The sequence below is a fragment of the Phacochoerus africanus genome, chromosome 13, assembly GCF_016906955.1.
Source record: "Phacochoerus africanus isolate WHEZ1 chromosome 13, ROS_Pafr_v1, whole genome shotgun sequence".
Lineage (NCBI taxonomy): Eukaryota > Metazoa > Chordata > Mammalia > Artiodactyla > Suidae > Phacochoerus > Phacochoerus africanus.
In genome coordinates this window covers 1223665-1285640 of record NC_062556.1, presented here as the reverse complement: position 1 = coordinate 1285640, position 61976 = coordinate 1223665, and the positions used below count along the sequence as shown (strand labels likewise).

Here is a 61976-nt window from a genome sequence, read left to right as displayed (position 1 = left end):
GTTAACAAATCCGGGTAGGAACCATGTGGTTGCGGGTTCGATCCCTGGCCTTGCTCAGTGGGTTAAGGATCCAGCGTTGCCTTGAGCTGTGGTGTAGGTTGCAGACTCAGCTCGGATCCTTTGTTGCTGTGGCTGTGGTGTAGACCGGCAGCTACAGCTCTGATTAGACCCCTAGCCTGGGAACCTCCATATACCGCAGGTGCGGCCCTAAAAAAGCAAAAAGACAAAAAAAAAATCCGTATTTGAATACTGGGGTCTAGTTGATATGCCTTTTGGAGCATCTAGGGGTGACAGGCTGAAATGTATCAGAGTGAGATAGGGAGGGAACAGATGGGCGACAAAGTAACACGGCAGAACTTCAGCATAGACCAAGATCCGTGGTCCTCTAAGTTCTGGGCAGGAGCCCGAAGCACCAGCATCATCTAGAAACTTGTCAGAAATGCACATTTTCAGGCCAGACCCCCTGGGTCAGAAACGAAGGGAGGTCTCGCCTCGTGTGTTTTCATGAGCCTCTGAGGCGATCCCCACGCAGGCTAGGGTCTGAGAACCAGCGAGTAGATGCTGGCCTGTTGCTGTTCATTGTAAAATTCCCCCCAGTTTTCTGCAGGTTTGAAAATCTTGGTGATAAATGGTTGGGGCAGAGAATGCCTGAGCCTGAGAGCCGGCCTCTCTCCTGAGCACACGGGCTGTCACAAAAGGGGCTTTGTGGGTAAGTAGTGTCTTGTCATTTAGCACGAAAGATGCCCAAAGTGGGCCCCTGTGGGAGAAATTAAAGGCATTTAAGTAGGGGTTGGTCATTGCTAAAGCAGGCATGGAAATTCGGAGGCCTGTGACCTCTGCCCCTCAGGCTGGACCAGGGCATGTGGCCTCAGTGGGGCTCAGCCTTTGCAGCTCGGGAACATTGCACCTGCAGGTGGACGGTGGCTTAGGGGCGGAGAAACTAAAGGACGGAGAGCTGGAACTCTCCGAGTTTCCAGAACAGGTTGTGTGAAGTCTGCTGGGCCTGCTTTGCCAATCCATGTCTCATAAATTCCTGTTTGTATTTAAATTCAGCCCAAGACTCGCTTTCATTTTGACCCAGGAATGAGACATGGGATGGTAGCTGACTCTGACCCCTTCAGAAATCTGGGGCAGCTTCCTTTGTGGGATCTGGATATTTGACATCCAGATAGTTGAGGAAACTTCATGTGATTGCTTTACTAGAACTGCAGCCATTTGTATCAGTATTTTTTTTTTTTCTTTTGGCTGTGCCCACTGCATATGGAAGTTCCTGGACCAGGGATCAAGCTTGTGCTGCAGCAGTGACCCGGCCAGAGCCTTAACCTGCTGAGCCACCAGGGAACTCCTGCCATCCATACTTTAAAAATTCCTTCCTAAGTACTCATTGCAGTAGTGTGTGGCTTCTAGGCTTTCTTTGATACCTGGTTAGGCTTCGGTACAGCCCTCTTTTGTTAGCCAGACTTCTCCTTTTTCCCCAAATTTTACGAACTATTTCCTGATTACTCCAGAAAGTATTCCACTTGTCAGGGCCTCTTGTCCTATCAAGTGCCACATATTCAAGAATAAATTGGAGGAGTTCCCATCGTGGCACAGTGGTTAGCAAATCCGGGTGGGAACCATGTGGTTGCGGGTTCGATCCCTGGCCTTGCTCAGTGGGTTAAGGATCCAGCGTTGCCATGAGCTGTGGTGTAGGTCACAGTCGTGGCTTGGATCTGACTTGCTGTGGCTCTGGTGTAGACCGGCAGCTACAGCTCCAATTAGACCCCTAGCCTGGGAACCTCCATATGCCACGGGTGTGGTCCTAGAAAAGAAAAAAAAAAAAAAAGAAGAAGAAGAAGAAATTGGGGCATCTCTGGTGGTCTAGTGGTTAGGACTCAGTGCTCTCACCTCTGGCTCAGGTTGAATCCCTGGTCTGGGAACTGAGATTCCCACACCAGGCTGCCTCTCGCCTTGGCCAAAAATAAATAAATAAGTAAATAAAAATAAAAAACAAATAAATTGTCCTCAAAGCAGATACTGTGCAATCACAGAAACCATTTTTTTGTTGTTTTCAACGTGAAAATAACAGTTCAATAGAAGCAGATAGGGCTTTTTTTTTTTTTTTTTTCTAATGTGAGAAGATGCAATAATGCCACCTTCTAGATTTGAGGGTGAAACGATGGCTCTCTGAGCCTCATATTTGGCTTCTACCTTGAAGTCGTGTTTCCAAGCCCCGCGGCCTGTGTTTCCGCCTCCCAGGCGCCCAGCGGGGCCGCCCCCTCGTCCGCCTCTGCTTCCCGCTTCCCGAAGCTGCCCGCATCCCAACGCCCGATCCCAGCCCCGGAGCCCTGGGCGCGCTGGCGCCCCCGTCCGGCCCTGTGGTGCTTTGCGCTGTTAGGACGAGGCCCGTGAATTGCATCCTCGCCCGCGGAGCCTCCCCATGCGACCTCTCTGTTCCTTGTCTTCTCAGCCCCGGCGCAGACGTGCTGCACCGCGCACTCCTCCACTGGAAGCAATTACGGGGGAACGGGCATTTTCACCTTTTGACTTCCGAACATACACAGTACATCACGGCGGGAAAACGTGTTCAACGGATGCTGGTGGCTGACATCCGGTCCTGTCCAGCCCCAGTCAACTGCAGACCCACTGAAACTGTGTCACACTACCATGGGATCCTGGCCTTTTAAGCAACAGCAAAACATGCTGTGCCCAGACTTAGGCGTGGCGCTTAGCAGCAGGTCACCGACCACGACTTCACATATGAAATTTGTTCCCAGCTGAGCAGACAGGCGCTTGTTTTTCACACCAGCGAAACCCGTGCATCCGCGGTTCGCCAGCTGTGCTTTTCTGCAGAGCTGACAGGTGATGGCTTCACTGCACAGCCCCGGCCAGGGCTGCCAGGGCGTCCTCAGGGCTGAGCCCTGACGCGTTGGGGCAGCATCGGCCCATTCAGCGTCTGAGATAGCGTGGGCCCCATAGAGCCCCGTTCCTGGACGTGAAGGAGGAGGTCCCGCCGAGCATTCCTCCTGGTGTGAGAAATCGCTTCTCTCAAGAAAGGAATTGAAGTCATTTGACTGTGGCTCTTCAGCCATGGTCTCAGCTTCCTGACATTCTGAGAGTTTTTCAAGACACATTCCAAAGCACAGGCCGAGTGGACTGACCGCACGGGGCGGGGGGAAGGGGGCCTCCCTCTGTTACCAGCTGAGAGCAGGGCGATCGCGCTCATGTGTGTGATAGCCAGTATGGCTTGGCTTTGATCGATGCAGCTAATTACGCAATGAATGTAAGACAAACTCAGAAAAAGGTAGACTGGTGCCATAATGCTGTCGGATGCCAACGAGTGCAGAGGCAACTTTCTAACCTGTAAATCCTATGTTTCTTCTCTTGGTATGGCGGCATTATCCCTGCGTCGGAACCGTGAATTGCAGCCATCCTCTGTAACGTCGCTCCACTCTCGCCAAACAAAATGCTTGTCAGGCCTTAAAATGGCTTAGAATTAATCCCACAGCTGGCAGTCATAACGGTCCTTCCTAAGGTTAGGGAAATTCCATTCAAAGTCCCCAAATTCTTTTCGGTTTTTTGCAATGTGTACACCATGTACCATTTCATAGCGCTAAATAGTTTTACCCCCAAAAAATTCTCTGTCTGCAGGATGCTGGTCACAACTGTGCCTCACTTAAAACTCAATCAAAAATGCCTTTTTCAGCGTTTTGTTCAAGATCCCCAAGAACACACAGCTCTGGGCTGTAATTGGTAGCAGGCGGTGCTGTTACCTTCTGTAGAAATTCATTTCCCTTCCCGAATCTGACGTTAATCATTTGACTCATTAGATGGAAAACTGACAGAAAGAACCCTGGCTTTTCCCTCCATTCCAGGATGTGCTTTCCCTCTTGATATTTGGGAAGCTCCAGCTCTTCCAAAATTTTTCCAAACACTTAGCCTCTGCCCAGGACCTCGCACTAGGTCTCTCGTTTGACCCCTGAGGCATGATGAGGCAGCTAAAATGCCTGCTCTGTAAATGAGAAAACCAGGGCTCTGAAACGTTCCAAGGAACGCAGTCAAGACCTCACAACTAAGCCGATACGTTTGCTCCCTCCAAAGGCTGGGTCTTCCTGTAAGCTCGGCTGCCTCCTGGGCCAGAGGGAGGGTTTTTTTGCTTGGTTGGTTTGGTTTTTTGTCTTTTTAGGGCCGCACCTGAGGCAAGTGGAGGTTCCCAGGCTAGGGGTCAAAGAGCAGCTGCAGCTGCCGGCCTCCACCACAGCCTCAGCAACGCGGGATCAGCAATGCGGGATCCTCCACCCACTGAAGGAGGCCAGGGATGGAACCCGCATCCTCATGGATGCCAGTCAGGTTCCTTAACGCTGAGCCACGACCGGGAGTCGGGGAGACGGTTTAAGATCAGGGCGATGGAGCTTTCAGAGCAGCCAGTGGGAAAAAGAACGAAGGGTCAAAACCACGTGGAAAACAGGAGTTCCCATCCTGGCACAGCAGAAACGAATCTGACTAGGAACCATGAGTTTGCAAGTTTGTCCCTACCTTCACTTAGTGGGTGAAGGGTCTCTCGTTGCCATGAGCTGTGGTGTAGGTTGCAGATGAGGCTCGGATCTGGCGTGGCTGTGGCTGTGGTGTAGGCCTGCAGCTACAGCTCGGATTCGACCCCTAGCCTGGGAACCTCCATGTGCCGTGGGTGTCGCCCTAAAAAGGACCAAAAAAAAGGAAGATAAAGCGACAACGTCCACCCAGCTCCTGGCGCCGGACTCCGCGATGAAAAGCAGGTGATTTCAATCCTTCTGCCACGTTTGTCAGTCACTTCCCCGTTCCGGGCTCTGACGACGGAACCCACGCGAACCCGCTCCGAGGCCGCCGCCTCGCCTTCCTCCTCCCTCCCTCAGCCATCGCTCACCCTGCCTTTCCCCGGAGCCTCAGAAACAAGGCTCAGAGAGGCCTGTCTGTCCCGAGCGGCCGCGGCAGAGGGCGAGGAGGGGCACCGGGAAGGGACCAGCTCAGGCCCGCCGCCCGGCCGCCGCTCCGCGCACACCTGCGCCTGCACCTGTCTCCGCGCCCCGGGGCGGCCGCGTCCCGTCGGAGCTGGCGGGGCTCTGCCGCCTGCGCTGGGCTCCCACGGGCCTGGGGACGGCGCCGCAGGGGCGGGGACAGAGCCCGAAGGTCTGTGCCCGCAGGAGGGCGCCCGCCGGCCGCCGCGGGGACCGGCGGCGGGTCAGAGGCCGGCCGTCTTCCTCCAGGGGCCTCACTGGCGTCCACGCGCCCGCCGGGTCAGGCGGAGGAGGGAAGCAGCCGGGTCCGCCTGAATTTGGGTTTCGGAGGTGTGTTGTTTCATCAGCAACGTGTTTTCTCAAAAACTGACTTTTAGGCCACAGCCCCGAGTGTGGTTCCTTCTTCTGCGGGTGTCGCCTGGTGGTCCCCGCGTGCTGGCAGGTACGTGCACCGCCTGAGCTACCTGGTCCTGGGGCGGGGGGTGGGGGGGAAGTGTCTCGTCTGCGTCCGGAGGCCAGGCTGCGTCCATCTGGCCTCCCCAACAGCCCCCCTTGCTCCCGGTTTCCACCGGCTGTGGCTCTGGAGCAGGTGGGCAGCGGCTCCCTGCACAGGCCACAGGCTGGGGCAGCCCATCTGCAGCCTCTGCAGGCCGGGGGCACAAGTAACGACTCAGCTGTCTCCCGAGCAACACAGACACCTCAGAGATGGATGAGTGTCACATTCTGTCTCAAAATTTCCTTCACAGACACTGACAGGTGGATTTTTGCGTATCATTTTCGTGAGTCATGAAATGCTCTTTTTCTAATCCCTCCACACACAATAATTTAAAAATGTAAACATGGCCCATATAAGAACTAGACTGAACCGGCCTGTGGGCCTCGGTTTGCTGACCCCTTGTTACAGGCTAAGTTGTGTCCCTCCAGGCTTCGCGGCAGAGTCCAACCCGCTGCACCCAGATGGCGACCTTATCTGGGGAGAGGGTCTTTGCAGAGGTCATCGGGTTGAAGTGAGAGCATTAGCCTGGGCCTGAATTCACACGGTTCCGCCTCCTTCCAAAAAGGGAAGTTTGAACGCAGACACAGGGAGAAGTGGGCCCTGCCCAGCCCAGGTGCACCTGCGGCCTCTGAAGCTGGAAGGGAGGCGGTCTCAGTGGGAAGCAGCCTTGCTGACACCGTGACCGCAGACTGCCAGCCTCCAGGACCGAGGGACAGGAGTTTCCGCAGCTGTGGTGTGCTGTGAGGCAGCCCAGCAGCCTCTCCGGCCCTGGCCTCCGAGGGACCCTGCTGGCTGACCACCCCTCCCCACCGGCGCCGCCATCCCCCCTCCACGCAGCGGCCACGGCGGGGCTTAGGAGCCGTGGCCCTCCTCCGCCTGCACCTTCTCAGGGACTCCCGTGGCTCTGGGGTAGGTAAGCTGCTGTCTTCCCTCCCCAGAGGCCTCCTGCCCTCACGCCCTCGTGCCCTCCTCCAGAGCACTTCCCAGGGCCCCGCTGTGCCCCTGCTTCCCTGGCCCTGATGCACGTGAAGACTGCAGGGCTCCTCGGGACGGCGCATAATCCAGGCTGGACCTACTGTTCGGGTCACTGTTACCACAGGCACGTTTTCCTTCCAATTTGAAAAAAAAAAAAAAAAAGAATGTTTTCGGAGTTTGCATCATGGCTCAGTGGTTAACAAACCCAACCAGGAACCATGAGGTTGCAGGTTCGATCCCTGGTCTTGCTCAGTGGGTTAAGGATCCCGCATTGCCCATGAGCTGTGGTGTAGGTTGCAGATGCGGCTCGGATCCCGCGTTGCTGTGGCTGTGGTGTAGGCCGGCGGCTACAGCTCTGATTCGACCCCTAGCCTGGGAACTTCCATATGCTGCAGAAGCGGCCCTAGAAATGGCAAAAAGACTAAATGAATGAATAAATAAAGAATGTTTTCGTGGGCCCTGGGCCTGGCAGGGAGGTGGGCCCTGCAGGTCCCCCTGCCAAGCGGGGAGGCCCCTGGGGATGCCAGATGGATCGGGATCACCAACACCCCTCAGCCCGTCCGCCTAAACCTCCAGCTCGGTGAACACGACACTGCTCTGCGCTAGTCCCACCCTCCCCTGCCTGACTGGGCGCCCCGAGCCCCCCCGCCCCCCAGTGGTGGCTGAAATCTTCCCTCGGCCTGTGACCTCGGCCAGGCTTCCCACAACCCCCCATCCCCAGAGATTCTGGAGCCCAGGGCCTGGCATGCAATGCCCAGCATCCTGCCCTTTGCTCACCTAACCTCTCCTGGCCCCTCAGCGCCCAGGGCCCCTCCCTGGGGAAGCCAGCCCACATGGTCCCCTCACGCAAGGCCTCCCACGCTGGTGGTGAGAGGAGTTGGATCCCCAGGCACTTAATGTGAGGATTTGCCTGGAAGTTCACCTCCTGTAAATTTTTTAAACTTTTTTTATTATAGTTGGTTTACGATACTGTGCCAACTGGAGTTCCTTTTGTGGCAAAGTGGAAACATATCTGATTAGTATCCATGAGGATGCAGGTTCAGTCGCTGGCCGCTCAGTGGGTTAAGGATCCAGGGTTGCCGTGAGCTGTGGTGTAGGTCGCAGCTGCAGCTCGGATCCCAAGTTACTGTGGCTGTGGTGTAGGGCAACAGCTATAGCTCAGATTTGACCCCTAGCCTGGGAACGTCCATATGCTTCAGGTAAGGTCCTGAAAAGCAAAACAAACAAACAAAAAATTGTGCCTATTTCTGCTGTACAGCAAAGTGACCCTGTCATCCATGTATATACATATCCTTTCTCTCATTATCTTCCATCATGTTCTATCTCAAGAGATTGGATATAGCTTCCTGCGTGTACAGCAGGATCTCATTGCTTCTCCCTTCTTTTAGCTTTTCAGGGCCACACCCGAGGCATATGGCGGTTCCCAGGCCAGGGGTCAAATCGGAGGTGTAGCTGCTGGCCTACGCCACAGCCACAGCAATGCAGGATCCGAGCTGCCTCTGCAACCTACACCACAGCTCAAGGCAAAGCCGGATCCTTAACCCACTGGGCGAGGCCAGGGAGGCAACCCACATCCTCATGGATCCTAGTTGGGTTCGTTTCCGCTGAGCCACAACAGGAACTCCTGCTTTTCTGTTCCAAAGGGCCTCCTGTAAATTCTGTCTGTGTCTCCTCCTGGCTGTGGCCTCCGTGCCCAGTTCTGTGCCTGGGAGACAGCACCCAGGTGGTGCATGAAAGAGCGAAGCAACGTGCGCGTCCTGAGTTTCCACCTCAAGAGCGTCAGTCCCTGATTCGTAAAGCTGTCCACGTCCTGGGTTTGCTCTAAAACCCAAGCAGCCGGCGGTCACCAGTTAGCAAGGAGAGGTCCGGCGGCTCAGAGGGGGCGTCCTCAGCGACGAGGACACACAGCCTCCCACGCCCCACGCCCAGCCCTGGGCCAGGGCTTCAAAGAGCATTCTCTCGGCTTTTTTTCCCCAATGATGGAAGCTTTTGTTTTTATTTAATGTTTCACAGTTTGTTTCAGTGATGAAGAAAGGTATTAGCAAGTTTTAAACATTGCCAGTCATGCAGAAATGTATCTGCAGACATATTCTTGCTGTGATCCTCGATATTTAGCCCTTCCTCCGATGCTGACCAGCCACCCAAAATAACGCATATCTTTTCTTGGTTTTCCCCTTGGGGTCACTTTTTTTTTTTTTTTTGGTCTTTTTCTAGGGCCGCACCTGTGGCATATGTAGGTTCCCAGGCTAGGGTCGAATCAGAGCTACAGGCGCCGGCCTACACCACAGCCACAGCAATGTGGGATCCGAACCGTGTCTGCGACCTACACCACAGCTCATGGGCAACGCCAGATCCTTCACCCACTGAGCGAGGCCAGGGATCGAACCCACAACCTCATGGTTCCTAGTCAGATTTGTTAACCACTGAGCCATGATGGGAACTCCAGGGTCACGTATTTTTGATGTGGTTCCTCTAAACGTATTCCTTTGAACCAAAACCTGACGATGGGGCAAAAACCACATGATCATTTCAATAGGGGCAGACAAAGCATTTGAGAAAATCTAATGCCTTTCACCATAAAAGCACTCAACAGGCTCAGAATAAGGGAACTCCTTGCACCTGATAAAACTGTCTTTGAAAAACCCACATCTGACATCCTACTGGGGAAGCCCTGGATGCCTTTCCCTTAAACTGAGGAACAAGACAAGGGGTCCACTCTTGTCACTGCCAGAGAGCCTTTCAAAGACCCCTGTTCTCTTATTGGACCCCTCCCAGAGCTGCTAATGAAGGACCCGGGCTTGGGAGCCTATGTGATGCTACACTGTCTTTGTTGTCCTTCGTAATTAAAAATTAGTCTGGAGAAGACATTGAGAGACGAGCCAAGAACAGTCCCACGGGGACAGGTGGCACTGCGTCCGGTTCCGGGGACCTCAGCCCCTCACAGCCGGTTTTCTCTCTGAACTTCCGCCCCCTCCGGCAGCACTTCCTGGCATCCCTTCTGTCTTCTGCCACTTCTTCCCTTCCGAGCCAGATTTCATGGAACATGCCTCCAGATTTCTGTTGCCGTTTTTGAAATTTGCGTGGTTACACATTCATTAGAGGACTCTTCAAGTCATACTCATTTTTTTTAAAGTTAATGCAGTGGTTCCTCGCTATGCTGGGGTGATTGGTTCCAGGCCCCTGAAACCAAGGCCTTTAAGACGATGGTGTGGTGTTTGCACGTGACCTCTGCACAGCCTCCCTGTGCTGCAAACCGTCTCTTGACCACCTGTAATACCTAACACAACGTCGATGCTCTGTAAATAGTTGATGGCCTAAGGCAAATTCAAGGTTTTGTTTTTGGAACTTTCTGGAATTTTTTTTTTTCAAATATTTTTGGCCCATGGATGCAGAGGGCTGACTATTTGCTAGATGAAAGCATAAGGCAAGGGTATCACAGAAGCTCAGGTAGTTCCCATCATGGCGCAGCAGAAATGAATCCAACTAGGAACCATGAGGATGCACGTTGGATCCCTGGCCTCGCTCAGTGGGTTAAGGATCCGGCGTTGCCGTGAGCTGCAGTGTAGGTCACAGACGCAGCTCAGATCTGGTGCTGCTGTGACTGTGGTGCAGGCCGGCAGCTGCAGCTCCTATTCGACCCCTAGTCTGGGAACCTCCGTGTGCTGCGGGTGTGGCCCTCAAAAGACGGGAAAATTTTTTTTCCTTCCATCTTCTTACTTTTCTTTTTCTGGAATCTGTGAAATTCGTGCGTCCATTTTCAAGGGAGCCGTTGGTGCCTGCTGTTGATGATTTGAACACGCTGGGCTCTGCGTGTTTAGCTGTGGGTGACTGTACCATCCATCGGGCTACTTTTCATCATCATGCTTGTTTCGGGTAGAGGGATATTTACATGCGCCTTGATCTAGAGGAAGTTTTATTCAACCTATGGTTCTCTTTCTGGGTCTAAATACAACTTATATTCACTATCGCACTGTTGCCTTTCTCATCGTTTCACCCTGGAGGGAAAGACGAAAAGGCAGATGTCGCCTTTCATCATAAGCCAAGTCCTGTTTGGTGTGAATGTAACTTCCTACTATCAGCAGCTGGAGAAAAGTAAGGCCTTGGCTATCAGCAGCCCTTTACAAGATAAAGTGTCTCTTTATCCAGTCTTACTAATTATTGATTCCTTAAAATTCCTTACACTTCCAAGGTCCTCTTCTGAGGAAAGGCGTGAAATAAAACAGATTAAAATTAATCACATGATAAGAAGAATATTTCCTGGGAGTTCCCTTGTGGTGCAGCAGGTTAAGCACCTGGCTTTGTCCCTGCAAAGACTCAGGTCACTGCTGTGGTGGCGGTTCGATCCCTGGCCTGGGAACTTGCATATGCCACAGGCTGGGCTAAAAAATAAATAAATAACATTTCCTGTGAACAGAAAATATTCAGATGGTTTGGGAGCCACTGATAATTAAAGGAATGGCTTCCAATTTCAGAGAGAGTTTCTCTTACCTGAGGGAACTGGGGTGACAAAGGGCCCACTTTCTGTGGTTATTTTGTTTCTGCCTTCTCTCTGGGGACTTGCATTTACTCACTTATTATGCAAACGAAAAATGTATTGGGTGTCGTCTTTTCTAGGCAAAAGCCTGACTGTGTGCCCACCCGGACCGTGGCCCTAACCCAAAGGGCTCAAAGCCGGCAGGAGAATCAGGGCAGGTGTGCAGACACCTCTTCTCAGCAGGTGCAGCTGGGAGCCGCAGGCAAGAAACACTCGATTCCCACGGGGACCATTGGGACAGCTTCCTGGAGATGCTGAGGTCCAACGAGGCCCTGGTGGGGTGCAGTGGTTTCCTGTTGCTGCCAGAACAATTCCACAAACTTTGTGGCTTGAAGCAACCAGGATTTAGTTTCTTCCACTTCTAGAGGCCAGAAGCCCTGCTGGGTCTCTCCGGCTAAACCCTCGGCTGGCAAGGCTGCCTTCCTCCCCAGACTCCAGGGAGCGGCTGCTTCCCGCCCGCAGGGGCTGTTCTCTGTGGCCATGGGGCTGAGGGCCCTGCTTTCTCGCTGCCTGAAGATCAAGGGCTTTGCAAAGCTTCGGGGGCCACCACACTCCTGGGCTTGCGGCCCCTCGCTCCATCTCCGAAATCAGTGGCATCTTCTCCCGTTGGCTCACGTCTCTAAGCTCCCCTCTGCCGCCTTCTCCCACGTGCAGGACGCTTTCTGACTCCATGATCCCGGAAGGACAACGTAGTTGCCTATCTCAGCGTTTGTCACCTCGGTCACACCCACAGGGGCCACTGTGCCGTGTGAGATGTACCCACAGGTTCCAGGCGTTAAGGCAGGGACATCTTTGGGGACCGTCACCCAGCCTACTGGGTTTAGGAAGGACTTCAAGCAGGAGAGACACAGGGTAGAAGACTCAAGGCCACAAAGGAGGAGCAGGACGCGGATGCGGTCCCCAAGCAGGAAGAGCCGCCGCTTTGACTGGAGGTCTGGGATACGCACCCCGGCACAGAGGCACCCAGGGGCCAGGCTCGGGGGAAGGCGGGAAACACATTTCACCCTCTCCAGGGAACATCAGCTGTCCACCTGGGCTTTGCTCAGCAGGCCTGCGCTGCGAGGTCCCTGAGCAGGCTGTCCTTTGGGAAGGCGAATCTGGCTGCTAACCTGGCAGCAAGGTGTGGAAAACCAGTGGCAAAGGGGGAACCAAGTCCAGGGGGCCACTTAGGCCACTGCGTCCATCTAAAGGGAAGGGTCTCCTGCCCAAGGCCAGGTCACCTGTGTCATCGGCAGCGTCTCAGACCTACCTGATTATGAGGTTATAAGCATGGGCTTCTTTCTCTCAGTTACTACCTCCTGGTCATTGGTTCCAGCAGCAGTAGAAATTTTCCCTTAAAAAGAAGTCTTCCAGGGAGTTTCCTTCATGGCTCAGTGGTTTACGAACTCAACTAGGGTCGATGAGGATGTGGGTTCGATCCCTGGCCTCGCTCAGTGGGTTAAGGATCCGGCGTGGCTGTGGCTGTGGCGTAGGTCAAAGACCTGGCTTGGGTCTGGCGTGGCTGTGGCTGTGGCGTAGGCCAGCAGCTGTAGCTCGGATTTGGCTCCTGGCCTGGGAGCTTCCATATGCCATGGGTGCGGCCATTAAAAAAGTCTTCCACAGTGTGGGGACCGGTCGCAACTGTGGCTCATCCTGGCCAGGGAACGTCCATGTGCCGTGGGGAGACCAGAGGAGCAAAATAAAGTCTTCTCTCTGAACCCCGTTTTCCTCCAGCTGTTACCTCCTCACTTTCCTCGGCTTCCCCGCTACCTTGGCTGTTTTTGTTCTTTGCTCCCATCTCCTGACAAACATCTCCCATCTCCGGCTCCTCTATCAAAGGAGTTCTCGGCTGAGGTGCCCAGGACCAAAGGCCGCGGGCGTTTTCCAGCCCCCAGTGCACTGGGCCGCTTAGAAGACTGTGTGTTGGTTGCTCCACCATCCTCGAAACACTCTTCCCTTTGCTTCTAAGAGGCCGGGACTCCCTCCAGTTCTCACAGCTGACCTGCCTCCCGGGCAGACTCACCCTCTGCCTCCCCTTCAAATGTTGCATTTCCTCCCAGCCAGGAGGCTCTTCCTCCACGCCCTCTCCACTGTGCTGCTACGAAGCAGTGCCCACCGGCCTCGGAAACACCTGCACCCACTCTACTCCAGAAGATACCTCCAAAAGCGAACGGAGGCTCTCAGTGCAGCCGCCGGTGCCGTCACCCCAGCGATCCAGCTATAGACGCCAGAAACCCAGGAGCCGCCCTTCTCCCGAGGTCCCCCCAGCGAGTCTGGCACGCGGATGGCAAAGTTTTACCATGATTATTTCTCTGTTTCGGCTACTTTTTTTCCTCTTCCGTGATACCTTTTCCTGGCTCAGGCGGCACCCTCTCCCTCTGCAGCTAGTAACACTCTGGCCGCATCCCTCCCGGCTTCTCCCCGGCTCCCACTCATTCCACAGCCCAGCCTGTTCCTCTCCTGGGGACCCTTCCATGACGCCCACTGTTCGGCGTGTTAAGACTGTAATCCTTAAAGTGACCCCAAGGGAGCTGCCTGAACCTGCCTGCGTGTCCACCCTCACCCCCCCCATTTCTACACTCCAGTAGGAGGGGCTCCTATCAGAGGGGGTCCAATCAGAGGGGCTCCTATTAGAGAGGCTCTTTCGGTATTTGAAACGCTGGTCATGAGACATAAGCGTGCGTGAGCGCTCTCTCTCTCTCTCTCTCTCTCTCTCTGTCTCTCAATGCTTTCCGTGTTTGTCTGGTTAATTTCTTTTCTTTTTTTTGGCCCCACTCGTGACATGTGGTAGGAAGTTCCCAGGCCAGGGATGGAACCCGCCCGGTGGCAGTGACGATGCCAGATGCTTAACCCACAGAACCATGCAGGAACTTCCGCCTTGTTAATTTCTTCTTAGCTTTTGCATCCTCTCAAAGAAAAGAAAAAAAAAAGTGAAAAAGGAGTTCCCTCGTGGTACAGAGGGTTGAGGACCTGGAGTTGTCCCTGTTGCGGTGTGGGTTCTATCCCTGGTCCAGGAATTTCTGTATACCCCAGGTGTGGCCAAAAAAAAAAAAAAAAGGTAAGATGCTCCCTCGTTTTCCAGACCAACCAGGTCACATCCCCTCTACTGTAAGAACTCACGGCGCCGCGTCTGTCCTGTACAGTCTTCATCACAATCCCACATTTGCGTGAGGTTGCAGCATTATCCGATGCTTTGCCTCCCCACGAGACTCGGACGCTCCATGATAACGTCCCTCGTCACCGTTTTGTCCCCAGTGCCCAGCGCGACTGGGTGCCTGACATGTCGATGAGGTTCTGCCGGAGAGGCTGACAAGCCTCAGTCCTTCTTTGTTGAGTGAATACCTGCGTTCCATCTTTGACCCTTTTGACTCTGAAAGGCTGTCAAGACACCACCACTTTTGACCTTTTGACTGTCAAGACATCCGTGAGAAGGCCAAGCGAGTGGTTGGGCATGCGAAAAGGAACATGCAGGATTTTATGATGCAGATTGTAATTTTTGCTACCTATAAACTTGCCCCAAATTCCCGTTTGTGTGGAATACCCGAGGGGGAGAGAGAGAGAAGGCAAACTCAGAAGCTCACTTTTCTTTGAGATCTCCTCTCAGTGTAGACGGAAACCAGGCTCCACGTGGGTCCTGCGATCACTGTGCTGTGCTTTCAACTCCCCTCTCTACCTGGGTTCAGGTGAATTTTTCTCCCACCTCCTACGACAGCTCCCACATGTTCTCCAGCTCCTGTTCTCCCTGAAGGGCTGACTTGACAGCAGGGGATCACAGGGCTGCCATCCCACCCTCCCTCTTCTCTGGAGGGTCCCTCTCGGCAGCCCATCCTCCGCAGGCCTTACATACCTGCCTTCCGGTGACTTTCTTTCTGCCCTTCCCCCTCCGAGCAGCTTCACCTTGAACTCCAGGGCTTCCTATCACCTGTCTTTCTGAAGGCTATGAGCGCTGGACATTTTCTGAGTTCCAGCCCCGAGGCCAGACAGTCTTCTCGTCCTGGGCTTCCCCACAATCTGCGCGACTGCTTCCTGACTTTTGTAGGCCACTTCGGCAGCCTGTGTCCCTGGCCTCCTTCCACTTAAGCTTGTAAAGTCACCATAGCATAATCTCATCAATGAGCAAAACCCATTCATCCAGCATCTGACGATAACGCAGCTTCTCTTTTCAGATGTGGCTGATAAAGCAAAATACAGGGTCTTCAGAGCCACAGTTCCGACCACCCAAAATAGCCTTTAGCAGTTGATTGTGCATCAAAAGTTAAAAATAGACCATGAAAATGTTCCTTTTACATTTACGCAAACACGCCTTGTCAGTTTAGTTTGGCTCAGGTATTTCCCTTTGGAAATGTGCATTTTACTGTAGAAGTTGATTCTGTTGAGACAAGCATTTGAGCCTCACACTTCTTGTTCTTCCCCAAACGAGTTTTAGCAGTGTTGACTCCAGCAGTTCCCATCGTGGCGCGGTGGTTAACGAATCCGACTAGGAACCATGAGGTTGCAGGTTCGATCCCTGGCCTTGCTCAGTGGGTTAGGGATCCGACGTTGCCGTGAGCTGTGGTGTAGGTTGCAGATGCGGCTTGGATCCACCATTGCTGTGGCTCTGGCGTAGGCCGGTGGCTACAGCTGCGATTCGACCCCTAGCCTGGGAACCTCCATATGCCGAGGGGGCGGCCCTAGAAAACACAAAAAGACAAAAAAAAAATAGTGTTTACGCCAAAAAATTAAAAATCCGAATGGCAGGTTTTAGAACACACAGGAGAACATAGACTTTGGCGGTGGGATTTTTCTTTCAATTCCAGATGCAAAAACAGTCTGCTCGTGTCTGCAAAGGAAACAGAAACTGCAGCCAAATGAAATACAAGTAAATGAACGGAGGAAGATGTGATAAGGAAAGAAGAGTTTGTTTCATCAGTTGTCCCTTCGTAATGCAAAGTGTCAACGGAAGAATCCGTTCAACGCAGACTGTGATTTTTATCTTGGACAGTGTTTCTTTGGAAGCTTCTGGGAACAAATCTGAAATTATTGAGCAATTCTGACTTATGCAAGCACAGACTTCATCACACGTCTGAGAAGCAGAGCGGCTATTTGGAGAACGAAGCCAAGGGCTGTGTCCGAGGCGCTGGGCAGGCAGGTCTGCAGAGCCCGGCCGAGTGGCCACCCTGGAAGGCCTGCTGTGACCCTGGGCCTTCCCCTAAACATCCACTCGAGGTTTTTACCCAAATCCCCAGGGAACTCTGTTTTCCAAGATGGCTTAAAGCCATTAGAAGCAAATTAAAATTGGAGAAACTTTACTCTGTCAAGATTTTAATCCTGGAAAACACATGTAAGAATTGAACTTTAATCCCGAGGACTTCCTCCTCCCCAGTGTCAATATTGTTTTCGTTATTGTAGAAAATATTTGAGTTTCTTCGCTCAAGAATGGTTAAGTTGGTAACCATTTGTGTTAGGTATTATTAACCACAACTGAAAACATAAAATAAAATAACTTTAAAAAGAAACCTGGGGAGTTCCCGTCGTGGCTCAGTGGTTAACGAATCCGACTAGGAACCATGAGGTTGCGGGTTCGATCCCTGGCCTTGCTCAGTGGGTTAAGGATCCAGCGTTGCCATGAGCTGTAGTGTAAGTCATAGACTTGGCTCGGATCTGGCATTGCAGTGGCTGTGGTGTAGGCCAGCAGCTGTAGCTCTGATTCTGTCCCTAGCCTGGGAACCTCCATGTGCTGTGGGTGCGGCCCTAAAAAGCAAAACACAAAAACAAAAACAAAAAAATGAAAAAAAGAAACCTAACAGTAAGTTAGTAAATAAAGGCTTAAAAAAATAGAAGCTCTGAAACGTTTCTGGTTTTTCATCTGCTATCTATTAATCCGCTACTCTCAAAAAAATAATAATCCACTTTTCCATAAGTCTGATTTCCAGTAATATAAATCCGCTGCGAAGAAGCAGAAGTGTTTTAATGGTCGAAACAGCATCACAAGGCCCTAGTTCTCCTCTATGTAGGGTAGAATTGGAGCTGCAGCTGCCGGCCTATGCCACAGCCACAGCAACGCCGGATCCAAGCCACATCTGCGACCTCATGGCAGCTTGTGGCAGTTCTGGATCCTCAACCCACTGAGGGAGGCCAGGGATTAAACCCTCATCCTCGTGGATGCTGGTCAGGTTCTTTACCGCTGAGCTACCACGGGAACTCCCGCTCTTGCTTTACGTAGAGTTTTGAAAAGCCAAGTAATCTTTTTTAGCCAAGTGCCTGGGGAGGACCCTAAAACATCCTGGCCCTACATCTGCAGGGGAGGTGGTGCTGGTGCCTGGGGCCTCAGGCTCTGCTCCGGGTGGGGCTGGGGGCCCTGGGCCCCTCTTCCCTGCGCCCCAAAGACCAATCCTCGCCCCTCAGACAAAGGGAAAGTGTGCTGACTTGGCTTCAGTTTCCTCTTTGGTCAGCACCTTGAGGCCATGCCGACGGACACTACCCGAGGAGTCTCGTCATTTAAGGCTGTTTCTGAGCTCTGGATTCGGATCCACCAAGGATTGAATCCCAGATCTTTTGAGTGTTGTGGGGTTTGTTTGTTGGGTTCTCTGTGATTTAGGATACTCTTCTATAAAATGGGGATAACAGCATAGATTTTGAGGGGACTAAATGAGATAATACACGAGTTTCGGGCAACACCTGATATACATGCATAATACACGGATGTTGATCCATTGATTTATGCCCAGTGAGGCTGCCACTGCCACGGGCTTTGTGCTCAGCAGGGCTTGTGTTCCCTCTCCTTTCTCCCCTTCTCAGCTGGATGCGTTGTGTGGATGAACTTCTGATTATTTCATTTAAAGAGTTAAGGACCCTATTTAGAAGTGTCAGGACAGAAGTTCCCGTCGTGGTGCAGTGGTTAACGAATCCGACTAGGAACCATGAGGTTGCGGGTTCGGTCCCTGCCCTCGCTCTGTGGGTTAACGATCCGGCGTTGCCGTGAGCTGTGGTGTAGGTTGCAGACGCGGCTCGGATCCCGCGTTGCTGTGGCTCTGGCGTAGGCCGGGGGCTGCAGCTCCAATTCGACCCCTAGCCTGGGAACCTCCATATGTCATGAGAGCGGCCCAAGAAAATGGCAAAAAGACAAAAAAAAAAAAAAAAAAGAAGTGTCAGGACAGGAGTTCCTGTCATGGCTCAGTGGTTAAGGAGTCTGACTAGGAACCATGAGGTTGTGGGTTCGATCCTTGGCCTTGCTCAGTGGTGGCCTTGCTCAGTGGGTTAAGGATCTGGTGTCTCCGTGAGCTGTGATGTAGGTCGAAGATGAGTCTCAGATATGGCGTTGCTGTGGCTCTGGCATAGATTGGCAGCAACAGCTCCGATTAGATCCCTAGCCTGGCAACCTCCATATGCCACAAGTGTGGCCCTAGAAAAGACAAAAAGACAGAGAAAAATTTAAAAAAATAAAAATTAAAGAAGTATCAGGAAAAAAACCAGCCAGAATCACTATATCCAGAGATTACCACTGTAAATAATTTGTCTGCAGGCTTTCTTGGACCTAAAACACACACAGACACGCACGCACGCACGCACGCACGCACGCACGGAGTTCCCATCATGGCTCAGCAAAAACGAATCTGACTGGCATTTATGAGGACACAGGTTCCATGCCTGGCCTCGCTCAGTGGGTTAAGGGTCTGGTGTTGCCGTGAGCTGTGGTGCAGCTGCAGATGTGGCTCAGGTGCTGCGTTGCTGTGGCTGTGGCGTGGATCAGTGGCTACAGCTCCGACTTTACCCTGAGCCTGGGAACCTCCATGTGCTGTGGGTGCAGCCCTAAAAAGACAAAAACAAGACAAAACAACAATAAAAAAGCCACACACGTGTGTGTGTGTGTGTGTGTATATATAAACACATATAGGTATGTTTTATATGTGTGTGTTTTATACAATGTGTAATATATAATATGTCATATACTTTTAGGTATATAGCATAAATAAAAATACGTATACTTATATTGTTTCACCAAATTAGATCCTGTACTCTGTTTTGTCACTGTCTTTCTTTCTTTCTTTTTATTTATTTATTTATTTTTGTCTTTTTGTTTTTTCTTGGGCCGCACCCGAGGCATATGGAGATTCCAAGGCTAGGGGTCTTATCAGAGCCGTAGCCACCGGTCTAGCCAGAGCCACAGCAACGCAGGATCCGAGGCTCATCTTCAACCTATACCACAGCTCACGGCAATACCAGATCCTTAACCCAATGAGCAAGGCCAAGGATTGAACCTGCCACCTCATGGTTCCTAGTCACATTTGTTAACCACTGCACCATGACGGGAACTCATCTTTCTTTTTTTATTAACAGCTGCACCTGTGGCATATGGAAGTTCCTAGGCTAGGGGTCAAATTGGAGCTGAAGCTTCAGGCCTACACCACAGCTCACAGCAACGCCAGATCCTTAACCCACTGAGTGAGGCCAGGGATCAAAGCTGCTCCTCAGGAACGCTAGTCAGGTTCGCTACTGCTGATAGACGATGGGAACTCCATATGAAACATTTTTAAAGATGTTCCTCCCTCTCTTTTTTTGTTTTTTGTTTTTGGTCTTTTTAGGGTTGCAGCTATGGCATATGGAGGTTTCCAGGCTAGGAGTTGAATGGGAGCTGCAGCTGCCGGCCTACACCACAGCCACAGCGATGCCCGATCCAAGCCTCCCCTGTGATCTACACCACAGCTCAAGGCAACCCAAGATCCTTAACCCACTGAGCGAGGCCAGGGATTGCACTTGCATCCTCACGGATTCTAGTTGGTTTAGTTACTGCTGAGCCACAAAGGGGCCTACCCTAAAGATGTTTCTTCTTTTGCAGAAGTTCCAGGGCCAGGGATGAAACCGGCACCACAGCAGTGACAACACAACTCCTGTAAGGAAACTCCAGATAGGGTGTTTCCTTTTTTTTTTTTTTTTTTAATTTGGGCCTCTCTTGGGGCATGTGGAAGTTCTATCTACAATCATTTATCCTTTGAAGAGTTCAGCTAGTTCGTTCACTGATTTATCTTACATATTTTACTTTTCCCCTATTCCCTGTTGTTGGACTTTTAGGTTCTTCCTGAGTTTTCACTATTACAAACTCACAATTTGATTCGGTGTTTTACGCAAAAATTTTAAAGTCCATTACATTCCTTCCCTGTCCCTTGTCTTTCTTTTATTGAGTGCTGTTTATATCGCTGAAGGCAGGGCCAGGGCAGGACCTTTAACCGCACTCGAGGGCAGGAGGGCCGCCAGATCCCAGGCGGGGGCCAGGCGGAGGGGGCGTGGTCGGGCCTGAGCCTGGGGCCGCAGGTGAGCGCCCGGCTGGGCCCTGGGGAGGCGCGGGCGGCTCCTCGAGGGGCGAGAGCGGGTCCGCAGGTGAGCGGGGGTGGGGTGGGTGCAGGGGAGGCGCGGGCTGCGCGTCGAGGTCCCTCGGGGTCCGCAGGGGGGCGGGGGCGGGTGCAGGGGAGGCGCGAGCTGCGCGTCGAGGTGCAGCGGGCGCAGGTGCGCCGACGACACCTGGCGTCCCCGCTGCAGGACAGCAGCCGAGCGGTCAGCGCGGGGAGCGGGGTCGTGACCTCAGGCAGTTTCCCTCCAGCCCGGCCCGGAGCTTGTCCGCCCAGAAGGCAGCCGCCCTGGCCTTTCACGCGGCGGCCGCAGGGCGGGGCAGGTGCGGCCGTCGGCCCGCGCGGTCTCCCCCGGCGGCCGGGCAGGCGGGGCGGGGCGGGGCGGGCGGCGGTGACGCGGCGGTCACGTGACGCCCGAGGAATGCCAACAATGTAGCGAATGTCCCGCTCGGTGCGCGCAGGGCCGCGGCGCGAGCGCCGGAAGATGGGGCCGCCCGCCCGCCCGGCGCCCCCGGGCCCGGCGTCCCCGCGCGACGCCCCGGAGCTGCGGGCCAGGCGGCCGCGCACCGCGTAGACGGCGCCGAGGTGAGCCGGCGGGCGGGCGGGCGGGCGTCGGGGCGGCCCCCGGGCTCGGCCCGGCGGGGTCCGGACTCCGACTGGGACGCGCGCTCGGGACGGGCGGGCGGGCGGGGCCGCTGGCCCTGCGGGCCCCTCCTCGGCCCTCGGCGGGCGGGTCGCCCCCCCCCCCACCTCGGGCCCCCCGCGGGCGGGGCGGCCCCCACCCCGCCCCCACCTCACCTCCGACCTCCACCCCTCCCCCACCCCGGCGGCCCGCGGCCTCCCCCGCGCTCGCCGCCCGCCCGGCCCCGGCCGCGGGGTCCGACCCGGTTGGCGCTCGCGGGCGGGACTCGGGCGCCTCGGGGGCGGGCGGAGGGCAGGGGTCCCGGCGTGACACGCCCGCAGGCCTCGGGTGGGACCGGAAAGTGCACTTTGTGCGCCGGGCCGGCGGTGTGGACGGATCTGACCCGGAGTGGATGGAGGGGAGGGGCGCCTGGCGGAGCAGAACCCGGACTTTTAAAAGTTTCTCCGCCTCGGCTGCGGCGCAGGCTGCGTGCGCTCCGAGTCGGCAGGTAAGGTCGCCGGCCGCGCAGCTCGGGCCCCGAAAGTGTTCAGCGGGCACCTCCGTTTGCGGAGGAAGCCTTGCCCGCATTCCGCTCAGAAGCTCGAGTGCAGAAGCCTGGGCGGAAAGTCGCGAAATGTGTGATGTTCGCGCAGGTGCTCAGTTTGCGTTTTAACCTAGTTCTTGACAGGCCTTCGGTCAGTAATGCAGAAAGGAACTCCTGCTTTTTATCAGGAAATGTGCGCTCAGTAGATCGTGCTGCATTTTTCCGCTGAATCTCATCTTAACGCCCCTGCGTGATGGGCCAGCTTTTTTTTTGGGAGGGGGCACCGTTTTTGAGTGCTAGATCAGGAGACTGAGCTGCTCTGTATCCTCAAGGTTTTTTCTTTTGCGATTGTATTAACAAGGTAGTAACCGAGAAAGTATTAATAAGGTAATAACCAGAAAAGCTTCAGAACAAGAGTGTACAGACTGTTTAAAAAAGTCTGTTTTAGATTATAATGAACAAGACACTGTGATTCAGTCTCTCGTAAAATTCGGTCTCATTATCCAGGTATATAGAGCACTGTGTAATGAATATGGCAGCATTCCTTTGAAATTAAAACTGTGGACCATTTAGTCTCAAAATGTCAAGCAATTTGAAACATCTGAGCAGAAGGTGTCATGAGACGTTATTAGGGTGAATGGCTAGAATCTTGGGATTTTTGAACTGGAAAGGATTCTTCTAGTCTCTCCATCTAATTCGAAATAGTTTTTTGATTTAGGTGTAAATCGGGGCTGTGCATATTTCTCAGCACATCACAGGGATGGTGGGAGGGGAATGTTTGTACACTAAGATGCCTTATTGTTTTAAATACTGTGGTGTAAATAGCCAGCCCCCCCAGAAGCTCCTAAATCCTGCTGTATGGGGGTGGGGTGGGGGTGAGGAGAGGTGTTGGAGCTGAGACATTTGCCATGAACACACTGGAAGGATTTGGGGGAAATTAGGGGGGGGGGTGCTGATCTGTATTGGAAAACCCAGACTAACAGTTTTTTAAAAGCTGCTGTTATATTTTGTTTCATGATTGTAATAATGTGAAACTTCTGGAGTTCCCGTTGTGGGCAGTGGTTAATGAATCCGACTAGAAACCATGAGGTTGGGGGTTCGATCCCTGGCCTTGCTCAGTGGGTTGAGGATCCGGTGTTGCCGTGAATTGTGGTGTAGGCTGCAGATGAGGCTGGGATCCCGAGTTGCTGTGGCTCTGGTGTAGGCTGGCAGCTACAGCTCCCATTCGACCCCTAGCCTGGGAACAGAAGCAAAAGGTCCTGGAGCAACACCCCACCGTGGTCGGCTGAACTTGGCAGCAGCTTCCCTACTTGGGGGAGAAGGAGGCTACCACTTTAAGGGGGAATTGACATCAGGTTGGTTCATCAGTTGCCAGGGAAATTTGGGGGTGTGTGTGTTCTGATATGCCTCCATATGCTGCAGGAAGCAGCCCTAGAAAAGGCAAAAAGACCCCCCCCCCAAAAAAAAGTGAAACTTCTAATATTCCTTACTGATTTTGTAAAGATAATAGGTTGAAATAAATACAGAAGATAAATTCAGTGCATTTAACTTTGCTTTGACTGTAAATCACCTCTAAAAAGAAGCAAAATAGTCTGAACAACAGAACGAAGAGGTTGGGTTTGAAAACTTCTAAAGTGACTAACTTTCAGCATGAAAGATTTTCTGAATGTTCCTCCTTAAAAAAAAAAAAAAAAAAAAAGCCTGTTGCTTACTAATTCCTCTGGACCGAACTGGGCCTCCCAGGTCCAGGGTCACATTCCCACTGTGTGCTGGTGGCACACGGAGGGCCACCAGTGAAGACTCCCCAGTGTGGAGATAGCCCTGCTTGGCTGCTCAGTTCCCTGTTAGTTGTTCTCTCAGTACCTTTAAGGCTGGTGCTCTTTGATTTACAGCTTCATGTTGAAAGGATTATTAAAACAAGGTAATGTTGAAATGAAGATAATGGTTATGGGGCTAAAATTAGGATGGAAGTTTGACAGTGCTTAATGTTTGCTGATCATTACATGAGAACTTTATCTCGCCGTCTAGACCACATCAACCTAATTGTGACATTTATTTTGTTTTATTTTATTTTAGGGCCACACCTGTGGCATATGGCAGTTCCCAGGCTAGGGGTCAAATTGGAGCTGTAACCACCGGCCTACGCCACAGCTAAAGCCACTTGGGATCCGAGCCGTGTCTGCAGCCTACACCACAGCTCACGGCAATGTCGGATCCTTAACCCACTGGGGGAGGCCAGGGATGGAACCCTCAACCTCATGGATCCTAGTCGGGTACGCCACCACTGAGCCACAATGGGAATGCCGACAGTTGGTTTTTAAAGTTAATTGAGGGCGCAGTATTTAAAGCATTAGTCTGCTGTGTCCTCCTTTGCCTGGCAAAATAATAAAGCTATCGTTTTCTCCTTGAAAATAAATAAATAAATAAGTAAAGTCAATTGAATACGTGAGCCAGTGTTTGGCATTTGTAGGGATTTTTCTGGGGCCCAGTGACAACTCCTGTTCTGGTGACTGTCCCGACGCTGCGGCGGACGCCACAGGAATGGATGAGGGCGGAGGGTCAGAGTCTTCTCGGAAGGTCTGTTGGCCTTGATGGAGGCGGACCTGCCTGTCCCCAGGCAGTTGTCTGGGCAGAAGAGCGAAGGACGAGCGTGCGACTCCATCCGGCCTCCCGAGTGTCACGCGTGTGCTTTCGTCCAGTGCCCCCAGCCAGCGCCTGCCCCTCCCCGACATTGTCTGCCTGTCTGTCTTTCTCTTCCGTGTTTGAGCCTTTTCCCGGGAAGTCCCAAACTCCAAGAATAGCTTCACACTTCCTCCATCAAATCAGAGCCCTTCAGGAGTTCCCGTTGTGGCACAGTGGTTGGCGAATCCGACTGGGAACCCCGGGGTTGCGGGTTCGATCCCTGGCCTTGCTCAGTGGGTTGAGGATCCGGCATTGCTGTGAGCTCTGGTGTGGGTCGAGGATGTGGCTTGGATCCCAAGTTGCTATGGCTCTGGCGTAGGCTGGTGGCTGCAGCTCTGATTGGACCCCTAGCCTGGGGGCCTCCGTGTGTGGTGAGAATGGCCCTAAAGAGGGCAAAAAGGCAAAAAAAACCCCCAAAAAACTCAGAGCCCTTGTCTTCCCCATCTTGGTGAAATGACCCTTTGCTCTGGGTGGTTTTCTCCAGATACGCCTGTGCCCTGGAGTCCTTGGACGGTCATGTGTCATCTGTGCCTACAGCAGTGATTCTCAAATGGCCTGGGCGTCCTGACTCCCTGGTGGGGGGATTTCTGACCCTTGGAGGGTAGAGGGTCCAGAGGCAGCGAGGCTTCTCAGAGGCTGCAGACCCTGCTGGGCTGTGGAATTGAGCATAAGGACACCCATTCTGTTCGGTCAGCGATAAATGTACTTATAGCCTGGTCCTTCCAGGGGTGCACTTCTGTGTTTTCTTCTTTCTAGGGCCACACCCGCAGCACATGGAAGTTCCCAGGCTGGGGGTCCCACCGGGACTACAGCTGCCGGCCTACACCACAGCCGCAGCCACGCCAGATCTGAGCCGCGTCTGCTACCTGCACCGCAGCTCACAGCAACGCCAGATCCTTAACACACTGAGCAAGGCCAGGGATCGAACCTGCGTCCTCATGGATACTAGTCGCGCTCGTTACCACTGAGCCATGACGGGAACTCTGGCGTGGCAGTTTATCATTCTGACATTCAGCATTGGGCTGGAGGCCTGGCCCGGCTGCCTGATTTCGGCCTTGCTGGTTAATGATGTTAAGGATATGATTTAAATAATAACTGGAATTTTGGGCCCAGGAAATGCCGTGTGTCACTGGTGTGGGTCTCATGAGCCATGGGTTAGGCTGGTTCCTTAGTTGGTGCCGAGTGTGTGTTTGGCAGCCAGTGCGGTTTGTGAAGCACTTGGAGGCGTTGGAATGAAAATTCTTGAGCATCTGATAGCATTTTCCAGGGTTGGATTGAAAACTGGAATTGGGCTTGGTAGGGCCAAATTAAGGAACGCTGAAAATACTGCTCTCATACTAAGTTCTCCCAGGAGCCACCTGTACTAGGAATGGGGTTTAGTAATTGTCTCAGCTCCAGATTTGAAAATGAGATGTTTTTGTTTTCGTAGTTGTATTGCAGTTTTAAAATTCCACTGTCCTCTCGTTTCTTTGAAGGTGTATTTAAATCAGTTGATGCTTCCTAAGAAATTTCCAAATTAGGGTTACTTCGTGGGATACCCCCATCTTCTACAGACCCATCTCTGAGGCCTGCGGGTCGTGTTTATAAAATTCTTGATGAGAGCTGATTAAAATGATGCAGTAATGTGACAGAATAGCTTTCTCCCAGTTGCAGTCCTGACTGATGAATAATCTTAGGAAAAATTCTTTCAGAAGTTCATAATTTGGCTGTGAAATCAATTGTCAAACTAAAGTCTAAAATACGAGGTCTTGGCGTTCCCATCGTGGCTCAGCAGAAATGAATCAGCTGGCATCCATGAGGACGCAGGTTTGATCCCTGGCCTCGCTCAGTGGGTTAAGGATCCGGCGTTGCCTTGAGCTGTGGTGTAGGTTGCAGACGGGGCTTGGATCCCGAGTTGCTGTGGCTGTGGTGTAGGCTGGTGGCTGCAGCTCCAATTCGACCCCTAGCCTGGGAACCTCTGTATGCCACAGGTGCAGCCCTAAAAAGACCTAAGTAAGTAAGTAAGTAAGTAAATAAATAAATAAAATACAAGCTCTTGGAGTTCCCATCGTGGCTCAGTAGAAGTGAATCAGACTAGCATCCATGAGGATGCCGGTTCGAACCCTGGCCTCGCTCAGTGGGTTAAGGATCTGGTGTTGCCTTGAGCTGTGGTGTAGGTTGCAGATGCGACTTGGATTTGGTGTGGCTGTCGCATAGACTGGCAGCAGTAGCTCCCATTTGACCCCTAGCCTGGGAACTTCCATATGCTACAGGTGTGGCCCTAAAAAGACACAAATAAATAAAAGTGAAAAAACAAAAACAAACTTCTCACGCCATAAGGACAGCCCGCTGTGGTCATCCGCAGGCTGACTGACCTTAGTAAGAGCAGAATGAAATCCGTGTGTCCACATGTGGCCCTAAATTCTACACTGAAGTCCTCTCTCCACTCCCTGAATTTGTCTCCAGCTGAGGAAGGAAGGTCCCATCCTTCGCCTAGTCCTCAGGCAGGGACAGCTGCCCGGAGGTGTCCTCTACTCACCTAGAAGGACAGGTTCCCGGAGGCTGAGGTGGGAGGAGGATGGATGGGGAGGCCTCCTGTCTGCCTGCACACAGCAGCTTCCCCAGGGCGAAGGTTTTGGGGGGGGGGTCCCTGAGTAATTCTTTCAGCTTTTTTGTATGTTTGAAAATTTTATCTTTTGTGTGTGTGTGTGTGTCTTTTATAGGGCTGTCACGTGGCATAGGGAGGTTCCCAGGCTAGGGGTCCAATCAGAGCTACAGCCACTGGCCTGCCCCACAGCCACAGCAATGCCAGATCCTTAACCCACTGAGTGAGGCCAGGGATCGAACCTGCAACCTCATGGTTCCTTAGTTGGACTTGCCTCTGCTGTGCCAAGACAAGAACACCTGTTTGAAAATTTTATTTATTTATTTATTTGTTTGTTTTTGGTCTTTTTGCCATTTCTGGGGCTGCTCCCGCAGCATATGAAGGTTCCCAGGCTAGGGGTCCAGTCGGAGCTGTAGCCACTGGCCTACAGCAGAGCCACAGCAACTCGGGATCCAAGCCTGGTTTGCAACCTACACCAAAGCTCACGGCAACGCCGGATCCTTAACCCACTGAGCAAGGCCAGGGATCGAACTTGCAACCTCATGGTTCCTGGTCGGATTCGTTAACCACTGAGCCACAATGGGAACTCCTGAGAATTTTATAATGAAGTTTTGGGGTTGGAGTGGGGAGGAAAGAAACCAGGACGTCTGATCTGGATCGTGTGTAAGGCACGGGCACCTGGTGTTTCTTAGCTCGTGTGTGAACACAGACTTCAGCCCAGAAAGGTCCTCGCTCCTGTGCTGCTGGCTTTATAATTGGAATGTTGGGGACACATGAGGTCTTAAAAGCTCCCGCGTCTGCGGAAGCCGCGCCCCGCCGGTGTTTCTGTGTCCTGGGCGGGGGGCAGGCCTCCTGGGAGGGGAGTCGGCCCTCTGCCTGCACGAGCCCCCAGCTTCCGTCTTTTCCTCGTGTGGAGACGGGCCCCAGTTCCAGCACTGGTTCGGTGGATGTGAGCAGTTGGATGAGTTTTCTGCCCGTCTTTCTGTTGAGGTCAGATGTGCGTGGTACTTAGCATCTCGCCCGCACGGCTACCATCTGGTGGCATTAAATGCACGCCGGCAGCTGCAGCGTGTACCCGGCACTCTTGCCTCATCCCCGGCGGAAACCTGTCTGTCCGCGAGAAGCGGCTGCCCCCCCCCAGCCCCGGCAGCCCCGTGCGGCCTCGTCTCTCGGGAGTGGCTTGTGCCCCGGGCCCCGTGCCGGGGGCGTCCCTCGGGACTGGCCCTTCTGCTTCGGGCTCTTTTCGCTCAGCACGATGTCAGAGCTGCATCCAGGACACTGGCACAGGATTGTAAATCGGCTGCCCTTTCAGAAGCAAACGAACACCGTTCCGTCCAGGAGTTCCCTCGTGGTGCAGCAGGTTAAAGATTCGCCGTAGTCACATCTGTGGCGCAAGTTCGATCCCTGGCCCAGGAGCTTCCTTAGGCCTCAGGTGTGGCCCCAAAACACTTCATTCCATTGTTCTGTACCTTTGATAATGGTTCTGTGTCTCGTCAGACTGGGAGTGGGACCGAGTGGGACCGCAGAGGACAGGCACTGCCGGCCCCTGAGGGCCACCTCGCGCAGCCCCAGGCGGTTCAGGAGGATAACAGCACTTGCTGGCACCATGGGGTCTGTGAGTGACAGCAGGGTCCCTGAGACGGGTGGGCGGGAAGTGGTCCTCGGGTCGGTGAGCCAGGCTGGGAGCGGGCATCCTGGGCAGGGAGGGCGACCTCGCCAAGGTCAAGCTCGGGAAGGGCTGGGTCTCTTTAGCTTGGACAGCCGCACAGATTCAGCCCGAGTGTGGACACGTGCTACTCTGAGCTGCCCCTGGGCCTGGCTGCGGCACGTGTTTCCTGAGCCCGGCTCGGCTTTGCCTCTCTGCTTTTCTCTCCTTGAAGGAGAAGGAGAGCTGCTTTAACTCCTTGAACGTGGTTACCAAGTGCTCGTTCAGAGAGGGGCGCCTGGGGGCGCGAAATGCCCTCTCTCCTCCCTTCCCCGCGGGCCTGCCCGGCCTCCTGGCTCTGTTGGCGGGTGCATTGATCTCCCCCGTAGCGGCCCCTTGGGGGAGCAGCCTGTCCCCTGGAGCTTGTTCACTAGCAGATGGGGGCTCCGAGAGGGGAGGCGCTAGCCCAGTGCAGCCGGGGCTGGGGGCTGGGCTGCCCTCCTCCGGCCGAGCTTCCCTTCACCTGGAAACTGCAGTCAGCCTCCCCAGCCAGCCCAGGCCTCCATGCCACGTCCGGAGGGTGGGCTTGGCTCAGCACGGCTGCATCATTGCCCCTGGTCCCTAAACAGAAGCTCAGCCCCGCTCTTCCCAGCAGGCCTCTGGTGTGCACCACCCACTCTTGTGGGTTCTGTCCCTAAAGTGCTGTTGCGTCCATGTGCTTCTCCTACCCTCAGCTGCTGCTCTAGTTTGGACCCCATAAGTCTTGGAGGGAGCTTTTATTGTTACCACTGTTATACTCGTTTAGCTAATTGACTTTCTGCCTGCCCACCTTGGACTGTGAGCTTCTTAAATCAGAGGCTTCTTCTGCAAGCCTGGGCTGCTAACAGGGCCACCGTGTGTGGATGCTCAGGTTGTGCACTGCTCAAGGGCGCACCTCACGTGGCAGGTCCTCATGCGAGACGCTGGACCACCCTCAGGGTACCTGGGTGGCAACAGTAGTTACCTCCTTGAGAAAGCCACGCAGCACGTGTCACACACAACTTCTGGGAACCTCAGTGATATTGGCCTCCTCCAAGGCTTGTGCCTGCACCCCTCCCGCCCTAACCTTGGCTGGGTGACAAGTTCGTGGTGTTGGGTGTGTCTGAGAGGGTGGCCGCTGCCCTCAGGACCCCGGGAACCTGCTGGTGTTCATCAGGGCCGTGAGGTCACAAGACTTCTCCTGGTGGGGGGGCCTTTATCCTGCATCAGGGCCGCGTGACCCACCCTAACTCCCCAGATGGCCTTGGTCAAGGTCATGGCTGTGAGTCTTGGGCCACGCACTCCTGACCTCAGCCCCAGCCGGAGCCACGCGGGATGGGTGACCCCGGAGGCAGCAGCACCAGCTAGGAGCCACCTGGTGTCCTGGCATGCCGAGGGGTCAGGGAGCTTGGGGCACCTGCCCTGGAGAGTTGCCGGGGGAGGGGTGCAGGCTGCAGTGCTCCGCGGGCACAGCCTTCGGGGGCTTCGCTGCCCCCCCAGGTCTGGTGCTCTGTGATGTGCGTCGACCTTGCATGTGTGCTCTTTAAAAAGCACGCCGCCTCTGGCCCAGCGCTGTAAATCAGCTGTACTTACAAAAAAAGAAAACCAGAGCAACGTAAAAGTACAGCTGAAAACGTTACGCCCCCCTCCCCACACCAGCAGGCCGCACTGCGTCCTGTCTCCCGGACTTCTCCCTTCAGGTGGCTTCGGGAGAGCCCTCCGACGTCTGCAGCCCTTCGCTTCCACGTGGGCCACCTCCAGGGGCCGAGGGTAAAGCAGATGCTCCCTCTTCATCCTGCTGGTGTCCTTGGCGGTGGCCCAAGGCTTGTCACAGCCTGCTGCTGCCATGAGAACCACCTAGCACGTGGGTCACAGGCCTCCCCGGTGGTGGTGGTGGTGGTGGGGGGGGGGTAGTTGCTGCTGGTCACCCAGGCCCCATCATCCACCTGGAGTGTCCCCACTTCATCCCTTCCAGCCCCCATCCAGCTGGCTTCCAGACTCTGCCCTAAAGGACTGGTGCCTGGGAGTTCTGGTCGTGGCTCAGCGGAAACGAACGCCACTAGTATCCATGAGGATGTGGGTTAGGATCCAGCATTGCTGAGAGCTGTGATGTAGGTCACAGACGAGGCTTGGATCCCGTGTGGCTGTGGCTGTGGCTGTGCTGTAGGCAGGCACCTGTAGCTCTGATTTGACCCCTAGCCTGGGAACTTACGTATGCTGCAGGTGCAGCCCTACGAAGCAAAAAAAAAAAAAAAAAAAAAGACATTTCAGCGCATTTCATGTATTAGATGTTATAAATTTCATGTTGAGAAAATTATACAGCTTTTTTTTTTCCTTTTTTTAGGCTTGCTCTTGAGGCATATGGAAGCTCTCAGGCTAGGGGTCAAATTGAAGCAGCAGTTGCTGGCCTACACCACAGCCACAGTAACACCAGATCTGAGCAGCTTTTGTGACCTACACCACAGCTCATGGCAACGCCAGATCCCCAACCCACTGAACAAGACCAGGCGTCTAGGCCATGTCCTCGTGGATACTAGTTGGGTTCATTACCACTGAGCCACAACGGGAACTCCTGTTCCTTTCCTTCTAAACGATACTCTGCTTTGGGTCAGCTTTCCTTTGTCTTTGAAACCCGAAGTGATTGTTCCTCCTGGTCCACTTGCTGGGTGGGCTCTGGGGGGGGGGCGCGCAGGTCTGAGTGCCGGTCAGGACAGCTCACGTCTGAACAGCGGTGACGGCAGTGAGGACACGAGGTCGTGCGGGTCCCAGGCTGTCCCCTGTTTCCCAGTGGGAGGAGAGCTCACACCCCTGCCCAAGGCCCGCTGGCGCACAAGCCCCGGAACCAGCAGCTGCCGTGGGCCTCGGGCTGGTTTCTGATTCTGAATCCCCGCGTGGCAGCCCGTCAGGCCTGGGGTCGGCGCAGCTCGCTGCTGAGAAGACCCTTGGTGACCCCTGGTTCTGGGTGCAGAGGCTGCTTCCCCGCCCAGGTGGTGGGTGACCCACCCTAGGGACAGGTCCGCAGCCCCCTGCAGAGCGTGTGGTTGCGGCATGACACCCTCGTGCTGTCCGCAGAAGGGTTGGTTTCTGCAAGAGAGACCTTGTTATTTTAGTATTTAGGTCAAAATGCCAAGGAAAAGTTGACCGCTTTGTTAAAAACCCTTGAACTCTCGTCACACGGCGCGTTGACCTGCTTTCAGCGACGGCGGGTGGCCACGGGCCGGGCTCTCAGGTGCTGCCGTCGGGTTTTATGGGGAACTCGTTGCAGCCGCACGGGGGGAGCCGCGGCTTTGTGTGGGGAGGGTCTCGAGCGAGTGTTTGAAGGGAGCTGTCAGTTGCGGGTGCTGTTCTTGCCCGCATGGAGCACTTACGAGGAGGCGTGAGCGTTCGGGACTCCCTTCCTTGCGGGCCGGGCGGGCGGCCCGCCTGCTCCGTGGGGCCCTGCTGTGCCCTCCAGGCGGACCTCAGTGGCCCTTCTGCGCGTCTCAGGCCTGACGAGTTCGTTCGTCATCTCTCCTGGAGGAATATTTTTAGCATCCTTGTCCACTTCTAAGAAGTGCTGTTAAGGTGATGTGAAAATCACAGCGGAGGCGTTCCTGTTGTGGCTCAGTGGTGACAGGTCTGACAGGTGTCCATGAGGTCGTGGGTTTGATCCCTGGCCTTGTTCAGTGGGTTAAGGATCCATCGGTGTTGCCGTGAGCTGGGGTGTAGGTCGCCGACATGGCTCGGATCCTGTGTTGCTGTGGCTGTGGTGGAGGCCGGCAGCTGTAGCTCCGATTGGACCCCTAGCCTGGGAACCTCCATATGCTGTGGCCCTAAAAAGCTAAAAGCAAAAAAAGAAAAAACAAAACCCCACAAATGAGCACCTTCTTCCCACTTTCTTTTTCAGGCGGTGATGATCTTTAAAATGAAGACTCGGGGACATTTCTGGGTCTCTGTAGGAACTGCAAAGATGGAAGGAAAGAAAACTTTCAAGAGGAAATTGTTTTGAAAGTGTGTTTACAACTAACTGATACTGTTGACCTTTTTTTAGAAAAAAAAATAATAAAACTCTTTAAGAAGATTGTATTTATGGTAAAAGGAAACCGGACGGACAATGAGGCCAAAGACTTTTCCTGCCACGACTTACTCTGGAAACAGCCGGCAGCGCCTGCAGGAGATTCGCGAGGGGCTAAAGCAGCCGTCCAAGGCCCCCGCCCAGGGGCTGCCCGGGGGGCCGGGCAGTGACGCTGCGCTGGACACCAAGGCGCTGGGCGGCAAGACCGCGGCCAGGCAGCAGCAGCTGAGGGCCGCCCCCAAGTTCGGGCCCTACCAGAAAGCCCTGCGGGAGATCAGGTACTCGCTGCTGCCCTTCGCCAACGAACCGGGCACCCCGGCCGCCGCGGAAGTGAACCGGCAGATGCTGCAGGAGCTGGTGGACGCGGGCTGTGACCAGGTGGGTGGAAGCGCGTCGGCGCCCGCGGGGCCGGCACAGTACGTGGTCCCCGGGGCAGTAGGTGGAGACCAGAGGGCCCCTGAGAAGCGTTTCAAGGCTCAAACCCCAAGGCCCTTAAGTGGCCCCTGAAGTGTTCCCACCTCCTCTCCAAAACCGTCTCGCTGGCGGCCCTCCTCTTCAGGCAGGACCCAGAGGTTGCTGAGCTGTCAGGGTGGAGTCACCTGCCCTTTCTCTTGCGTCCTCGTGAAGACAGGACTCTCCCCGTAGCCCTTTCTCTGGGGTTTATGTGGCTTATTCTGAGCTGCCCCGGGGGAAGAGACTGGCTTCCTTGAACTTGTTTTGGGTTGTGCCTTTTCTTTTTTTTGTCTTTTGTCTTTTTAGGACCCCACCCGCGGCGTATGGAGGTTCCCAGGCTAGGGGTCGAATCCGAGCTGTAGCCGCCGGCCTACACCACAGCCCCAGCCACACCAGACCCGAGCTGCGTCTGCGCCTACAGCACAGCTCATGGCAACGCCGGATCCTTAACCCCCTGAGCGAGGCCAGGGATCGAACCCACAACCTCATGGTTACTGGTCGGATTCGTTTCCGCTGCGCCACGACAGGAACTCCGGTTTGTGCGTTTTTAACTTGTTTAAGCGGAGTGTGGTTAACATGAGTTGGCTCTTCTTTACCTCCCCTTTCTCCTGTTTTCAAAGACAGCGTACATGCTGTTATAGGAAATGTAACTACGTTAAGGAAATGAAAAAGCCTAGAGGTTAAAACCTTGAGGAATCATCAGAACGGTGGCCACCCGGCCTCACGTCAGGTCCCTAAGAATGGAGCCCGTGAGCGGAGGCGGCACCAGTGACTTGTCAGGGCAGCGTGGCGTTCACCCCGCTGCGTAAAGGGCCCTGGGACTTGGAGCTGGTTCCCGACGGGTGACAATGAGCTGGGGAGGAGCGACTGGTGCAAGTGCGGTTATGAAGTGGCCTCTGAGAGCCAGCGCTGGGTCACCACCTGCGCCCGCAGGCCGGCGCCGCGTGCCCGAGGCGGCAGGCAGGCTGGGAGCTCGGCCGCCCCAGCCGTAGGGCTTGCTGCTCAGCGCGTCAGGATGGCTTGAGCCCTTTTGGTTCCCTAGAAATAACTTAAGTACGCGCTCCTGGCCTCGCCGTGGCGGGAGCAGGAGCAAAGAGAAGCACCCTCGTTCGTTTCCAGAAGCTGCCGCCGCCCTCCGCCGGGTCATTCCCGGGGAGCCTGACCGGAGAGCTGGCGTGTCTCCGAGGGGCCGGTGGTGCGACTCAGGGCGCTGCTGTGGGGGGCGTCCCTGCCCCGGACGGGCTGGGCACCGGCGTGGGCGGCGATGCTCTCTGAGCGGCCCTCCGGGAGCGCGGGCCTGGGGGCGATGCTGAGCGCTGCGCCCGGGCAAAGAGAAGGGACAGTTTTGAGAGGAGGCCGCAGCCGTCCTGGGGAAACGGTCGGGTTGCCGAGGCCCGGCCCAGCAGCCGAGCTCGGAACCTCCCTCCCTGAATCACTTGCGAACAAAAGAGGCGCTCAGAGGCGGCGTGCCGTGCAGACGTGTTTCAGCCTGATGGAGAGAAACAGGCACGAGATCCCAGACACAGGGGGGACCTCGCTGCGGGGAATGCCTTAGCAGTAACTGCAGTGCAGGAGGTAAGCAGGCTGCTGCTCACCCGGCACAGTCGGCCGCACATCCGGGAAGCGGAGGCATGGAGACACCAGTAAGTTCCCATCAACATTTGATTCATGTTCAGTGCCAGCAGCAAGAATTCTGTTTACTGCATTTAATGCTCCGGAAATAACCGGCTGGTTTGGCGTATAGTGTTACTTTATAACTTAAAGCAGGGAGTTCCCTGGTAGCTCAGTGGGTTAAAGATTCTGCATTGTCACGTCTGTGCCAAAGGTTTGATCCCTGGCCCAGGAACTTTCATGTGCCGTGGGTGCAACCAAAATACAACTTTTTAAAAAAGAAGAAATAAGGGATCCCGAGTGATAAGGGTTGACTTTTTTTTTTTTTTAAATAAAAACAGCAAAATAGCTGTGCCTTCTCTGACCTTCCAAGTCAGACTTTTTCTGTGTGGTTAGAGGGTGATTTGCTTTCAGAGAATTCTGGTTACAAAGTCATAATGTGAAACCAAATAATGAGAGAAAGCAGCCATACCTGTAGGGTGTATCTTGGATAAAGCAGGTGATGAGAATTCCAGTGTAATAGCCACAGAGAAGTCCTATTGGTGCAGCTGTTTCCTTGTCTCCTGTTGTTTTCCCTTTTAATTTAGGTGCCATTTTTTGTTTGGTTTGGGGGTTTTGTTTTGCTTTTTAGGGACACACCTGTGGCATACGGAGGTTCCCAGGCTAGGGGTTGAATTGGAGCCACAGCGACGTGAGATCTGAGCCACGTCTGCGACCAACACCACAGGTCACGGCAACACTGGATCCTCTGAGCAAGGCCAGGGATCGAACCCGCAACCTCATGGTTCCTAGTCGGATTCGTTTCCACTGCGCCAGGACAGGAACTCCTTAAGTGCCATTTCTAACCCTACATATGTAAGAACGCAGTAAACTCCATGTTTCCCTGGAGTGTTTATCTGCTGCATGTGCACACATGTTTTTCCCATTTTATTTGGACCATGACTAAATTTCTGAGAAAAGGAAAAGACTCGTCCCTGTGTAATAACATAATGTACATGTTAAATGTTCATAATCACTAAGGACTTGTGAACATTTCCGTAGCGAAAAGAGGCCAATAGATAAATATTTCTTAAGGAAGGAGCTGTTCTTTCAGTATGGATCTAAGGACTTGCAAAGAGAAATTTCTGCTTATGAGTGTCAGATTTTGTTCCATGGGTGCTCTTCTTATTATTAGTATGTGATGACTTAAATTTAGGCCTTACAGGAGTTCTCGTCGTGGCTTAGCAGGTTAAGGACCTAATTAGTATTCATGTGGGTTTGATCCCTGGCCTCGCTCAGTGGGTTAAGGATTCGGTGTTGAGCTGTGGTGTAGGTTGAAGATGCGGCTTGGATCCAGTGTTGCTGTGGCTGTGGTGTAGGCCAGCAGATGTAGCTCGAATTGGACCCCTAGTCTGGGAACCTCCATATGCCGCAGGTGCAGCCCTAAAAAGCTAAATAAATAACTAAATCTTTAAATGAAGGTGGAAGACATGCAAACAGACCAATTATGCCAATCTTGGCCCAAGGAAAAAAGTCAGTGGTGGGCACTTGGTTTGGAGGCAGGCTCCCTGGTGATCACGCACCAAGTAAATGGGGGGGTTGGTTCCTAGGAAAAGTGGAGGAGCCAAGGAGTTCCTGTCGTGGTGCAGTGGTTAACGAATCTGACTAGGAACCACGAGATTGCGGGTTCGATCCCTGGCCTCGCTCAGTGGGTTAGGGATCTGGCGTTGCCAGGAACTGTGGCGTAGGTTGCAAATGTGGCTTGGATCCCGCGTTGCTGTGGCTGTGGTGTAGGCCGGTGGCTATACCTCCAATTCAACCCCTAGCCTGGGAACCTCCATATGCCACAGGAGTGGTCCTAGAAAAGGCAAAAAGACCAAAAAAAAAAAAAAAAGTGGAGGAGCCAAAAGGTGCAGAGAAATCAAGTTTCTGAATGAACCACACAAGTTACTCCTGGATCCAGTCCTTCTGCAGGCCCCAGGGTGTCTGCCTGCTCCCCCAGGGTTTCTGAGGGAACTGCCGCTGCTGCCGCTGGGGTGCCCCAGCCTGCGTCCGGTCTCAGAGGCCATGTGGGTGGCAGTGGTGGTGGGGGGGTGGGGGTGGGGTGGGGGGCTGGAGACCTCCTCCTGTCCCTGCCCAGGCAGCTTGCTCAGGCCCTGTGCTCACTGGCCTGGTCCTGGGGAGGCGTGCCCAGCATCTACCCTGCCCGGGTCCCTCCCACGGTCACCCTGGGGCTGTGTTGCTGCTGCCAGGTCCTCTGCAGTCCGCTTAGGTCCCCGTGGGCTTCACTGCACCTTCCTGCCTCTCCCCATGGAGCCCATCTGCTCACACTGTGCCCCCTTTGTGTTAAGTTGGGGGCCACGTTGGCAGTGGGACCCTGAGGTCCACAGGCTCTCTTGGCTGCCGGAGGAGACCCCCTCACCTTCCACTGCCCGCTGCCACCCAGGAAAGCAGGTCGAGGCCAGGGGACACCAGGCAGGGACCCGGCGCCGTGGGGCTGCCGTCCCTCCATCCTGCTCTGGGCTGCGGCTTTCGTCCCTCAGGAGCAGCAGCCCAGGCGACACGTGCATTTCCTCCTGCGCCCTCTGCAGAGGGAGCCTTGCCCAGAGCTGCTGTAAGAGGAGAAGGGAAAGGAGCCCCGGGGAGGACTGTCGGTCATGTGACAGGAAACTGCCTTACAATGGCTTCGGGTGGAGCCGGCCTGGCCTTTTCCCCCTCTTTTTTTCTTTTCTTTTTCTTCTTTCTTCTTTTTTTTTAAATTTTCAAATTAATTTTGGCACTGCCACAAGATAAACTATATACCTCTTTGTTTTGGCTGCACTCTCAATGTTTTGGTATCTGACCACTCGGAACATTTTGATATAAAAGTGGACACTTTTTTTTTCTAATTAGAGGCAGTTAAGGAGCGTGAGGAGGGATGGTCCAGGTGACCGAGGAAAGCTGGTCACGAAACAACTCCAGGTACACGACTCCAGGTCTGTTCCCAAAAAGGCCGGTGTTGGCCAATGGCTCTCCTCCCACAGCCGCGGCCCCACCTGCGGGGGGCGGCATCCCCGCCCGGAGCCCCTCCCACTGCGCGGCCTGGCTCCGCCCCTCCGGGCCTGGGCGGGGCTCCTCCCCTCCCCTCCCCTCCCCCTCCCCCCTCCTCTCCCCTCCCCCTCCCCCCTCCTCCCCCCCCTCCCCTTCCCCATCCTTCTCCTCCCCCCCTCCTCCTCCCCCATCCTCCCTCCTCCTAGGCCTGTCTTCGGGTCTTGGGTCCGGGAGAGCCTTCTGATCCCCGTGTGCCGGATCCGGACTCCTGCCCAGTGCACGGAGGTCCGCTGGCGGCAGTTAGCCGGGCCCGGTTCCCTGTATGAGGTCCCGAGTTTCGTTCAGGGGCCGCCTCGCCCTGTGTCCACACGGACGTGTCGTAGTTTATTGCGGCAACTGGTGTTCAAGGCAGGCCGAGGCACCTGGGAAATGGTGAGGGTTTACTTGCGCCGAAGCCTGTTGGAATCGAGCAGCGCCGTGGTCCGGAGCCCCGCCGGCCCGGCCACTCGGCGGGAGGCAGGAAGCCCTGGAGCGGGCGGTGGAGGCCGGCTGCCAGCGAGCCGGGCTGAGGGCTGTCGGCGGGTTCGCGCCCCAGGCGTCAGGCACGGTTTGGGTTTGCCTGCTGGGCCGGTGAGGCGCTGGAACCACGCGGGACCCACGGCCTCCTCGTGGGATTAACTCAGCGCTGGTAACGGCTGTCCTGCGTGAATCGTGATGGACAAAACCCGTTTCCTGGGGATAAATTTTCAGAAGTGATAAGGGCATTTTTACCTTGAATGGCTACATTTCTTTAAAAATATTTTAGGGCGTTCCTGGTGTGACACAGTGGAAACGAATCCAACTAGTGAGGATGCGAGTTCGATCCCTGGCCTTGCTCAGTGGGTCGGGGATCCGGCGTTGCTGTGGCTCTGGTGTAGGCCAGCAGCTGTAGCTCTGATTCAACCCCTAGGCTGGGAACTTCCATATGCCTCAGGTGCGGCCCTAAAAAGACAAAAAATAAATAAAATTGCACTTAATGTTTTCAACCTTGCCAGCAGTGAATTCTGCTACTGCTCCTAAAAACAAGAGGAGTTCTTGCTGTGGCACAGTGGGCCAAGAATCTGAATGCAGCAGCTTGGATCCCATCCCCGGCCTAGGACATGGGGTTAAAAGATCTGGTTGCTGCAGGCTGGGATTCAGTCCCAGGCCAGGGAACTTCCATATGCGACAGGTGCAGAGAAAGACAAATACCATATGATATCACTTATATCTGGAATCTAATATACGGCGCAAATGAACCTTTCCACCAAAAAGAGAATCACAGACTTGGAGAACGGACTTGTGGTTGCCAAGGGGAGGGGGAGGGAGAAGATGGACTGGAAATTTGGGGTTAATAGATGCAGACTAGTGCCTTCGGAATGGCTAAGCAATGAGATCCTGCTGTGTAGCGCTGGGAACTCTGTCTAGTCACTTATGATGGAGCAGGATAATGTGAGAAAGAGAATGTCTATGTGTATGTGTGACTGGGTCACCTTGCTGTACAGTAGGAAATTGACAGTACGCTGTAAAACAACTATAATAAAAAAAAATAAAAATCATTATAAAAAAGGACTAGTGAGAAAAAAGCAAAAGCAAAACTAAAAACAAGCAGCCGTTTGTCATTTATAGGTTGTATTCTGGGCACTAGGAATGTGACGGTGAAGGGGAGGTGGTACGAGTCCCTCGGTGGTAAGACGTGGAGAGCTGTCGTGTGGTGGGGCTCTTACTAAGCGCTGGAGTTTGGGTCCATCTTCCTGTGAAAATGGGACAGGGAGTCCAGTCCCCTAAGACCAAAATACGTCTTTTCTCTCCTCCCGGAGGACTTGGCGTGTGTGCAGTCCGAGTCCCAGGGTGACACAGGAGGCTGTGGTCCTGGTGGACCTGCAGGAGGGTAGTTGGCACACAGGTAGCAGGGCTGGTCCCTGGGGACAGGACCAGCCCCCAGATCCCCAGGCAGCTGCGTCTGCACAGCCAGCCTGGCTCGTATGCAGTGTTCTGTGTGCAGAGCAGAGCTGCTGGCTGGAGCTGTAGTGCTGGGGTGGTCTCTGTGCCCAGGGGAGCTGGGTCCTGGCCTCCGCCATGGCGCCCCTTCCCCATGATTCAGGGTGCGGTCCAAACGCTGGTGTTTTCTGAGTGTGGGGATGCCAGGTAGGGTTTAGGTTACACCTGTTGGGTTGCATCAGGCAGCTTCCTACCCGATGACGGTCTCTGTTGTGGGTGGTGGCCATTCGGGTGTTTCCAGCGGCATGTTGTGAGCTTGGCACCTGCCCCCAGCACTGGGCAGACGAGGGGGACTTGGAGCCACCCTCTGTGCCCCTTGCCCTGCCCCCAGTGCTTTGCCAGCCTGGGGAGTTTTGGGAAAATGCTGCTGCCCCGGCCCCAGAGTCGGAATTCACTTGGTGAGGAGCGCCCCGGTATGGCACTTCCTGAAGGGGTCCCAGGCTGGCTCACAGGGCTGAGGGTCCACCCAACGGTTGGGTCCTGGGGGTGGGGGTGGGGTCGGGGTCGTGCGCAGCTGCTCTGGGCTCCTTCCTAAACCCCTGTCACTGCCAGCCCACGATCTCTTTTTAGAACCATTTTAATTATTTTATTTATTTATTTTTTGTTTTTTTTTTTGTCTTTTTAGGGCCGTACCCACAGCATATGGAGGTTCCCAGGCTAGGGGTCTCATCGGAGCTATAGCCGCCGGCCTACACCAGAGCCACAGCAACGCGGGATCCAAGCTGTGACTGTGACCCACACCACAGCTCCTGGCAACGCCAGATCCCTAACCCACTGAGCAAGGCCAGGGATCGAACCTGCAACCTCATGGTTCCTAGTCGGATTCGTTAACCCCTGCGCCACGATGGGAACTCTTAGAACTATTTTATTGGATAATTATGAATTTCATACCTAACAGAAAGCCACATCCATTACCACAGTCACTGGTCAGTTTCTCTTTATTATGTTATTAAAATTCACTTACCGGAAGTTCGTAGTTCTCAAGATTAAAGCAAAATGCATTCATCGTTCAGTTTTTACATTAGGTTTTACCTGTCTTGGAGGTCTTTATGTCCTTGAGTAGTATATTTAGAAGGGAATGGTTTTTCATAATTGCATGCTACCAATTTGTAATTTTATGTAATTTGACTTATTTTTAGTTCGAGGATTTGGATTTTTTTTAAGTGTTCTTGCTGTCTGTCTTGTCTTTTTTTTTTTGGCCACACTCACAGCATGTGGAATTTCCTGGGCCAGGGATTGAACCTGTGTCACAGTGGTGACCCAAGCTACTGCTGCGACAGTGCCAGATCCTTAACCACTGTGCTCCTGTCTTTCTGTAGTTATGGGACCGGTCAGCAGATAGCCTTGGGCTTAGAGCAGCCAGAGTCTGCATTTACCTGCGCACAGAGCTGGCTCTCAGCGTGATTTGGGGGTTGAATTAAGCTGCAGGTTGCAGAGCTCCTTCTACTGAATACTGTAGGTGGAATTAAAGGAAGCCTGGAAGTTGGCAGAACGTGGCTGGCTTGGTGTTTTGTGAGGCCTCAGGCTCCCTCTCCGTTTCTCCTTTGTGCCTTCACCTGCCCCCCGGGGCACCTCTTTCGGCAACATCTGGGCAGCAAAGGGCTGTTCACCTGTCTCTTTCTCTTTTTCAGGTAGAAAGAGCTGTCTGTTCACTTTGTATGTGCACCCCAAGTTTCGGTTTTTAGTTTATTTGAGCTTTGTTCATTGAGCTTTAATTGACATAAAACATCGTGTTAGTTTCAGGCGCAGAACACACTGATTCCACGTTTGTGTGTGTATTGTGACCCGATGGCCACGACAAGGCTAGTTAACATCACCACATGTGAGGGGTGTTTTTGAAAGCTGATGACCACTTTAGGGAGTGGAGAGAGGACTTCAGTAGAACTTTGGACCACGTGGATTTCATTCTGCTTTTACTAAGGCCAGTTAGTCTGGGGATGACGACAGAGGGCTGTCTTTATGGCAAGAGAAGTTTTGTATTTTTTTAATTTAATTTAATTTAATTTATTTTGTGTCCTTTCAGGGCCACACCCGCAGCATATGGAATTTCCCAGGCAAGGGCTTCCCAGCCACAGCCACAGCAACGCAGATCCAAGCCATATCTGAGACCTGCACCACAGCTCCCGGCAGCGCTGGGTCCTTAACCCACTGAGTGAGGCCAGGGATCGAACCTGCATCCTCACAGATCCTAGTCAGATTTGTTTCCACTGCACCACGACGGGAACTCCCTGGCACGAGACGTTTCTTTCCTGTAATTTGCTGAGGTGGCCCTTCCCTGCACCTCGCTGGCCAGACTTCAGTCCTTGGTCACGGGAGGTCAGGCGGCCTTGGAGGTCTGTGCTTCCGTTGGGCACCTGGCCGCCCGGCAGAGGCGGCTTGTGTTGGTGGGAGGGCAGGGTGGGTGGGCCTGGTCGGGCAGCCAGGGCACCGATCTGCAGCTGAGCACTTGGGGGCATTGCTTCCGCCGCCCCGGTCGGCCTGCTGAGCACAGGCATGCCCGTCCTGGGCCTGGCGATGGGTGTGCAGGGCGCGGTGGCCGCGCCACATCGCGCGTCCTCGGCGTCAGCTGAGCTGGTTCCCTCGCAGCCCTGTCGGGGGCCTGCTCTCCGCCCCGGAACCCGGGGGCTGTGCCCTCGTGGTTTCCATGCTTATTTGGAGGGTTATGGCAGAAGCGCTGCTGATCACGCGGCAGAAATAAAGGTGGTTTTGTCCACAAGTAAATGATTAACAGCCACCGAATTTCCCCAGCCGGCAAGTAAACATCGCAAAGCCAGGTCCCTGGATTTCTCGAAGCTTTGCCTCCGCACGGGGCGGGGCCAGCAGCGTTTGGCCTCCAGGGGGACCTGGGCGACCCAGAGCCTCGGGTGGCGCCCGTCTCTGTCCCCTCCCAGCCGAGGGCTTCATTCAGCTCTGCCCCCTGCTCCCTGACAGTTCAACACGCCTGGCTTTGCGGCCAGAAAGGTTCGCGCTGTTCCCAGGCCGGCCCGTTTCCGTCTCTGTCTCTGTCCTTCAGGCCCGGGTTCCCAAGGTCGCCGGCAGAAGGGGCCCCCTCGGCATGGGTGTCCCCGCGCTTTCAGGAGGCTTTCTCCTGCAGCACGAAGGCCTGGGCTCTCTGGCTCCTCGGCACCCCCTTTTTCTCTCTGGCCCTCGGGACGGGCTGGGATTAAAGGAAGCCTGGAGGTTGGCAGAACGTGGCTGGTTTGGTGTTTTGTGGGTCTTAGACCAGAGCGTCCGTCGTGCGTCCGTGGACCCTTTCCCCGGCACCTCCTCTTTGTCTCCTGAGCGCTTTCAAAGCTGTGTCTCGTCAGCGCTCTGCCCTGTCCTGCCTTCCTCGGAGATGCCTCCGCGACCTGTGTTTCTTCGGGGGCCTTTTCCTTGGAAACCGCTGCCCTCCCCACCCTGCTCAGACCCCGGTGCTTCTCTCGGCACCAGGCCAGCCCGCCGGCCGCAGCCGTGCCTGCCTCTTACCCCCCAGCTGCCACCATGACCTTCTGCCTCACATATTTTGGGGGGGGCAGGGACCTAAGCTGCAGCTGTGGCAGTGCCAGGTCTTTCAACCGCCTGTGCTGGCACTGCAGAGATGCCCCTGATCCTACGGTGCCACAGCAGGAACTCTGCAAAGTAGATATTTTATTATCAGGCTCGTAGTAGGAAACCTGGATTAATTTAGGAATATACTGGAATAATGACCTGTATGTGTAAGTTCTCAAACTTCTCCAATCATACCAGTAACTTTATGATAATGTTCTCATCTTCTGGTGAAATATCATTTATTGGAGTTTGGTTAAGTCTCTGTTTGTAATAATCTTAAATATCTATAAATTTAACTTTTCAGAAAACTGAATGTAATAGAAATTGAGTTTCTTTGGGCAGTTTATCAGAGTTTAAGAAAAAAATAAGTAGGGCATATTTTCTGGAGTACCCAGTGCAGTGAAAGCCAAGTCAGCTTTCAGTTATCTGCCGCTGTGTAACACGCGGCCCCAGAATTTTTAGTGGCTGAGGAGCAAGCGCAGCGGTTACTGTTTGTCATGACCCTCTGGGTCGTCGGGCCCCGACGCCGGCCGCTGGCACTGAGCTCGTGTCAGAGCCGCAGCCGGGCCTCTTCCGGCCTCTCGGGGCCCAGGGGGTAGAGGTGGAGCAGCCAGGCCTCCAGGCTGGGCACTGGCCTGGTCACTCCAGCCCGGCTCCCAGGAGCTGGGCCAGGCGTCTGCCCACGGGGGTGGGGTTGTCACCATGCTCGTTCGTGGGCACTGGACAGGGGATGAGATTGGAGCATCTAGGATGCCCCAAGCCGCCGAGTGTGTGCGTGCGTGCGTGCGCTGGGGAGTCTCGGGGGGGTCTCGGAGGTTTCCCTGGGCTGTGGCACTCTCTCCTTCTGTCTCAGTAGTGCCAACAGTACCGTCCTTGATGGCTTAGCCGAGTTTTAGCGATGACGAGGAGCTCTGACGGTTTAGCAGCCATCCCTTGACGTCGTGGAGTTCTGGAGCAGTCAGGGGCTTTGGGGTGACCTCGCGACGTTGTGTCCTCTCACTGGTCTCAGCTGGGCCCTGGAGAGTCTTTGCCGTCTGTCCACACCCGAGCAGGCGGGCAGCAAAGGCAGACAGCGGAGGCGGTTTCGTGTGATGGAACCTGACGAGGGCACAAGGGTTCTCATCGTCTTCGGAAAAAGGAGCTCCCGCTGTGGCACAGTGAGTTAAGAGCTTGCCTGTAGCAGCTCAAGTCTCTGTGGAGGTGCGGGTTCGTCCCTGGCCCGGCACAGTGGTTAAGGATCTGGCGTCGTGGAAGCTGTGACCGTGGGTACGGCTGGGATAGAGAGGAGGGAGGAAGGAGGGGTCATTGTGTGTTTCAACAGAAAACAACATCGTGAAACTTGTGTTCTCCTGTTCTAAGCCAGCCCTTGTTCACAGACATAATTTGTGCATAGTTACAATATCGAGACAGCATTTTGTACACAGGCATGTCCTGATGTTGTTTACATGGTGAAAGTTGCTCATTTTGTCACTGCTCTGGACTCAGTGTCCCAGAGAACAAGAGTAGAGACGCTCAGTGAGTATTTCTCAGGTAAGGGAACTGCGCTGGAAAAAGTCTTTTTTTTTTTTTTTTTTTTTGCTTTTTAGGGCCACACCCTCGGCATACGGAGGTTCCCAGGCGAGGGGTCGAATCAGAGCTACAGCTGCTGGCCTACGCCACAGCCACAGCAACTCGGGATCTGAGCCGCATCTTCGACCTACACCACAGCTCACAGCAATGCTGGATCCTTAACCCACTGAGCGAGGCCAGGGATCGAACCCTCAACCTCACGGATCCTAGTCGGATTCGTTAACCACTGAGCCACGACGGGAACTTCCTTCCTGGCCTTTTGATGGTGACCAAGACCCAGCTGACCAGCTGGCCATGCTGTTCTTTCCCTGAGATGCTCCAGAGACGCCGCTGATCCCCTTTTGCTCCAGTGGGAACTCCTGGTTGGCGCTTCGTTTTTCCTTTTCAGGGCTGCACCTGCGTCATATGGAAGTGCCCAGTCTAGGGGGTCCCATTGGAGCTGCAGCTGAGATCTACACCTCTGCTCACGGTAACCCCAGATCCTTAAGCCGCTGAACGAGGCCAGGGATTGAACACGTGTCCTCATGGATACTAGTTGGGTTCTTAACCTACTGAGCTACAGTGGGAACTCCTAATATTTTTTTTTGTCTTTTTTGCTATTTCTTGGGCCGCACCCATGGCATATGGAGGTTCCCAGGCTAGGGGTCGAATTGGAGCTGTAGCTCCCGGCCTATGCCAGAGCCACAGCAACGCAGGATCCGAGCCACGTCTGCAACCTACACCACAGCTTCACGGCAACACTGGCTCCTTAACCCACTGAGCAAGGGCAGGGACCGAACCCGCAACCTCATGGTTCCTAGTCGGATTCGTTAACCACTGCGCCACGACGGGAACTCCCTAATAGTTGTTTTTTAACAGTTTCTTAGCAAGTCCACTGGAAGTTGAGCAGTTTCCTGAGATGGGAATGGGGCGGGAAGAGGCTGTGGGGTGGGGGAAGCGGGAGGCTACTGTGGGGTCCCAGGTGGATGCTGTTTTCTGGGGTTCTGGGGACCACTCTGACTGCTCCTGCAGCAGATGCTCTGCAATTGGGGCGGGGAGGACGGCTACCTTCCCAGGTCTGCCTTGTAGGGTGGGGCCTCCCATGAGCGCAGAGACACTTTTTTTTTTTTTTTTTGGTCTTTTTGTCATTTCTTGGGTCGCTCCTGCGGCATATGGAGGTTCCTAGGCTAGGGGTCGAATCGGAGCTGTAGCCACCAGCCTATACCACAGCCACAGCAGGATCTGAGCCACGTCTGTGACCTGCACCACAACTCAACGGCAACACCCGATCCTTAACCCACTGAGCAAGGCCAGGGATCGAACCTGCAACCTCATGGTTCCCAGTTGCATTTGTTAACCACTGAGCCACGACGGAAACTCCAGAGACACCTCTCTGAGAAGACGGCGTGTGGTGCCCCGCAGGGTCCCACTGGGTTGGCAGGTGATGCCATGTGAATGCGGTGGTGCGTGTGTGGCGGTGACAGTGCACTGGGCCTCAGGCCAGGTCACCTTTTCCTTCTCAGCTGAAGACACCAGGGACCCGGGAGTGAGGAGACCTGGCCCTGCTCTGGGACTGTGGCGACTTTCACTGGGCAGCTCGGCGAGAGGACACAAGGAACGGGGGGAGGGTCTGGAGGCTGAGGGCCGGGGGGCGGGGGGGGGGTGGCGCGTGGACGGCTGTGCACACGCAGGCTGTGGACACACGGCTCGTGAACGCTGGGCAAGCGTGCTGTCCGGCCGGAGCCTGAGCTCGGGGGCAGCGTACGGACTTCCCTGGTCCTTGCTGTTGCAGTTTCACGCGGCCGCAGGCTCACCGCCGCCAGGGGCCCAAGGCCAGCGCCTGGACGCCTTCTCACAGCCGCACCCCACCTGCTGGCCGCAGCTCTGGAGCTGGAGCCATAGACGGAGGTCCTGCTGTCTGGTGGGAGGATGCGAGACAAGGTTGTGATGCCTGGTGCGTTTAGAAATGATTCCGAGTTTCCTGCAGCGTTTAACACACTGCTATACCTATGTGTTTAGTGGTGTTTAACGAGAGTTAATATGCAGAAAGTAAATATTTGCTAAGTTTGGAGGAAGGATAGAGAGCACAGCAGGACTGCCAGTCTCGGTTGTTTATGGAACAAGTGGGCTCACTGGTGTAGGTGTATAGTTGGTGTGTATGGTGAGTGTGATTCGTGGATGGGTGTGGATGGGCGTAGGATGGGTGGGGGATGGCTGTATGATTTGTGTGTCATGTGTACCATTGGAAACAGCCCCTGAGTGTGTCTGTCGTGTGGTCTCCTGGTCATCTTTTGGTTACTTACTGAAGATACAGATCTTCACTCTCTGGCGGGCACACAGGGAGGGAGGTTGATCCTGTGCCGTTGGCCATGGTCAGTCCTGCACGTGCTCCTTCCTTGCATGTGGCAGGTCAGGAGTGATGGGCATGTGTAGCTCTTCTTCCCGAAGGAGGCAGGTGGGCCCACGGGTGCCAGCAGCAGGGCTCCTCCTTTGGGTTCTGACAGGCACCAAGGGCCCCACGGAGGTGCACTGACACCAGGTCTCGTGGAGGCATTAGGGAGCCCTCTGCAGACGGGTCTCGTCCCAACAGCCCAGAGCTGGGAGCGGGCATGTTGGGGCTCCCTGCGCCCTGGGGCCTCCCCCGGCCGCGCCAGATTCTCAGCTCCACCCTTTTCGTTGATCCCAAACAGCCGGGTGGGGCGGTGGGGCGGTGTCCCACCCAGCCTGCCCCCCCCCCCCCCCCCCGGGGAGGTGCTCTGCCCCACTTCCCCAGGCAGCCTTATGCCTCCTCCCCAGCCCCCCTCTTTCCCCCAGCCTCCCGAGGGGTTTCAGGCTGGCATCTCCAAGAGCCCCGGCCAGGCACCTGTGTCCTTTGTCCTGGCGCTCTTGGGTAAGGCCTATGCTGCAGCTGCAGCAATGCTGAACCCTTAACCCCTGCGCCAGGCCGGGGATGGAACCCACGCCTTGGCAGTGACCTGAGCCGCTGTAGTCAGATTGTTACCCCGCGGCGCCACGGCGGGAACGCTTGGAAACTCGATTTGGAGACCCTGTCCTGTGCCGCCTTCTCTGCTGCTGGGGCTGGTCGTGCAGCCAGCCCGGGGCACTCCACAGCGGGCATCAGCGGGCTCTGGAAGGACTCTGGGCACCTGGGGGCACTCTGGGGCACCCGTCAGAGTTTACCGTCCAGTCCCAGCAGTTTTCTCACAAGGAGCAGGATGTCGGGTTGGTCCAGGGCCGCCCTCAGGACTCCTGCTCCTACGAGCCTGCGGTTCAGCGCGCGTCAGGCCCCCGAGCAGGAATTGGCCCCGGGGGCGGTGTTAGGTGCAGCGCCCACAGCCGCGCCCGCACTGACGTGTCTGTGCTCCCCCAGGAGATGGCGGGCCGGGCCCTCAAGCAGACGGGCAGCCGCAGCATCGAGGCGGCCCTGGAGTTCATCAGCAAGATGGGCTACCTGGAGCCCGGGAAGGAGCAGATCGTGCGTGTCGTCAAGCAGACCTCCCCAGGTGAGCGCCCGAGGAGCCGGGTGGGTCCGGGCGTCCCAGGGACCACAGCCCTGAGGGGGCTGAGCCGCCCTGGGCCTTGGCCCGACGACGGGCATGAGTGGCAGATGATGGCACTCAGCTGGGTACTTCCTGCGGGGGTGGGGGGTGTTTGTGGACTTGTTTAGTTTAGTTTTTTTTTTTTTGTCTTTCTGCCATTTCTAGGGCTGCAGCCACAGCATATGGAGGTTCCCGGACTAGGGGTCGAATCGGAGCTGTAGCCGCCGGCCTACACCACAGCTCACGGCAACGCCGGATCCTTAACCCACCGAGCGAGGCCAGGGATCGAACCCGCAACCTCCTGGTTCCTTGTTGGATTCGTTAACCACTGAGTCACGACAGGGACTCCTGGACTTGTTTAGTTTTGTGAACGATTGAAACAGTCACTGGATATTAAAATTAGGGAATCCTGAAGAGACTAAAAATGTTCTTTCTACTTTCTCCTGGGCCTGTAGGGGGGTCTTTACAAGGGAGGCTTGTTTCACTGATTCTGAAACACACTGCTCCCCCCACTGGAGCCTCTAAGAGCAGGCTGGCCCATGGCAGGGCCGCCAGGGCTTGGGGGGGGGGGGTAGGGCAGGGCTTGGGGTGGGGTGGGGTGGGCCTTGGGTGGAGGTGGGGGCGAGCTCCCACCCCGCGCCCCTGGGAGGAAAGTGCACATGCACGCGCACCCACACCAGGGACGGACAGAGGCCTCAGCACCAGATGCCCTGCTCTGCCACCTGTCATTGACAGTCTCCGACAGAGCCGGGGCCCTTTGGGGAGTAGGAAGGGATCGTGGAATTTGAGCAAAAGCGGGAGTGCTCCCTCTTTCGTGGAAGACCTGGGATAAAGCCCGCTCGTCTGCTGAGTGAGCAAACTGCACGGGCCTCGGAAGCCGTCTTGGTTGTGGGGGAGATGCCCGTGCCTGGTTTCCTCCCGACTGGGGACATTCCTTGGGCTTGGCAGGCGGGCGGCTGTGCCCGGGTGCTTATGGTGCAGGGTCTGTGTGGGAGACGGCCCCATGGGGCAGCGACCCTCACTCTTCCACGTTCCACACCTGCCTTCGATGGGGCCTCCCAGTCCTTCTTAGCCTGGGAGCAAAGCCATTGCTCTGCTGTGCCTTCAGCTGGCAGTCATGGCTGTAGAGGGTCTTGGTTCTGCCAGGTACTCCTGGGGGTTTTTGGATGGGCAGGGCCTTTGGACTCAGGGCCCGACCAAGCCCACACAGTGGTCAGCATGTGGGGAGCCTTCCTGGGGCCTTTGGTCGCAGAAGAGCCAGTGTAGTCATGGTCAGCCCCTGGTCATTGTCACCGCGAGCTGGAAAGGGCCAGAACCAACAGGTGCCCCCAAGGCCACCTCCACTCTCCTCTTTCCTGCAGGAAAGGGCCTGGCCCCAGCTTCGGTGCCGCGGCGGCCGAGCTTTGAAGGAGCAGGTGCCCCTTTCCCACCCTACCCGCAGATGAGCGGGGCAGCCTTCGAGGGCCCGGCGGCCCTGGAGGAGGTGGCCCGCCAGTACCCGGACTTCCTCTTCGGAGGCGTGGGCCCGCACTGCGTGCCTGGCCGCCCGCACCAGCCCAAGGGCTATGCCGCCTCTGCGGAGGCTTCCGGGGTGAGCCTCCCAGGCGGCCCAGCGCCCCCGCTGCAGGGCCAGCACTACAGGCCACACCTGCTGGGATCTGGGGAGCCCCGGGGCTACGGCGTCCAGCGCAGCTCCTCCTTCCAAAGCAAGACTCCACCCGAGGCTGGCGGGTATGCAAACCTGGCAGCCAAGGGCGCAGCCGTGCAGCCCGGGGCTGGCCACGCTTTCTCGCCAGCGCCTGTGTATGCGCCGCACCCACACCACAAGCAGGCCCTGCAGGTGCACGCGGGCAGCCCGAGAGGCCCCGTGTTTGCGGGCGACGGCGCCCCGCCCGGCCTGCTCGCTCCCTGCAGGAACAGCCTCAACGTGGACCTGCACGAGCCGGGCGCGGGCGCGCAGCAGTGGCCGGGCTCCTCCCTGTCCCGGCGCGACTCTCTGCAGAAGCCGGGCCTGGAGGCGCCGCCCCGGCAGCACGTGGCCTTCCTGGCCGACGGCCCGGCCCCCAGCAGGACCAGCTCCTTCAACAGCCACCAGCAGCCGGCGGCCGTGGCCTCCCCCAACACCATCACGGCCGTGACCGCCGCCCACATCCTGCACCCGGTCAAGAGCGTGCGGGTGCTGAGGCCCGAGCCGCAGACGGCCGTGGGGCCCTCCCACCCGGCCTGGGTGCCGGCGCCCAGCCCCGGCGTGGAGAGCCTGGACTCCCAGGACGAGCACCCCCTGCCCCTGGGGGCCGCCTACCCGCTGGACGCGGAGCTGGGCGCCGAGGCGAGGTGCCGGCCCCCGCCCTACCCCCGGCACCGGCTGCTGCCGGGCCGCTCGGAGCCCTACGACGTGGACGTGGACAGCCTGTGCGCGGGGGTGGAGCAGGGCCTCCGGGGGGGCCCGGCCTCGGAGCCCCCCGAGAGCAGCCACAAAGCGGAGAAGCCGGGCAAGGACAGGAAGCAGATCCAGACGTCGCCGGTGCCCGTGCGGAGGGGCAGCCGCGATGCGGAGAAGACGGGCTCCCGCATCAAGAGCTACTCGCCCTCCGCTTTCAAGTTCTTCATGGAGCAGCACGTGGAGAACGTGCTGAAGACCTATCAGCAGAAGGTGGCCCGCAGGCTGCAGCTGGAGCAGGAGATGGCCAAGGTGAGTCCTGCGGGCCGGCCCCTGCTGGCGCGGCCAAGTGGCCTCACAGCCCAGCGTCCCCCAGGCTGGGCGTCTGGTTTCGGGGACAGCCGGAGACGCCCGGCTGCGCCTGCTATGCCTGCAGGGGCTTGTGCCCTGGTTCTTCTGGTGTGTCCTTGCTCAGGAGCAAATTCAGTTGAGGTAACTAACTAGTAGTGGGACATTTGCAAAGAGTAAGACAAAGTTCGAAGCTTTATAAATTGAAATTGTGGGATTTATAAAGGAAAACATCTGCTAGTGAGTCATTTTTTTATTTTTAAAAAATTAAAAAAAGTTTTGTTGTTGTTGTCTTTTTGCTATTTTTTGGGCTGCTCCTGCGGCATATGGAGGTTCCCAGGCTAGGGGTTGAATCGGAGCCGTAGCCACCGGCCTACGCCAGAGCCACAGCAACTCGGGATCCGAGCCGAGTCTGCAACCTACACCACAGCTCACGGCAACGCCGGATCGTTAACCCACTGAGCAAGGGCAGGGACCGAACCCGCAACCTCATGGTTCCTAGTCGGATTCGTTAACCACTGCACCACGACGGGAACTCCTTTTTTTTTTTTTTTTAAACAGCCGAAGCCATGGCAGATGGAAATTCCCGAGCTAGGGATTGAATTCCAGCTGCAGCTGTGGCAATGCCTGATCCTTAACCCTCTGTGCCACAGTGGGAACTCTGTTCTATTTCTTAATTACGTCTATGATTACCTAGTAATTTTTTTTTTTTTAAATCTTTTGTCTTTTTAGGGCCACATCCGCGGCATGTGGAGGTTCTCAGGCTAGGGGTCTAATCAGAGCTACAGCTGCCGGCCTACACCGCAGCCACAGCAACGCAGGATCAGAGCCACGTCTGTGACCTACACCACAGCTCACGGCCACGCCAGATCCTTAACCCACTGATCGAGGCCAGGGATCAAACCCGCGACCTCATGGTTCTTAGATTCTTTTCCACTGTGCCAGGATGGGAACTCCTAGCCAGTAATGTTTGAAATATACCCTAAATGACGGTAACCGTTGGAGCAAGTAATTATTAATGAAGTTGTTTAAATTAAAAGATGACGGTAAATGTTGATGACGCAGGTGAGAACTTAAAATTGGGGAAATAAGATGTGTGCTCTTCCTGCTGTCCTGTTTTCACTGGCTTTTTCTTGTTGTTTTCCCATCTTTCCCTGAGCCGTTCAGTTATCCGTTGCTCTTAGAGTTCCGGGAACGTCATTAACAGAAGTTGCATTTAGCTTGCGGGCCCTGAAGTCACCAGAACAAGCGCTCCCTCGGGAGTCTCCCCTCCGCCGCCACGCTGTGGCTCTGCGTGGCCGGCGGGAGCCAGACATGCCTGGTTGGCTCTGGTGCTCGGCCCCTCCGTCGCGTCCCTCCTTCCACGGGCTGGAGTGGGGTCCTGCCCCTTCCGGGCCCCCCCCCCCCCCCGTCCCCGCCGTGTCCTCCGGGGTGACCCTGTCTCCTTCTGCACAGGCCGGCCTCTGCGAGGCCGAGCAGGAGCAGATGCGGAAGATCCTCTACCAGAAGGAGTCCAACTACAACCGGCTCAGGAGGGCCAGGATGGACAAGTCCATGTTCGTGAAAATAAAGACGCTGGGCGTGGGCGCCTTCGGGGAGGTGTGCCTGGCCTGCAAGGTGGACACGCACGCCCTGTACGCCATGAAGACCCTGAGGAAGAGGGACGTGCTCAGCCGCAACCAGGTGGCCCACGTCAAGGCCGAGAGGGACATCCTGGCGGAGGCGGACAACGAGTGGGTGGTGAAGCTCTACTACTCCTTCCAGGACAGGGACAGCCTGTACTTCGTCATGGACTACATCCCGGGCGGGGACATGATGAGCCTGCTGATCCGCATGGAGGTCTTCCCGGAGCCCCTGGCCCGCTTCTACATCGCGGAGCTGACGCTGGCCATCGAGAGTGTGCACAGGATGGGCTTCATCCACCGGGACATCAAGCCGGACAACATCCTCATCGACCTGGACGGGCACATCAAGCTGACCGACTTTGGCCTCTGCACGGGCTTCCGGTGGACTCACAACTCCAAATACTACCAGAAAGGTACAGCCCGGGCCAGCGCCCCCGCCCCGTGCTTTTCCGCCTGCCGCGACACCCTCTTTCTTCTCCCTGGAAAGGCAGCCCGACTTGAGGTTTCCGTGTTACGTTAGTGGCCTCAAGTCTTACGAGGATGTTGTTAGGACAACAGGCCACGGGGTATCTTTGGGCTTTGCGCAGGAAGCGTCTCTCTGCCTGTTAAAACAAGCCTTCAAAAGTAAGCCTCATGGGAGTTCCCGTCGTGGTGCAGTGGTTAACGAATCCGACTAGGAACCATGAGGTTGCGGGTTCGGTCCCTGCCCTTGCTCAGTGGGTGAACGATCCGGCGTTGCCGTGAGCTGTGGTGTAGGTTGCAGATGCGGCTCGGATCCCGCGTTGCTGTGGCTCTGGCGTAGGCCGGCGGCTACAGCTCCGATTTGGCCCCTAGCCTGGGAATCTCCATATGCCGCGGGAGCGGCCCAAGAAATAGCAACAACAACAACAAAAAAGACAAAAAAAGACAAAAAGAAAAAAAATAAGCCTCATGGCCTCCCAAGGAGTTCTCGCTCTCAGCCAGCCTTGGCCTGCTGCAGGTGTAGACCGCGCTGTGCACCCAGCGAACTTTACCTCTGGCAGCTCTGCTGTTTGGAAAGGTCAGAAACAGCTGGTTGTTATCTTAGTTATGGTATGAGTTGTTGTTGTTGTTGTTTTTGTTTTTTGTCTTTTTAGGGCCACACCTGCGGCACATGGAGGTTCCCAGGCCAGGGGTCGAATCAGAGCTGTAGCCACTGGCCTACAGCACAGCTCACGGCAACGCCAGATCCTTAACCCACAGAGTGAGGCCAGGGATTGAACCAGTATCCTCATGGATACTAGTAAGATTCATATCCACTGAGCCATGAAGGCAACTCTTATTTATGGTATGAATTTTTGAAATAGTTATTTTAACGCTGTAGCTCAGGCTTCCATTTTTTAACTCAAAATTAATCCTACATCATTTAATTCATGCTTGTCTTTTGGCACTGGACTCATTTATGTTCATATTTTCCTTTTTTTAGTTTTTTTTGTTTGTTTGTTTGTTTTTTGCTTTTTAGGGCTGCACTTGCTGCGTATGGAGGTAGGTTCCCAGGCTAGGGGTTGAATCGGAGCTACAGGCACAGCAACGCCAGATCTGAGCTGCATCTGCGACCTACACCACAGCTCATGGCAACGCCAGATCCCCAACCCACTGAGCGAGGCCAGCGATCGAACCCACAACCCTATGGTTCCTAGTCAGATTCTTTTCTGCTGCACCACAATGGGAGCTCCAGTGTTCGTATTTTCTTAATCTTCTCCTGGTTTTCCGTGCCCGTCGTAAAATGTAGCCTCAGAGGTGGGCCTGAGCGTGCTGGGAACGCCATCCCCCAGTCACAGCACCTTTGTCACCAGCCTCGAACAGCGCCCCACGCAGGCCGCCTGGCACCGGGCGCAGCCCCTGCTGCCGCCGCCCACGGCTTGGATCTCAGGCCCGGAACCACAGCCGCCCCGCGGAGCTGGCGGGAGGACTCCTTCTCTCGCTGTGTCGGGCGCTGCCTTGGAAAACTTTGACCTTTGAAACTGGGGGTCTCTTGCATGTTGAAGAGCGAAGGTTCACCTTGCTTTTCCTCCTCTTTCCCCCGCCCTGCGCCCCGGGTCACAGGGAGCCACGCCCGGCAGGACAGCATGGAGCCCAGCGACCTCTGGGACGACGTGTCCAACTGTCGGTGTGGGGACCGGCTCAAGACCCTGGAGCAGAGGGCCCGGAGGCAGCACCAGCGGTGCCTGGCGCACTCCCTGGTGGGGACCCCGAATTACATCGCCCCGGAAGTGCTCCTCCGGAAAGGTGCGTGTGCGCCCCGGGCTCCAGTGCTCAGCCTGAGTCGCCCTCCGGGTTCCTGCGGGGCCGAGAGTGTGTTCTCAGCATGTGGCCCTGAGGGTGGGGCTGCCCTTTGCCCCCAAGCCCAGAGGAGCCGCCCCAGAGCTGGTGTGGACAGAGTGCGTGCCAGGGGCACCACGGTCCCGGGCTCCGGCTGGGAGGCACTGCCTTCCCTGGTCAGCGTGGGCGAGGGTCACTTCCTCCGATGCCTCCCCAAGCGCCTGGAGGGCGGCAGGATTTGGGGACCCTGTGCCCCGCCTGGCCGGGCGCAGGAGGAAGCTGACCGTTGGTCATGTGCTATCAGTGGCTGCATTTGTGGGTTTGATTCCGGGGGATGCACTCAGGGAGCTGTGACCCAGGTCACTGGAGCCAGCCAACAGGGCCCCCACCTGTGTCCCCTGGTAGCTGCCCGCCTGCCAGCCTCACTGTAACTGCAGCTGTCTTGAGAGGCTGTGGGGAGTGTTCACCTCGCTGCCCAGGAAAGGTGGGAGGCGGGAGGTGCTGGCCCTCAGGCGGCCACCCTGTTCCCCCAGCCCTCGGCGCAGCCCAGAGGAGCCTCCCGGGCAGGCACTGCAGTGCACCCTTGGCAAGAATTTGGGGACGGCAAGGTTGGAGCGGGGCTTGTGTTGGGACATGGGACAAAATCAGAGGAAGACCAGCCTGCCCCAAGGCCTTCCAGAGGCTGCCTTGGCTGAGCCCCGGGCGTGGGAGCTCTGCGGGGTCCCCTCCTTGCTCCCACCCCACCTGCCGGGGGCGCCGCCGAGGTCCCGAGACCTCCCCGGGAAGCGCTCGGCACCGCCCCAACCGGGTCACAGAATTCCCGCTTGGTTCCTCGTGTGTAATTCGTGTCTGGTTCTTCAAGAGCTTGGACTTCTGGTGGGTATTGTTACCAACAGGAACAGGAGTCTTTTTAAGTTAGTCTGTCGCCACAAGAGCACGTACGGTGCTTGTCGCAGGCTGATGGTGGGACATCAGGACGCATCCGGGCCTGTGCCCCTCAGGAGCCCGACTCTGTCTTTCAGGGTACACCCAGCTCTGCGACTGGTGGAGTGTCGGCGTGATTCTCTTCGAGATGCTGGTGGGGCAGCCGCCCTTCCTGGCCCCGACTCCCACGGAAACCCAGCTGAAGGTAACGGAGCGGGAGTCGGGGCTGCCTCGTGGGGCTGCCTGATGAGCCGGGCGGTCTTTGCCGACGTCCACCTTTTATCCCCAGTGGTGTAGGGCTGTCCCTTGTCCCTGTGTGTAACGGGAGTTTTCAAAAGTATTGTTGTGGGGAGGCCCCATCGTGGCTCCAGCGGTTAATGAACCCGACTAGTATCCGTGAGGACGCAGGTTCCATCCCTGGCCTCGCTCAGTGGGTTAAGGATCCGGCGTTGCTGTGGCTGTGGTGTAGGCCGGCGGCTGCAGTTCCGCTTTGACCCCTAGCCTGGGAACCTGCATACACCACGGGAGTGGCCCTAAAAGACAAGCACACACACAAACACACACACATGTTATTGTTACTACTTAGTTAAAGTGTTTTAATAAGTAAAGGCACAGAGTCAGACCTGGGTTTTGACTTGAGGTGTTACGGGACCGTGGTCCCCTGCCGTCTTGGTATCTCCAGGTGGGGATTGGGAACAGAGAAGCAGGAAGGCTGCAGGTCTAGGGGCGGCCGAGCGAGACCCAGCAGAGCTCAGAGCTCAGAGCGGTGCCCGAGCAAGTCGCTGTGTTGCTTTGGATGTTGGGTGTTACGTGGTTGCCGCTGGCAGGTTGTAAGCTGTGTGGTCGGGCTAGCTCTGCATATTTCTCGTGTTCATTTCAAGTAAGCAAAAATCTCTCTGTCACGTAACAACTTAGTGCTAAATAGTTTTAGCACGGGGGCCCTTCACTCTCCGAAGTGAATGATTGGATGACCTCGAAGGATCGACGGGAGCCTCGTTGACGTCTCTGGAACTTCTGAGAACTGCGCTCCCACCTGCTCCCTGACAGTCCTAGAACGTTTTCACATGCCCCTCAGTCCATGGGAGACCCTAAATCAGTAACCTGTTGGTTAGGAAAACCTTAAATTAAGGCTTGGTTTTATTACAGTGATTATAAGTTGGAGTTTGGCAGTGTCTGTATCTTCATCGAACTGCTAAACCAGTGACTAATTTGCCTGCATGATGATAACCTGGTTTTTAAATGTGCCGACACTTGGCATGGAAACCCCTTTTAAGTGTACAGTTCAGTCGCATTAAGTCTGTTCACAAAGGTGTGCAGCTGTCACCACTGCCCGTTTCCTGATGTTTCCACCATCCCAGGCAGAAGCTGACCCACTGAGCAGTGGCCCTGGGGCCCTGGAGCCTCTCCGCTGCTTCTGCTGCCATGAAGTGGCCTCCTCCGGGCCCCGGTATACGTGGCACTGTGCAGCTCCGGCCTCCGTGGTTGGGCCCTGGTATACATGGCACCGTGCAGCTCTGGCCTCCGTGGCTGGGCCCTGGTATACGTGGCACCGTGCAGCTCCAGCCTCCGTGGCTGGGCCCTGGTATACGTGGCACCGTGCAGCTCCGGCCTTCGTGGCTGGGCCCTGGTATACGTGGCACCGTGCAGCTCTGGCCTCCGTAGCTGGCTCATTTCACTCAGTTCAGCCCCGCTGTCGCCTGTGTCGGGATTTCCTTTCTAGGCTGAACGGTACCCCACTGTGTGTAAGTAACGTTCCACTTTGTCTGCCCATCGTCCGGTGGTGGCCGTTCAGGCTGTGTGTCCCCTGCCCTTGTGAACAGGGCTGCCTGGTCCCTGCTGTCTCCCAGTGCGTCTGGGTCGATGCCCAGGACGGGCTTGCTGGGCCCGCGGTTACTCCACCTGGAACCTTCTGAGGAACCTGCATGCTGTTTCCACCATTTGGCGTTCCCTCCGACAGGGAGCGGAGTCCCTGCTTCTCCGCATCCGTGCCCACATTTATTTTCCTCTTTTTTTAGTAGTAGCCTTTCTGGTGCGTGTGAGATGGTATCTCCTGGCGGTTTTGAGTTGCGTGTCCGTTGTGTTCAGGGATGCTGAGCATCTCTTCCTGTGCTTCGTGCTCATTCCTGTATCTTCTTTGGAGAAATGTCTCTTCAAGTCCTTGGCCCACCCCCCACTTCTTTCTTTGTCTTTTTTTTTTTTTGCTTTTTAGGGCCGCACTTGCAGCACATGCAAGTTCCCGGGTTAGGGGTCCCAGCCTGCAGCCACAGCAACGCCAGATCCGATCTGCATCTGCGACCTCCACCACAGCTCAGGGCAACGCTGGATCCTTGACCCACTGAGCGAGGCCAGGGATCGAACCACAACCTCATGGTTCCTGGCCAGATTTGTTTCTGCTCTGCCACAGCAGGAACTCCTCCTCTGCCCTTTTTTGATCAGGTGGCTTGGGGGTTTGTTGTTGAGTTCTTCTTGTATTCCTGACGTTCATCCTGTGTCACATCTACACTGGGCATCACTCGCCCCCTCCAGGGGTTGCCTTTTCGCTCTGCTGATTTTGATGCGTACAAAGTTGAAATTTTGTTGAGTCCATTATGTGTTTTTGTGTTTTATTGCCTGTGCTTTTGGTATCATATCCAGGAAATCAGGGCCAGATCCACCATCGTGGAGATTCTCCTGTCTGTTTTCTCCTCTGAGTTTTATAACTTTAGCTCCAGTAAACAACTACTCAGGTTCCAACCCATCCCTCGTACCCCCGCTCCACCCTCGCGCCACCCTCACTTATGTGGCCTTGGTTCATCCTGACTCCGGGTGTAAACAGGAAGTCCCTTAGAAAAGAAAAACAACGTTTTTGGAGTTCCCTTGTGGCGCAGCAGGTGAAGGGTCTGGCGTTGTCCCTGCTGTGGCTGGGCTCGCTGTCGAGGCGCAGGGGAGACCCCCTGGCCCAAGAACTGCCACATGCTGCGCGCGCAGCTGGGAAGGAACAAAAAGAAGTCCCCGAGGCGTCCTCTTCACAGGGAACCTGACCGTGACCCAGGCTGCTCTGTGTGCTTGAGCGTCGGGAACCGGGGGTGTCTCTCGCACCCCGTTCCTCAGGCTGTGGGCCTCCCGCTGAAACCACGCGGACCATTAGGAGCTGTTCGTGTCCTTCTCTGTCTCTTCTCTTTTCCCGAAAGGAAACTATCAGAGTCTTACTTTGATATTAAAAATTTTTAAATTGACGTATAGTTGGTTTATGGTATTGTTTGTTTCACGTGTACACAAGGTGATTCAGTTGTGTGGTGTTTCCAGGTTCTGTTCTGTCTCAGGTTGTTACAAGACACGGGGACACTTCCCTGTGCTCTCCAGTGGGTCCTTGTTGCATGTCTGTGAGTCTGGTTCTGTTTCGTAAGTTCATGTTATTATGTTTTTCTAGATTGCACGTATCAGTGGCACAATGTGGTATTTGTCCTTGTCTGAACTGACTTCACTAAGGATGATAATCAGTCTCTGGGTTCATCTGGGTTACTTCGAGTGGGATTGTTTCATTCTTTTTTATGGCTGCGTGGTATTCCATTCCTCTTCTTAAGCCCTTCCTCTGTGGGTGGACACTTAGGTGGCCGCCACGTCTTGGCTCTCGTGAAAGTAGCGGTGCACGGGTCTTTTCAGAGTCGAGGTTTTGTCTCTTCCGGATGCTGGGAGTGGTTCTGCAGGCTCACACGGTTGCTCTTTTTTGAGCTGTTTGAGGACCGTCCATCCTGTGTGCAGTCTGGCTGCACAGTGGACCTTCCCACCAGCAGGGCACGAGGGGTCCCGTGTCTCCACGTGCTCACCAACACTTGGTACTCGTCGTTTTGCTGATGGCCGTTCTGACCCGTGTGGGGCGATGGCTCGTTGTGCCCTTTGTGTTTCTCGAATATCGAGGGCCGTTGAGATCACAGGCTCTCACGCTGTCCCGGGCCGGCCGCCGTCAGCCAGGGGGAGGGGGAGGAAAACCGGTGTGCTGTCCCCGCAGGTGATTAACTGGGAGAGCACGCTGCACATCCCGGCGCAGGTGGAGCTGAGCCCCGAGGCCCGGGACCTCATCGCCAAGCTGTGCTGCGCGGCCGAGCGTCGCCTGGGCCGCAACGGGGCCGACGACCTGAAGGCCCACCCGTTCCTGGGCCCCGTGGACTTCTCCAGCGACATCCGGAGGCAGCCGGCCCCCTACGTGCCCACCATCAGCCACCCCATGGACACGTCCAACTTTGACCCCGTGGATGAGGACGGGCCCTGGCAGGACGGCAGCGAGGACGGCAGCAGGGCCTGGGACGCGCTGGGCCCGCCGGGCGGCCGGCACCCCGAGCACGCCTTCTATGAGTTCACCTTCCGGCGGTTCTTTGACGACAACGGCTACCCGTTCCGTTGCCCAAAGCCCGCGGGGGCCGAGGCCGAGGCGGAGCCGCCAGGGGCGCCGTCGGGGGGCTGCCAGCCCGTGTACGTGTAGCGCCCGGTGCGCTGAGCCCCCGGCCGCCAGGACGGCGGCCCGGGACCCACGGGGTTCGAGTCAGCTTAGAGGACCTTCACTGCATTAAAATGATATTTTAAAGAATTAGTACAGTTTAGAAAGAGCACTTATTTTGTTTAATAGCCATTTTTCTAACTAAATTATAGGGATTGGTTTTGACAAATCATGCTGCTGTTATTTTCTACGTTTGTATTTTATCCACAGCACTTATTCACATTTAGGGAAAGACGTCAAAGCTGAACATCATGTGATAAGAAATCTGTGCAATAATGTAAAAAAAAAAAGATAACACTGTTGTGATGTAACTGATGCCATTTTATTCGCACAGTTGTTTCTGCTTTATATTTTTCCCACATTTCAAAGTTGTGATAGAACGTTGCAAGCTGCTTCTGTTGTTTTGTCCTCTGTGCTTTTTGCATATTGTGGTGCGATAGGAAGTGTGGGCAGGGGAGCCGGCTGGTGCGATTCCAGGTGGTGGCTTCGGCGGGGGACTGCAGGGACAGGCTTGTCCTGTTGGGACGTGATCGAGTCTTGCCGTTCACAGCGGGTTCTGTGAACACGTCCTTCCCTGGCGCCTGGGCCGGAGCCGGCCTGGGCCGGCTTCCTCCTGTCTCGCTGCGGAAACGCGCGCGTGTGTCTGTGAAGTGGTGTGACTGTGTCGTGGGTGCGACTGGACTCTTTGGGGCAGGCGTAGACGTTTGTCCTCCACGAACCTTGCCTTCGTTAAAAGGGATGAACTTAGCTCCGCCAAGAAAACCCAGGTCAGACGCCGACCTCCGCGTGCCTTGCCAGCCAGGGTGCCCGAGCCCCCCTGCCCTCCAGGCGCCCGCAGGGGCCGTGTCCCAGACCCTGGGTCACTGGGCGGAGGGGCTGTGACCTCGGGGTCCTGCACCTTGTCTCTGGTGTGCTTCGAAGGGTCAGTCTTCCCTTGGTTTTAAAAATGACGTTTTTCTCATCTTTGTAGAAGGACGTTTCCCAGGGCGGTTGGAATAAGAAAGGTGATGAAGCCATATGTACTTTCTTAGGCATATAGATGTCTACATAACTGCATAGATTAACACAGAATAGTCCCACTGCAGAGTAGTATGATTCCTATTTAAAGTGATTTATATTTGAGTAAAACGTTAAATTCTCTTTTTTGCTTTTTAAAAACCGGACGCGTCCTATTTCCCTTTATGTTATTCCACATATTTTTCCTTGAGGTTTTTGGCATGACACATCCATTACTTAGTGTGCATCTCGGCACCAACACGTCCGCGAGCCTCGGCGTCTCGGCGGCAGAGGCTCCGGGTGCGGCTTCCGTGGTGAGAGCGGTGTCGGGGGCCGCGGTGCTCCCGCAGGGGCGTCAGCCTGCCGGGGCTGCGGTCTCGCCGTGCTCTTACTTAGGCTCTGACAGGCTCCATGCGGTGGGTTCTTTCTCAGGAACTCGGTTTAACTCTTATTTATTGATGTATCATTGCCTTTGAAAAGCTTCTACTGGCACAATTTATTATTAAAATTTTACATCCAAATCCCTTGGTGTCAAGTTTCTTTCTTTTGTGTGTATGTATGTGTGTGTGTGTGTGTGTATTTTTGCCATTTCTTGGGCTACTCCCTGGGCATATGGAGGTTCCCAGGCTAGGGGTCAAATTGGAGCCATAGCCGCTGGCCTACACCAGCCACAGTAACGCGGGATCTGAGCCGTGTCTGCAACCTACACCACAGCTCACGGCAATGCCGGATCCTTAACCCATGGAGCAAGGCCAGGGATCGAACCTGCAATCTCCTGGTTCCTAGTCGGATTTGTTAACGACTGCGCCA

At 55.4% G+C, this 61976-nt stretch overlaps 1 protein-coding gene across 4 annotated transcripts; it reads left to right on the top strand.

Moving 5' to 3' along the window:
- Positions 1-20709: 20709 nt before the first annotated feature.
- LATS2 (large tumor suppressor kinase 2) lies at positions 20710-61687 on the top strand. Of its 4 annotated transcripts, none has more exons than XM_047755749.1 (8): positions 20710-20865; positions 32262-32807; positions 47971-48103; positions 49501-50831; positions 52323-52905; positions 54557-54739; positions 55795-55901; positions 59685-61687. In XM_047755749.1, the coding sequence occupies exons 2-8, from the start codon at positions 32469-32471 to the stop codon at positions 60153-60155; spliced, it is 3147 nt and encodes a 1048-aa protein (XP_047611705.1). In that variant the 5' UTR covers positions 20710-20865; positions 32262-32468; the 3' UTR covers positions 60156-61687. The 4 variants fall into 4 exon arrangements, with proteins under 4 accessions (XP_047611705.1, XP_047611707.1, XP_047611708.1 ...); XM_047755751.1 differs by lacking the exon at positions 20710-20865 and adding an exon at positions 46393-46554 and having other exon boundaries at positions 32789-32807; XM_047755752.1 differs by lacking the exons at positions 20710-20865; positions 32262-32807 and adding an exon at positions 37240-37433.
- The last annotated feature ends 289 nt before the right edge of the window (positions 61688-61976 follow it).

Bases quoted from the DNA above. Each gene is read 5' to 3' on its own strand.
- LATS2 (XM_047755749.1), top strand. From the start codon at position 32,469: ATGAGGCCAAAGACTTTTCCTGCCACGACTTACTCTGGAAACAGCCGG. The intron at 32,808-47,970 runs GTGGGTGGAAGC...GTGCTCCCCCAG, and splicing joins TGGACGCGGGCTGTGACCAG to GAGATGGCGGGCCGGGCCCT. The intron at 50,832-52,322 runs GTGAGTCCTGCG...CCTTCTGCACAG, and splicing joins TGGAGCAGGAGATGGCCAAG to GCCGGCCTCTGCGAGGCCGA.